Consider the following 72089-nt stretch of genomic DNA (forward strand, 5'->3'; position numbering starts at 1 on the left):
CACCTGGACTGGGGGAGAGCCTCTCTTCCCGCCGTAGTAGCTCTGGTGCTGGGAGAGGGGCACCTCTCCCCACCACAGTAGCTCCAGGGCTGGGGCTGGGGGAAAGACGCCTCTCCCTGCCACAGCTCCTGGGCTGGGGGAGTCCTCTCTCTTGGTCACAGCTCTGGAGCTCGGAGGGAGAGGTGTCTTTTCTTACCATGCCGCAGCCCTGGGGCTGGGGGAGTTAGGTGACAGCCCTTGGTGGCCTCCTGCATGGCTGTGCAGGTGTGCACCTTAGAGGGAACTTAGGTCCTACATTTCTAGGATTCTGTCCTCCTTTTTCATAACACTGATCTTTCAAAATTTAGAAGATATAAATATTTTAAATGACCAAAACAAAACAACCCCACCCCCGACAGTTTTCTTAAGGATGGAAGCAACACTTTTATAAGCAGAGGTATACCTGCTCCAGAAAAGTTATTGGCCCTAAAATAGAAAAGAAACAAGACAGCTTATAACTACATATACTTTCCTTAATGAGATGTTCTTCGTTACAAGCTTGCTTTTGTCTTGTGATGTAGTTACAGTAATGGTGAAAAAAAAAATCAATCTAAGTAAGAACAACCCAGATCAGTCTTCTAGATTCTCTTTGGCAGTTTAGAGCCCTGCTGACTTCAGCAAGCTATTTTTAAGAATGCACGTATCCATTAACATGTGACCAAGAGCAAATCAGTTGTCACTCGGCCTCAATCATAAAGTTTGGATCCAGAGCTGAACTTCCTCAAAGCTTGTGCTATTCATTGATGGGGTACTGGTTCAGCACATTTCAGATATAAGGACTACAACTGGTTTCCAATTTTCTGTCAAAACTTTTTTGATGCAAAATAGCTTTTTCTACAAAATGGACTTTTTTTTGAAAAATATGCAGGTAAAAAATGTGCAGGTAAAACAAAAGGTGAAAAAAATTGGTTTTTGATTGTCAAAAAGCCAAAAATATTTCTGTTTTTTGACAAAAATCTGAAATTTTTTGAAGAACATATTTTCATTTACATTTTTAATTGGGAGGGGGTGGGAATTTCTGACTAGCGCAATAGGGACCAGCTATGTGTATTAAGATCCAGATTTGAATGTGAAAGTGTGCAGTTCTAGAACTTTGGTTTGAGTCCATCTCCAATTGCTACCTATGGAAAAAGTGCGTTTTTGAAGCACAAAGACTACATAATGTATACTAGTTCATTTACTACTGGGTGGCAAATGTTCTGTAGCTCATTAAATAAAGCTCTGTTTCATATGCTATGAAATTTGTATACTTTTCCCCCCCCCCCCCCAAAAAAAAATCATTTGGCATGTAGCCAAAGTACCTCAATGGGGAATCTATTTTAGAGAATATTAACATGATTTTAGAAGCAGCAAAGAGTCCTGTGGCACCTTATAGGCTAACAGACGTTTTGCAGCATGAGCTTTCGTGGGTGAATACCCACTTCTTCAGATGCAAGTCTTGCATCTGAAGAAGTGGGTATTCACCCACGAAAGCTCATGCTACAAAACGTCTGTTAGTCTATAAGGTGCCACAGGACTCTTTGCTGCTTCTACAGAACCAGACTAACATGGCTACCCCTCTGATACATGATTTTAGAAAAAAGTATTCTGTCTTACTTGCTAAGTTTGAACTTACGAGTGGTTCTAAATCTTACATAGGGAGACAAATTCTCTACTATTGTAAATGGGTGAAACATCACCAAGATCAGTGGAGCTGTGTCCATTTACACCATCTTTTTCCAACCATATGTTAGTGTAAAGTTGCACAAGTAGCCTACATTCATTTAAAAAAAAAAAGTTTTAAAAAATGATTTAAAGATTGGTCATCTATTTAACCAAGACAAAAAAAAGATGACTGAGTAAATTGGGTTACCAAAAATTGAAAAAGCTAGTTTTTTATTATTTTATTACATACCTCATATATGATAAGGAATGCATGACATTGCTTCAGAGGAAAACATATTGCAGCATATTATAAACATTTTACAGTTGTAACTTATTCATCTGCATTTATATAAATCAGTAGCATGTACCCCATCAAAAGATCAATATAATTTTCATGTATCTTTGTTTACACGCTATTCTGGTTTATAAAGCTGTATTAAGTGCAGGAGGGAAAACTATCCTTTATAGTTAGACTTTAAAAGTAATAAATAAGCATTTACCAGAGACAATTAAATGTGTGGAGAGAACTGGACAAGCATACTAAATATGTCCACTTGCTTGAAATAAGAGAGAACGCTTTCTACTTAATCAAAGTGCCAGAATAGTGTATATTATTTTAAATATCACAATGTTGCTGATAATACACAGAGATAGGCAAGGTTGCATTTATTACAGCCTGTTTTTAATTAAAAAAAATGAACAATGCTCATAAACATGTATTTCAAACTCTTTTGCATAATCTTGTATGAAAACATTTGTGTGCACTGATTTCACATTCAATTACGAAAACAATATATACTTGAATTGCACAGCAGCATTTCCAAAGATCTGCGTAATCTAGTCAGTAAAAGCTCACCAATCTCATTCAATCTTCTGCAGTGTCAAACTTCTTCAGCATAATAATTCCGCAAGTATACAAATGCTTTAGAAATAATGCTTCAAGGAAAACTGATAAAGTAACATTTACATAAATACAAAATATACAGCAAAATTAAAATCTCATTAAATAATATATATAGATTAGCTGATTTTCTCAAACCATTAGCTAACACTTCATTTTAAGGGGTAAACTTTGGGGAACTTTTCTCCATTGATATATGGGAGATTTACAAAGCAGCAATGGGAGCTCAGTGAATATTACCCATGCACATCAGTACTGTATTATGCAGGGAGTTGCAGGCATGACTCCTGCTGACAACAAGAACTGAGCATACAACCTTCCATGTATTATGCTGAATAGTGGGCCAGACCCAACTCTGAAACCCTAGAAGTTAGTTTGGCCCAGTGTATCACATCACTACTAATTTCACTAGTATTCAGAGTAACAACACTGGCCACAGCAATTTTCTATGATACTATTGTGGTGGTCACATATACCTCCACATGATTTTTTCTGCAACTTGGCAATCAATGTACCATTAAAATAAAGTGTTGCCAAAATACCCCACATTTTTTCTGTTGTTTAAAATAGTTAGATATGAAAATAGTCTAGTTTATCTTAAATTGATCCCCTGAAAGTAAATGATTTTTAAAAAAAAATAATGTGTCCCCATTTTAAACCAGCTATTTTAATCCCAACAGTTTTGGAATGAATGATAAGTGCACCTGTGTTACATTAGCAAAGAGGCATACCACCATCTAAGACTACAGCAGAATTGTATCCTTGATGTTTACTCTTGGTCCAGGCGTATATTAACTATAGCAAAACATCGGCCTAGGCTGTGAAATAACGGTGCAATAAGAACATCCGTCACACTCTTCCATACAGTCTGCACTGAAGGCAAGACCATGAGGCAGGTCTTTACAAAAGGCATCACAATCCTAGAAAGGAGAAGATTTGAGGATTACTACTACTACTACAACAACAACTACAACAGAACAATGGATTTGCTGGTCAATCCTTGGTTAGATTTATTAACGACAATGGGATCTTATTTAACCAAAAAGGTTTCAGAGACATTTAAAACCTTCAGAAAAATGGGAGTTTGGCTATTCTGAGAAGCAACATATGGTGTACACTGTGCTAAAGGGATGTAACCTATCTTCATTTATCCAGGCATTTCAGTAAGCTAGAAGTCATTTAAAAGGGTGTTCAGCGTAGATAAAAAACAAACGTAGAAATGATTTATGTAATGTTGAACTGTGATTTTAAAGTGCTTTTCTAAAAGGCTGTGCCACAGAGCAATACTAAATGTTTGTCTGCTTGGGTTCTCAGCCGTTATCAAATCAAGTCCAACAATGCAAACACTATACTAATGTGTCTATGTTGCACTCAACTAACCCAGATGGATTTAAACAAGAATAGTTCTTCTAAAACCTTCCCTTTCTTTGTCTCTGCTGAAACAGCAAGTAATGTACATACCATATAGAACTTTGAATGCTACTGAAATAAGGTGACCCGATATAACATGAATTTGGATAAAACGCGGTAAAGCAGCGTTCCAGGGGGCGGGGCTGCGCACTCCGGCGGATCAAAGCAAGTTCGATATAACGCGGTTTCATCTATAATGCAGTAAGATTTTTTTGGCTCCCGAGGACAGCGTTATATTCGGGTAGAGATGTATAAGGGTATGCTACACTCTAAAGTGTGGCTATGGTTATGTACAGTTCAACTGTATATACAATTTATTATGACTATAGCATATAGTGTGCTGCATGTCATTTGCTAGCTAAATTGTGCCTCCTCTTCTGTTCACTAATTTTCCATGAGTCGCTTATGATTTTCTCTATATTATTATCTGATAACATTATTTGCTGAATAATCTAGTGCAATTTAAACCTTCACCCCAAATCCTATGGGGGAAGCTGCATCAGGAGTGGGGTGGGGGGAGAAGGAAATCACCCAATGGACAGGCACTGGTAAAGCTGCAATTCTTGGGCAGAACCACTGGCAAGGGCAGCAGTAATAGTAACAGAATCTGTCCTTCAGGGGAGATGTCTTACTACTGCCCCCCACAGGTATTCTGGAAGAATCTTCTCCTTGGCTGGCCCCTCCTACTTTCTGGGGGCAACAGGATTGCTCCAGGCTCGACAGTGGAGTGGGGCTGCAGGCAGTTTGAGCCCCTCAAGTATGTCCCCATTGCATCTGAGGGCACGGCTCCCAGCCTGGGTCCACAGTTTTGCGCTAGAGCTCTAAAAGTTGCTGTGTAGACGGTGCATTGAGGTTATGGCTGGGGGAGGAGCATGGGCTCTCAAGCCCCCTCCAGCCAAAGCTGCAACATATAACCAGCTATTTTTATAGTGCTAGCATGAGCCCCGCAAGTGAGTTTGTGGGCTGGGAGGTTTGCTCTGAGATGCAGTGTAGACATGCCTAGTGGGAACACACAGCCATGGTTCCCAGCAGTAAATCAAACCCATTGGCTTAGAATATAATCAAAGTGATAGTGAAGACTCATAACAGAGGTGTTGATAAGACTCAATAGGGAGTCACAAGAAGACTCTCTGCTGCCCAATGTGGAATGTAACATGTGAACCAAGAGACTAGAACCTGAGATCCACTCCCTACAAACTGGTTGGTGGTGAGGGAAAGGTAGAGAGAGAAACATCATCTCTTCCTTTTCATTCCCTGCAGCCAAGAAGTGGGTAGAGCGGTAAGGGAGGACAGCCAACTCTCACACTGAGACAACGCAATGTCAGGAGAGTTGTTCAGTGGCTCTCTGAATCCATCAATTCAGTGAGGATGTGGCTTTTCAGCGCTCATGATTTTGTGGTCATCAAGGTTGAATACCACAGCTATAAGCCATAAAAGAGAAAGGTGAAAGGTGACAGATGTCCACTTCTTTGTATCTTGGTCATTGACTGCACCATAGCAAGTGACGGATGGAAATTCAGGCCACGATACAGAATAATGCCAAGCACCCCCAGCTCCAAATGAGGTCAAGGCATGAAGCTTGCTGGGTCTTGGAAATCTCTACATGGGCAGAGGGGAACTTTGCTTTGCAACTTAGGAGAGGATATCTGTGCATGCTACACTAGCATGGAGGGTTCCCCAAAGGGAGTTGCAAGTCCTCAGCTTTTCTCAGGGTTAGGACCTTAATGAACAATCACCAGGACATTTTTAGAAAAAAGTGTAGGGCCAAATTCAGCCATGAGTTACACGACTTACACTTCAAAGTGGTTGCACATATGTAACTCGGAGCAATATTTCATTCCTGATCTATAATAAGGGTCAGAATTTTGAGTGCATCACTTGGATCGCTGGTATTGACACAGCACAACCTCACCATAACACAAACCACTTCAACAGAAAATTCAAACTCCAGTTTAAGGATATTTTTTAAAGTTTACTCAGGATATTCACAGGGAGCGTCTAAGAGTTGGTGTGACAAGTTTTCCACAACTTATAGTCTGTAGCATGAGAGAAATAAATCACTACAGGCAAAGGAATGCAGAGAAGTAACTTTGCTCCAAGGAGCTCATATACAGGTCACTAAACTGCTGGCTGGCATTGGCACAGTTTCAGATTGTCTCATTCTTACCAGATAGTGTAACTATGGAGACCAGCTTAATGCACCTAGTATGAGGGAGGGTCCAGAATGTGTTTCATTTTTTTCCCCTATTAAAAAGTAAGTGTAAATCAAACCACATTGTTGGTATTTTTCTCATTTACTTTTCTTTCTCCTTCCCCAATGCCATTACATGATGTATAATATCTGCGTCTTTTTTTAAAGTTATCCCAGCTACCGAGAACTAAAATCTGCTCTCAGATCTGGGGTGCACAATTGCTGCTGAAACCCTAGGGAGTTCTAGGTGAGTGAGCAATGCCAGGTCAGGCCAGGCCTAAGTGGATTTTTAGCGTGCCAATATAGTTACAACAGTAGTACTTTACATGTCTATAGCACTTTATCTGAGGACTTCAAAGTGTTTTACAAACAGCATGGAATTTAGCCTCATAAAAGACCCCTCAGTATAACTGGCTCAGTTTGATGGATGAAGAAACTGAGGCATAGAGGCTCTGATAGCCCCTCCTGCAGCCAGTTACATGGGAGGGAGAACTCACAATCTGTTAAAGGAGTTTTTCTGGAATCGTTCCAGGGAAGGTTTGAATGGAATTCCCCTCCTCCCACCCACAAAACAAGCAGAAGGTATGTCCATAACCCCAGTGGGATTCCAAAAGAAGCCAGTACTATATGTTTGGAAACTCAATGCCTCAACTCCATGCCAGCTCTGGAGTCCCCTGCCCTATCACAGATCCTAGAAACACAGCTCTGTTCAAATCCATGCTCCCAGGGAACGTGGAATGGGCAGACAGTGCTGCACAGAAGTTTACAGAGACTCAAGCTTCACTAACTTTGGATTGAAGCTGGTGTGGGAAACTGGATTTAGCTGGTCTTTGTCTCCCAATAGAACTGGATCCTGGCCTAGACAAATTGAGTGACCTAGACAAATTGGAGGATTGGGCCAAAATAAATCTGATGAGGTTCAACAAGGACAAGTGCAGAGTCCTGCACTTAGGACAGACAAATCCCATGCACTGTACAGGCTGCGGACCGACTGGCTAAGCAGCAGTTCTGCAGAAAAGGACCTGGGGATGATAGTGGACGAGAAGCTGGATATGAGTCAGCAGTGTGCCCTTGTTGCCAAGAAGGCCAACGGCATATTGGGCTGTATTAGTAGGAGCATTGCCAGAAGATCGAGGGAAGTGATTATTCCCCTCTATTTGGCACTGGTGAGGCCACACCTGGAGTACTGTGTCCAGTTTTGGTCCCCCCACTACAGAAGGGATGTGGACAAATTGGAGAGAGTCCAGTGGAGGGCAACGAAAATGATTAGGGGCTGGGGTGCATGACTTATGAGGAGAGGCTGAGGAAACTGGGCTTATTTAGTCTGCAGAAGAGAAGCGTGAGGGGGGATTTGATAGCAGCCTTCAACTACCTGAAGGGGGATTCCAAAGAGGATGGAGCTAGGCTGTTCTCAGTGGTGGCAGATGATAGAACAAGAAGCAACGGTCTCAAGTTGCAGAGGGTGAGGTTTAGGTTGGATATTAGGAAACACTATTTCACTAGGAGGGTGGTGAAGCACTGGAATGGGTTCCCTAAGGAGGTGGTGGAATCTCCCTCCTTTGAGGTTTTTAAGGCCCAGCTTGACAAAGCCCTGTCTGGAATGATTTAGTTGGTGTTGGTCCTGCTTTGAGCAAGGGGTTGGACTAGATGACCTCCTGAGATCTCTTCCAACCCTAATATTCTATGATTCTGGCTAGGGCAGGGATGGAGCCAGAGACTCCCCCACCCAGGGTATAACAGGAGATCAGAATGAAAGTTCTCCTCTGTACTTTTTAGTGGAGGAAATAATTAGGCCCAGAGAGAGACTGAGGCCAAAATCTTCAAAATCGGGTGCCTATGGCTAGACACCTCTATTTCAGAAGTGCTGGCCACTGCAGCTCCTGTTAAAGTCAACGGGGATCATTCACATGAGTTGGATTTGATGCTGTAACTGATTTTCAGAGACCTAATTCAGTAAAACTCATGTCTGCATTCCATTGCATGGAAGTCTATACAAGAGGTGCTTCTGTGGCACAGAAACCTAGAACAGTATTAAGGAATTGGGGCTTACTGGACTACAACATCTTTAGATGTTTAAAGAGCTCGAAAGGTCTGACTGTTAAACTCCAGCTATCCATGCCTGAAAGCACGTTCTGACAATGGAAATTTTTGTCTAAAACTAGTATGTAAAGAAAATCTTGGTTTGTGGGCATGGTGCTGGGCACTTGGTCATCCTACTCCTTTCACCTACCTTGGTAGCCAGATGGATTCCCAGCTTTCCCTTATGTAGCCCTTTCATCTCCAGCCCCCGTTCTTTTTTCCTTCCATCCATCTCCACAATCTAGCAGCCTCTCTGTTCTGAAGATTCTCCAAACCATTGCCAAAAATGTAACAAAGTACATCAGCTTCCCTGTGAGCTTCTAGAGCTACTGTGTCCACCTGTGGAACTGGGCATGTGGCCAGGATCAGACTACCTGAGCTCAGCAGGGGGTCCCTTTCCTGGAGGTGCTCAGGGTACATTGCATTGCACATTGTTATGAACATGCCTCATGTTCAGAGGCAGCAGCTTTAGTGGCAATAGCAAAGATAAGATGTACCCTATGGTTATTATTTTCAGCAAAGGTGGCATGGGAAAGAAGGAGTAGCTAGCTCAATGGAGGAAGACTGAATAGGGGACTGGGTACCAAACTGATGAGAAAAAGTTGCAATGGGAGGTAGGGAAACATGGCCCTCCTACCCAGCTGGCAGAATACCTCTGCCAAGCCCTTATATTAAATACACATGATTAAGGAATCTGCATAGTCCAATCATCATCACCATTATTATTTATATCACAGTAGCATCTAGAGGCCCTAACCAAGATCAGGGCTCCATTGTGCTAAGTGCTGCACAAATCCAAAGAAACAGTCCCTGTCCCAAGGAGCTTGCAAACTAAATAAACAAGACAGACCCAGGGTAGAAGAAATTTACATATGGGGCCCCCAGGCACTGAAAGCTCATTATTGTCACTTTTAAAACACAGTAAATACTCAAATCAGCCTAAATTTACTAGCTGTAGAGGTGACTATCGCTAGTTAGGATCTATGGCAACATCCTAAGAATTGTTCATTCTCTCTTGTGCACAGAGACTGAATTTATAGAGGCACTTCTTTACTGTATATGGATATTAATGTTTCAGGAGGAAGATAAGTGAAGTGGAAGGCAATAAATTTACTCACCAGATGTGCAGACAGCTGAGTACTGCAAAGACAATTCCTGCAACCAGAGCCAGTGGGATAGCAAGGAAGAGAGTCAGGAGCTTGTACAGCGCGTATTTACTGAGCTCAAAGAGAGCGTGGCTGCATATCCAAACTTTGTCAAAGGAGTGAAATGATGCAGGCTCTGCTAGGACATCCTCAAACCCTAGCTGGAATGACACAAAAAACACACACCCCACCCCCCCAGCTAAATCAGCTTCTGTCTCCAACAGCAATTGCAGTGCTACAAGGCTGGGGATGAAGAGGGAACTATACTGGAGTTGTTGCTGCTGATGGGAAAGAAACGGAGCAGGTTGCACCCGGCTTTGTTAAATACCCCTGTCCCCAGCGCAGAGTGACTTTTGGCTAGAGGCCGCCCCGGGGAAGCTCGGATTGTAACAACTCAGCTCAGCCTGAGCCTGACCGGCACAGGTGTGCGGGGCGGGCAGGCCGGGCTCACGGGGGATCGGGCAGAGAGAGACTCCGCGATTTTTGTGCTGCCCCGTTTCAAACAACAGCGCGTATGTTAAACCGCGTTCTCAGGCGCAGAGCGCGGCCCGGGCTCCCGGGGAGAGAGGGAGGGGCCCGAGGCCGGCCGGCCGCGGGGGCTAAGGGGGAACGCAGCCCCCTGCTTTGCAAGGAGCCAGGAGGCGAGCAGGGAGCGGCGCGCAGGTGGCCGCCAATGCGGCCCTCACCTTCAGGTGGGTGTTCAGCCCATGCGGGTCTCTGCCGGGGCCGCTCTCCGGGCCGGCTAGCGCGGGGCCGCCGGGGCGCCCGAAGCTGTCCTCGGCCATGAAGATCTTCGTGTCTCCCGTCTCCTTCTCCAGCCCCATGGCGGCTCCGCTGGTGCGCTGCCTCCGGGCCCCCCTGCCCGCTGGCTGCTGCCTCTGGCTGGGCTCCGCGCAGCCCGGCCTTGGGTGGAGCCCGGCTGGCCCGGAGCCCCGCCCCGCAGAGCGCCGCGCCCGCCAGGAGCTGCCCCCTGGCTCCGCCCCGCAGCGAGCCCCGCCGAGGCCGGGGGAGAAGAAAGGGAGCGGGGGTGGAGCGAGCGGGAGGACCCGGGGCTGCGGGGCCTGCAGCAGCGGAAGGCGAAACCAGCGGGGTGGGATCCCGCGCTATCTGCACGGGACAGTTTTGGTGCAGCAGGAGTTTGCTGCGCTTCAGTCCAGGGGCCGTCCCCTTATGTGCCCATCCTCTGCATTTGCCACATAAAGGGGGGAGATGATCATGCCACCGATACAATGCACATCCCCATGTGATCAGTCGTTTTAGAGCCTCAGCATTTATGAACACAAAATGTTAATTGCCAGCCTGGCTCAGACCAATGAGCCATCTAGCCAGTATCCTCTCTTCTGACAGAGGCTGATGCCAGAAGAACAGGGCAATTATTGAGTGATACATCATCTTCCTTCCAGTCACAGCATCTGACAAGTCAGCGGTTTTGGGACCCCCCTAGACCATGGGGATGCATTCCTCCTGACTGTCGTCACTAATAGCCATTGATAGACCTATCCTCCATTAATTTATCCAATTCCTTTTTGAACCCAGTTATAGTTTTGGCCCTCACAACCAGGGGCGGCTCTAGGAATTTTGCTGCCCCAAGCACGCCTGCAGAAGGTCCTCCGAAGCCGCGGGACCAGCGGACCCTCCGCAGGCAAGCTGCCGAGGGCAGCCTGCCTGCCACCCTCACGGCGCCGGCAGAGCGCCCCCCGCGGCTTGCCGCCCCAAGCACGCGCTTGGCGTGCTGGGGCCTGGAGCCGCCCCTGCTCACAACATCCCCTGGCAGTGAGTTCCACAGGTTGGCTGTGTGCTGTGTGAAGAAGTACTTCATTTTGTTTGTTTTAAACTCGCCACCTATTAATTTCATGAGGTGACCCTTTCCAGCTGGATGGTAAACAGAAATTAAAAATCCTGGCCTAGGGATTAAGAAAGGGGGCATTTATACTATCCAGCCAAATTGTGTCCAATCTTATGGGTCTTTTATGGAACATACTGTTTTCTTTCCTCTTATGCCCTAAAACTACCCATAGCCTCGCATCTAATACAAAGTAAATGAGAGGTGGTTTAATTATCTTTCACTGAAAATCCCCAACATCTTATTCTCATGCTTTATTTTCCATTTTGCATAACTCATTCCTGCTACTGTATTATATTAAAAAATGATCTGAGTGTGAATTTAACTATAGCAAAGTAAAGGAATAATTTCTGAAAGACTTTGATAGCTGTTTGAAACCACTGATTTATGAATATTGATATATTTACACTAGTTGATTTCTGCAGCAATACAATAACGATTATCACTTCTCACTCTCCAAAAAGAGACTTTGAGGATTATAATCCAGATACTATTCATGCCTATTAAATTTAAAAAGGAAACTCCCAGTGATCATTTTCTTGCATTCACAGTGCTGCATCAAATTAGAATAGCTTCAAGCCTTGAAAAGTTCTGACATTCATAGCCCTATCAGGTTTGGATAAGATGTTGCCTAAAACAATGATTTTAGTTTGATGTTAGTTGTATGGTTAGGTGGGCAGAAAACCTCCACTTTATTCCCTTATTTCCAATCTATGTACAAAGCTTTTTGTTTTTCATTTCTGTGGTGGGTCAAATATTACCTTGTGTACATTTCTGGTCTTAAAGGAAATCATGAATGGAACATAATAATGGAATAGTATGACATACTAAGTTATTTAATGGAAACTTCACAGGTAAAGCAAATCATTTTGATTGCTGTTCCTCAGCCTCAGATAATGGCAGTAAATGCTATATGTTGATGATTTTCCTGTATATATTGGTCAATACATTGATTTAGCTGTTGATCAATTACCATATAGGACTGGCTCCCAAATACAAGTTTACAGTGTGCTAGATTGTGAGTTTGGAGAAAACATTGTGACTCAAGCCAATCTTCTGGGCAACAGTTCTTCCTCCTGATTCCTCTTGCCTGAGTGTGTGAAATTGTGATTTGTTGCTGGCCTGTACCAACATTCCTCTATGCTGGCCTGGCTCAGGTGAACTAGCCAGCAATACGTGTGTGTTCATTGGCATGTGAGAGAGGAGAGAGTAAATCACAGGCTCTGCCTATTTCCCCAGCCCTCCCCACCAATCAACACTGCTTCAGGAACAGTGTGTATGTAGCCGCACCTACCCAGAACAATAGCCCATGTACAGACATGTAGCACAAGTCACAATCTAGTCCAATAAAATAAAATAAATAAAAAACTTTTTGTGTTAACCTCCATCAATTTTTAAAAATTGTTAGAGCACAGTTTAATAACTCATGTGCTTCTGAATTATGCATAATTCCAGTAATATCTTTCACTAATATCAAATTGCAGATTGCTTTTATTTTGCTTTTTTCAAACTTCTGATGTCTATTGAGGAAGCAATATGTACAATGCAGAGCTCGCCCACATTTCCTTTTATGTTCTCTTTCTTTGCGGATGATAGGCAGTAGAGTGGTGATGCAACTATAAACATAGTGTGTGTATATATATATATATATATATATATATATATATAAACATAGGAAGGAACCTCCTGTGTCTTTTGAGTCCACATACCTGCTATCACAGGCAACCCCATCATATAATCCTGGTCATAAACTTATCAAGCTCCATCTTAAAATCAGTTAAGTTTCTTGCCCCCACTACACCTGTTGAAGGCCTGTTCCTGAACCTAACTTCTATGATTGTTAGATATCTTCTGATTTCCAGTCTAAATTTATTCATGGCCAGTTTATTCCCATTTGTTCTTGTGCCCACATTGTCCTTTTACTTAAATAACTCAGTTCCCTCCCTGGTGTTTGTAGAGTGCAGTCATATTCCCTTCTAGCTTTCGTTTTGCTTCTAAGAGAATAATATTTGACATCAAAAGCCAACATACAAATGAATGAAAGCCAGGGAATGTTTTCAGATATAATGGCCAACTGTCCAGTTGACAATGCCATTCTGAGTAATCATGGCAGTCATTTTGGAAAGAATTTGAACATGATTGAACAAAGTGGTTGTTGATGGCAGAGTCTAAATAGAAACTTGCTTTCTCTCCTGTCCTGATCTTTGACTTGGGAGGCCCACGCCTTCTGCCTCTCAGATAGGTGCTGTACAAACACAAAACAAAGACCCTCCCTGCCCCTAAACAGCTTTTAGTCTAGCTACAAGCCAAGAGAAATAGATGGATATAGATAGATGGATGGGGACATATAAGGAAAGAATGAGGCAATATTGGTCAGCATGATAATCAGTGGTCTCAGCGCACTAGTTTTTTGTCAGAATCATAGCAAAAGAGAGTTTTAAGGAGGGATTAAGTTGTAAGAAGGATAAGGAGGAGGCACCTTTGCTTATGTTTATGGGGCTGTCCTCCCCAGCTTGAGAGGCAGCATGGGAAAAGCATCTACTAGTTCCAGTAAACAGACTTTTGGAGAGGGGCAGAGCTCTGTATTCAGAAGTGGGGGGGGGGGGAACACCTTTGCTTATATTGCTGCAATAATGTTGTCATTTGTATCAAGAAAAAATGATGTGGCCCAGATTAGCTGTTGGTTAGTGATATCTCGAGTATGTACTGTGGTTCACTAAACTTGTTGCATGTAGACGTTCTGATGATGAATAAGATCTGTTTAACATTTTGTCCTGTAAAAATCAAAGATGACTTGTATGTTTGCTGATGATCTACTAATATATTTCTTCCCACTCTTAGCTTAGCTTATCCCTTCTCTTGTATTACCAGTGACAATAGATAAAACAAAAAACTAAGTCAATCAAGAATAAAACAGTGTTTGCAAAAGGTGTCCTTTTCCCCTAAGTTTCTTAATAAAATCCTCTAATGCGCACTATGTCCAAGCCCCTGTTCCCAAGCCCCGTCACAAACCACTGGAGGCTCTTGTGCTTAAACAAAAGAAAACTCCATTCTCAGACTGGCCTCATTTATTGGGTTTAGACAATATAAAAAACAAAAGGCAGTAAGACTCAGAAGTCCTGTGCAGTGCTTCTGGGCTGGCTGCTTAAACAAACTAAAGCATAGACAACAGATAAACAAACCAGGGCTTAATACTCAAGTCTACACAACTAGACTCCCTAAGCTTCCTGAGGGAAATGGGAACAGGTTTCTTTAGTTTACCCTCCCTGGAGAATTTCCTCTCTTTATAAGTCCCTCTGTTAGGAATGCAGCACACTCGCCTTTATTTAATCAAGCTCATAAAGGCTCAGATGTCCTTTTCTCAACTCTTCAGAGCTACACTAGGAAATCTTCCGGAGGCTAGATTCCTCTGGAGTCCTACTGACCTAATGTCTAGGCTGATGTTGCTTCCTTTTATTACAGAAACTGGGCAAGGGGTGTATCAAGAGATTCAGGACTGCTAAGGCTTACTTTGGGGGCCTGCTGCATCTGTATTGTATCAGAGGGGTAGCCGTGTTAGTCTGGATCTGTAAAAGCAGCAAAGAGTCTTGTGGCACCTTATAGACTAACAGACGTTTTGGAGCATGAGCTTTTGTGGGTGAATACCCACTTCGTCGGATGCATGTAGTGGAAATTTCCAGGGGCAGGTATATATAAGCAAGCAAGAAGCAGGCTAGAGATAACGAGGTTAGTTCAATCAGGGAGGATGAGGCCCTCTTCTAGCAGCTGAGGTGTGAAAACCAAGAGAGGAGAAACTGGTTTTGTAGTTGGCAAGCCATTCACAGTCTTTGTTTAATCCTGAGCTGATGGTGTCAAATTTGCAGATGAACTGAAGCTCAGCAGTTTCTCTTTGAAGTCTGGTCCTGAAGTTTTTTTGCTGCAGGATGGCCACCTTAAGATCTGCTATTGTGTGGCCAGGGAGGTTGAAGTGTTCTCCTACAGGTTTTTGTATGTTGCCATTCCTAATATCTGATTTGTGTCCATTTATTCTTTTCCGTAGAGACTGTCCAGTTTGGCCGATGTACATAGCAGAGGGGCATTGCTGGCATATGATGGTGTATATTACATTGGTGGACGTGCAGGTGAATGAACCGGTGATGGTGTGGCTGATCTGGTTAGGTCCTGTGATGGTGTTGCTGGTGTAGAAACTGCTGAGCTTCAGTTCATCTGCAAATTTGACACCATCAGCTCAGGATTAAACAAAGACTGTGAATGGCTTGCCAACTACAAAACCAGTTTCTCCTCTCTTGGTTTTCACACCTCAGCTGCTAGAAGAGGGCCTCATCCTCCCTGATTGAACTAACCTCATTATCTAGCCTGCTTCTTGCTTGCTTATATATACCTGCCCCTGGAAATTTCCACTACATGCATCCGACAAAGTGGGTATTCACCCACGAAAGCTCATGCCCAAAACGTCTGTTAGTCTATAAGGTGCCACAAGACTCTTTGCTGCTTTTGCATCTGTATTGCTTGTCACAGAGACATTTGTTTTTCTTATGTGTGGCCTATCTTAGGAACAATAGATAGATAAATGTAGTTATCTCTGGGACATATCACACTGACTAGGTATATGTCATTTACTGAAAGTTCCACTCTTGACAGATACATTAACTGAAAATATTTTCCATTTAACAGTATACTTTAAAAGAAAGCATTTAGACACTGAGATCAAGAGAACAAAAATATTTCATTTAAATGGGTGAGAGCTAAGGTTGTATTGTGATGAAAAACTATGAATTTATTTGTACTTGATAAGAATGATGGGCCAAATTCCTATTTGCACTACAGTTGCTTTATGCCACTCTATCAGTGTAAAAGGGACTTAAAAGGGAGTGTGCCTGGCCAGATAGGTAAGATTTATGGTATTCTTAATTCATCCTTTCCTTGCTTTTAAATTCTTGGGTTTGTGAATAGTGTAATAGGTAAATATACTGTTAGTTACTGTACCTTTTAAAATTAAAGTTATTTTAGATTAAATTTTGGAATTCATTAGAGGCAAAGAATGGGCAGGTCAGTTCCACTCCAACTTTAAACAACACAAGTCAGTTTGTCCTTTGTTCTATAAGTAAAGGATGTTTCTGTTTAATCTTTGAGCATCACATTGACTGTTGTAATACTTTATATACAAATAGCAGCTATCTTTCCTGAACATAAAAAGGATGCCAGTTGGATCTCAGCTGGCACAATGTTTTAAATTAAACTTCATCTTGAGAAGAAAGACCACTCCAATCTCTGCATTGGGACCCTGGTTATTGTCCACATGAGTATCTATCTGTTTCGGTAAAGTTTTCAGTGTTTTCCTTCTATTATTTAAAAAGAAAAACAAACAAACAAAATCCCTTTCATCTTACATCTAAAATAATAACACTTACTTCTTGCAAAAGCACTTTATATTTTCAAACAATTTAATAAACAATGGGCCATATTGATTCTATGTGTAACTCCACTGCCTTTATTGGAATTGCACCAGATATGCACTAGAGGTGAAATCCTGGCTCCTCCCATTGATTTCACTGGGGCCAGGTTTTCACCTCATACTCCCACTTTGTGTAGCTGGGTAAGTTTAATTTTTTCCCTTTTACAGATGGAATACTGAGACACAGAATCTCAGAGTTGATGTGATTGATGGTGTAATTACAAATTTGGTGTAAGTTGAAGTAAAGGAAACAATTGTAAATGGGTGTAAAATAGTGCAGCTTTCACCCACACGGCATTCAATGGATATACAAGACATGTTAAGACAAAAAGGGGAAAAAACTCCAGAATTGAGAACTCTTGAATTTGGAGAGTCAAGTTCTGGATCTGAATCTAAACTTGTCCAGTGTTCAGGGTGGTTAGATTTGGTGTTCAGATTTGGCACATTATATATGCAGACAGGGTTGAGCTGCAATCCAAGATCTATTGTTTTGGTTCAGCCACATCCATATAAACAAATGTGACTTACTTGCTGCAGCAGTAGCAAGAAAAGCTACTTAGTTGGGATATAGGAAAAAGCATGTACACCTGTTTTACACCAGTTTAACTCCATTGATCCAATGCTTTTTGATTGTATTAATGTAAGAGAAGAGGAGAATCACATTCTATTTCTGTGTGTGAAGGGGTTGGGTCTTTCTTTTTTCTGACACTCTTATCCTGTCAGGTGCTTTTCCTGCTACACTAACTTCCCTTCTGCCATTCTGAGTGTAAGGCCACGTCTTCACTATGGCTGTACAGCGGCACAGCTCAAATGCTGTAGCTAGGCTGATGTATCACCATAGTGTAGTCACTTCCTACAATGATGGGAAGGGTTTTTCCATCACTGTAGATAATCTACCTCCCCAGGCAGCAGTAACTAGTCTGACAGAAGCATTCCAGTCGCATCTACCCTCAGGGTTAGGTCAGCATAGCTATGGTGGTCAGGCGTGTGAATATTTCACACCTCTGTGCAACATAACTATATCGATCTAAATTTTAAGTGTAGACCAGGCCTGAGTTACACTAATTGTGCCTGATCACTGAATGCAAAGGCTGGTGACTCCACTTTACCATTTACACCCTTTTTCTGACCAGCTTGCCCTCAATGTGTAATTTATATCACTATTTGTGGCACTGTTGGATTTGAACTAGAGATGTCTATGGAAACTACATTTATTTATGGAGGCTGCATTTGACTCAGAGAGGTTAAATATCTGCCTAAGGCTAGGATTCAAATCAGTGGCTGAGTTGGGATTAGAATTAAGGAGTGTCTGGCTATTTGTAGCAGCTTTCAGTTTAGTCTCTGAATTCGGAGATGAGAAAGGGAAAAAGAACGAATCCTCTGGGGGCCTCCTAAATTACTATTTTGGTGGTCCACCAGTTCAACACTTAAGTCATCTATCAAGTGTGGGGGTGGGAGAGTTTGCTGTTAAATACTAGCAATGGGAATCCAGTTCCCCGTGAGCACATGGAGAGCTTGGGTAGTAGCCAACGGGTTGGGCTGAGGTATTTTTAGGTTGTTATTTTTCTTCTTTCAGTAAAAATTTGGGAAAAGTTTCCAACATGTTTCATAACCCACATTTGTCTATTTATGTTCTTTTATTGTGTATACTGAACTGCAGTACATAGGTAGTATCAGCATAGTTACTATCAACCTGGCATGATAGCTCAGTGGTGTAAAACTCCCAGTGACTTCACTGGGACTTGGATTTGACCCACAAGAAGGAGGACGATCCAGTGGCTAGGGTACTAGCCTTGGACTTAGGAGGTGGGGGTACAACTCTCTGTTCCTCCACAGCTTCATGTGTGACCTGAGCTTCAGTTCCACATCTGTAAAATGGGGATAATCATACTTTCCTGTGAGGGTGAATACTTTAAAGATGGCAGGGTGCTCAGACACTATAGTGATGGAAGCTGGATAACAACCTGTGATGGACAGATGCTGTGTAAGTGGAATGGCTGGGATGGATAGATGCTGTTCAAGTTAGATGGCTGCAGACTATGAAATGTAAGAAAAGAAACTAAGGCTACATCTACGCTACAAGCTAGAGGTGTAATTCCCCTGCTTTTGTACATATACTCAGGCTAGCTCTCACTGAGGTAGCATGAGTATAACTAGCAGTATAATTGCAGTAGCATGCGTAGTGGCAGTGCAGGCACTGCTTAACTGTGCTGAGTAAGTACCTGCCGGAAATCGGTGAGTATGGATTTGACATGGCTAAGTCGTGCCTCATCTACACTGCTATTTATACTCACGCTAGCTAGATGAGCGCTAATGTCAGAATATGTCTGCAAGCCGGGGAAGCACACCCCTAGCTTGTAGTGCAGATCCTGTTGAGTGAAGAAAAGTGTAATAGTTTAATATACCACAAATCCTGAGCACTAGTCAAAATTTCCCAGTTGGAATATGGCCCATTAATTAAAATAAAAAATGTTATTGTACAGTTGATTTGCCAACAACATTAATAGGGGGTGCTGTCTGTGGGTGAGAAGGGTCAGGCAAAGCCGAAGTACTATGCATGATTCTCCTGGAAACAAACAATAAATTATGATGGGAAATATCACAAGCAGCAGTACCTGTGGTTGGCAGCTATACGTCCCTCAGTGGTGCATAATGTAAGCATGGCAGTGGACTTTCACCCATACTGGGGGCTATCTGCTGGTGGTGCAGGGGTGTGTTCTTCAGCTCAGGTTGCCAGAGGTTTGATGATTCTTTCAGCATTTGCTGTATGTTTTTATTTAGCTATGACTGCCTCAGTGCTTATTTTATGTTTCTTTGGTAAATAATGTTGGGTTCTTTGGGATTAGCCTCAGGGTCCCAAGGCAGGTAGGTGATGGTTAGAAGAGTGCCAGGATGAGTGCTATCATTTGAGGGTTATTTACTTTATGTGGAATTAAAATGTAATTAAAATTGAAGCTGCCATAGCCATAGGTGCTATGTACATTAAATAAACATGGATGCTCTGGCTCCTCTCTCAAGTTGCAAGCACATTCTTTGACTCACTAGCTGTGGTTTTCTACTCTGTTCAACAACTGGGTCAAATCCTGGTCTGCCCTACTCATGCATGTTGTCTCACTGAAATCTGACTTTAATGGGACTAATCTCATGATTTAGGTGAGATGGATTTAGCCCATATTTTGTAACCACACTTCTATGGTTTATTACCACAAAGGTTTTCCAAGGATCCTTGCAATTTACTATTTAATGACTTCCTGTGTCTGTTTCTCTGATCTTTCCACACCTTACTGGTCCTTCTGTGCTATGGATGTGAAAGGGAAATGTTGAGCGTGCTATGCCTGAATGAGGTCATTCGCTTGTACACGTCTCCTGCCTCACCAAAAACGCTAAACAATCTGATAAACTACTTATCTGGAGAGCAAATTTGGGGCATGTTTGCAGTGTGTTAACAAGTCAGAAATCTGCCAGAGAACTGAGGACATTCTGAGTTTAGTAATCCCAAGACAGGAGAAACAACAAAATGTTTCATTAAAATGTACAAATATTTCTGTAACATCCACATTTGTACTGCAGGATTCTAGTTTTATATTGACTTAACCAGAAAGTCAGAAATAATTATTGGGCACCAATGTACAGAATAATCAGTTTTTCCTTTTCATAGCATTGGATAGCCCATACGTTTAGGGTTTATAGTAGTGCTAATAATTGCAAATTCTTACTTGCATAGCTATGTCTTCTCAAAGCAATCACACTCACTAACACATAGTTTTGGTTTATGTTTTTTGAGTGGAAGATGTGGAAAACTGGTGCCTTTGGTTGACGTTTGTGTTCTTGGATAAACAAGTCATCAAATAATGTTAGCAGTAAAACAGGCTTGTGTTGATAAAACGGGATGCTACTTTATTTGGAAATAGTAGAATTGCAGAATGCAAATCGTCTAAAAGGCATATAACTCAAATTGCTAGGTTTGAAAACTCCTGCAAGATTATGAAGGAGCAGGGTACAAATAGCCAAGTGCTACGGCCAAAGGAAAATGATACTCAGCAATGAAAAAAAATCTAGTCAAAGCTGTGTTGATGCATATGCATAGTATATATGTTAGAATTCAACTGTAGTCATTGTTCTGAATTGGTTGGAGATCTCTTGACTGTCCCCTCCATTCTGAAATATATGGATTCAAATAAAGTAGAGAAGGAAAAAACCTGTTAGTTCATTGAGTCCCCCTTTGGATATTCTTCAGGGTAGGCAGGTGAGGTTTGTGTACCCTGTTTTGATTCATATACCAGCTACTTTCTACTCACTCTTGAACACTGGCTTGAATAACAGTGTGTGTCAGTTTTGCCTACTCACTATCAGATGTCACCTGTCTCCACTGTTGCCCACTTATGCAGGATCATTCCATGCCATATATATTTGTGCATGTTTTTGTTCAGTCTACATTTAAAAGTTCCAAGCAATGTGAACAGGTGTCTTTCCAACCTACCCTCAAACACAGGACACACATGAGGTACAGTCCAACTCATCCCTTCAATGGGGTTTGGTTTTATTAGTACAGAAATAAACACAGTAACATAAAATTCAGTTTGAACCCAGGCTTGGTTTCTGTTTGGATTTCTCCCTCCAGACTGCTCAGATCACAGTCTAGATCCTTTCTCTCTACAAAGCCACTTCAACTTTCCCTATGGCCAGGTGGGGTAGTGTGAACCCCTGCCTCAGTGAATCCACAGAACCCAATTAACACTTTCCTAGTGGGACCAACACCTGCTAAGAAGAGCTGTGTCCACACCACCCTTTCCCCCTAAGATTTGCTACTGCTTGGGTAGTTCTATCAGTGGTAGCGATAGTGCAAATGCTCTTGGAAACAAGTCAAAAGTCGCCTTGTTGTCCAGCACTGTTCCAAGCAAATTTAGAAGACCCAATGGTTAAAATGCCAGCAGCCACCTGAGTCCCGTCTGTGCTAGCGCCCTCACTTTGTTACCAGCGGACACTGAACTGTGGTAGCAATTGTAGGAAATTTTAGGGAAAAGTGTAGTGTAGACAAGACCTGGGAGAGGTATTTCAGGGAAACAATGTTAGCCTGTTACATGGGCCATCCATCACTTCCCTTGGGAGGCTATCCACTGATTAATACATCTCACTTTCAGGAAGGTTTTCTTGATGACTAAATTTTACTTTTAATTTCATGGCATTTCCCTGAGTTATTCCTCTTGCACTATGCATAAAAATTCCTCTCCAGCTTCTGTGCTTATACCCTTCAAATATTAGATGATCATTATAACCCCTTTTAATTGTCAGATGGTCAAGCTTTTTAAAACCTATTTCTCTCTTTTCACCTCTCCTCAGAAATCAGTCTCTCCAGCTTGCTGACCATTTTTGTTGCTTTCCATTTATCAGCTGGCTATTCAGATGACCACAAATGCACATAATGCCATATGAAGGACTGTCCCCTCCTTACTTCAGACACGATGTGTTTCTGTATGCAGTCCCAAACTACACTAGTGTCTCTTGTGGCTCTATCACATTGCAAACAATGTACTGATTTTCCTGTCCATTATTACCCTTGGCTCTCATCCGCATTACTGCTTTCAAGTATTCTCCCTGTTATTGAGAAAGCTGTTAAAAACAGTAACAAACCCACACCACATCTCAGTAAAAATATTGGGCCAGATGCTTAGCTTCAGTGGAGCTCTGCCCATTTACCCCAGCCAAGGAACTGGCCCATTTTGTGCTCTCTGGCTATCTTTGGTTTCTTTCTGGTTCCTTGTCAGCTTCCTTCTGTCTTCATTATCCTGCATTTGTGCTCTTTGGTATTGTTCTACTGCTCAGGTTTACACCTTTTGCTGCTCTTCTTTCTATCTTCACTATTCTCCTTCTTCATCGTGATACACTCTTTGGCAAACAGCAGCATCCTGGCCCAGCTCTATTCCAGTGAGTAACCTGCTGTTTGCCACTCAAAGAGCAAATCATGAGGCATTCCTGCTCTCCCTGTTTGCAGGCTGCGGATCAAATTCAAGTCCTGATTTAAGCTTTTTCTTGCCCCTTTTCTAACTGAACCCTTGGGAGTAAGGGAGTGGGTGCAAAGAGGCTAATACTTACAGCGCCTAGGCAGATAGCTTAGCCTTGCTTGTGCTCACGTGTACCTCCTCTCACCTTTGTGCTGGAGTGCTGCACAGTGTATACAAGTTGCAAGATCAAGGCTGAAGGGCTGTTTAGTCCTCAGTACCACTCTGTGTGGGTCACTGATGCGCACACTAAACACACTAGATACAAATTACGTCCAGAAGATCATGAACCGCTAGTGTTCCCATTCTATATTGCTTTCCAGATGACTTTAAAAAACCCAAACACCTTGGAGATCATGAGCATTTTGAAACAGGAGCATTAGTTAATAATACAATCTTATACCAAAAGACAATGGGATCCTGAGGTGTGTCTTGAGTTCTCACCTATGGTATTTTCCATTTCAGCTGCAACTTCAGCTAGATAGAGTAGTTTTAATTTTGCTGGGGCACCATAACTCAGTTTTTTTAGATTATTTTAAAGCTTTCTGTTCTGCTTCAGATTTGTTAGTAAAAGGGAGGCAAAAGGCAGAAGGCATGCAAGCTTTAAGGGCCCCATCACATGAACGTGAGTAATGCACAAATGGGCCAGTGCACCGGGCACTAGACTAGAGACTCATGACACCTGAATTTTATGCCTGCCTCTGCCTTACATTGGGCAAGTCACCTGACCTCTTTGTGCTGCAGCTCCCCATTCATTAAATGAAAAACAAAACATGGTATTTTATTAAACAAACATTCCTTGCCATATATAATTAGGATTTTTTTTTTACTTTTGTGTCTGCCTCTGTTTGGTGCATACTTGGTTTAACAGCTCTTTGTGTAACCTATCCTGTATTTAATACATCCTGGTTTGTATAGTTACTGTAATCACCAGGCTGTGTCATGAAAATGAAAATACTGTGGCAATCCACTTTTATCTTATGTCTCAATCTTCCAGTACACGCCCTGATGCCATTGTACAGGTACCTTGGCCTCCAGCAACAGTACATTAAATCCCATTATAGTCACTTGATTTGCACCCTATTATGACACCCTAATGCTCTGATTCTTTCAATATGTTGTAATGAAGGTAATTTACTGTTCCGAATGTTTGAAATGGTCACATCAGCAATGTGAAAATTGTTTCAAATAGGGTAAGATACATACTGTATATGGGGAAATGAATGGCGATTGCAACTTAATGTATGCAACAGTAACTTTGACAATACATGAAGGGTTCAGTTGTGCCCCGAGTAAGGGGCAGCACCACAGTCTTATCCATGATTCCCCCCTTGCTCCAGAGAGGGTATAATCTGTGCCAGTCTTTTCTCTGGTGCACATTACTTCTCCCTCTGCATATGCTCAGCTGTGCTGGCCAGCATGAAGGTGAGGGTAGAGTGAAGATACCACCCACTTCTTTGTCTGCCCATTCCCAGTCCATCCTCATGGAAAGAAGAGCAGTGGTGTTTTCTCTGAAGTGCTGTAACCTGTGATGAGCACAGCCAATGCAGGAAGGCCAGCAAGGAAGTAAAGGGGCACCTAATGCTCCTTTGCTCCCACGAGTGAGTGCACAGGGAGAGTCACAGTCTCGCCCCATATCTGTGCCCACTGAAACGCATGCCAACCAACGTATAGTTTATTTTATAAATATGCAGCTCAGTGTAATGAATTCTGCAGGCAGAAAGAAATACATTTCAGAGTGCATAGCTGTGACCCGTACAACTGGGACACTCCTACTGCCAACGGCTCTGCTGAGAATGTTCTAAATAAAGATTGATATCTGTGTTTTCAAGAAACAAATCCATGGTTGCAACAGAAAACATGAGCTGAGCAATCCCGACCTCCCAGATAATGGGTGTCAAAGGACTGGGAGGTAGAATTCAGATAGTCAGGACTCACCTTGGAATGAGACGTCAGTCACACACAGGACATGCTTCAGTCTGTCCTTTTAGTGGCTTATACACAGTGCTTTAATGAAGGCTGAGACCTGGGAGTGAACACCAGTTGGGTTTTTGTTTTTTGGTTAGGAAACATTATCCACGGGCAGTTGTGGCATGATACAACTTGTCTTTACAGAAACATTAAAATAAGTGTTTCTGACAAATCGTTGCTTGGGGCAATCATTTCTGAAGGAAGGTACCATATAAACTCTATCCCATCTCATGACATTACTGTTCCCACCCAGTAAAGGCACGTTTTTTCAGCCAATTGTTCAAAAATCAACCAGTGTCGAGAAAAACTCATGGCCGGCAATGTGAACATTTTACTCAGAATTCACAAAGAGCAGAGATGGATGGTTTTGGACATGGACAAAGAGTAGAAATGTAATTAGAAAAGCAGGGCCAGGGCTTTTGCCTGTATTTTTAACAGAAAGCACATTTTCTAGTTATCAAGAATTCCCCAGAGCAAAGTGATGGCCCAAGTCCTCTGGCTCTCACAAAATACACAGAAGGGAACTCAAGTGGGTAGTGCGCAAAGCTGGCATAGGGTTCCCAGGTATGTTGCCCTAGTCCTGATGTTTCTCTTCATGCTTCCAACCATGTGCTGTATGGCGTGCTCTGAGTGACATCTGCCTGCAACATCCACAAAGCACTAACCCAGTATCAGCGTAGCATAGTGCGCTCATGTCAAGCCACATGTCCTTTTGGTAATGACACCACCTACACCAACAGCAAGGGGGGTGGGGTGGACTTGTGTCCTTATGTCTGCTATATACCACTGCAGGATCACACTTGGGTAGGGCTGATCCTTCCTGAGCTACTTAGCAAGATTCTGCTGCTAAAATGCATCAGCAGTGTAAAAAATGAAGGGCCTGGACAAGACAAAGATCCAGATATCATGGCAAAATTAACTTGTCCTTTTAGAAGTTATTCTCATCTCCATTAGTAGCCTGAATAAAGTGCTTTCATATAGGACTCAGAAAAGGTGAATTTTACCCTCTCTTATGTTCTGTGTCTACCAAATCCAGCATTCAAGTCCCCAAAGCAAGCGAGCGTAATGCATAAGTTTTGTTTTTGTTTCAAGTAGATAAGTTAATGGAATGAGAAATCTTATCTGTGTTTTATATCTAAGAATGTCTGGCATAGAAAGGAGAACTTGGCCTTTGAAGTCCCTGTACAACTTGGCCAAATATTTTAAGCTGACTCAAGCCCAGACAAAGCAAAGTCGAATTCAGCACTGAGAACTTATTTACTCTCATACCAAATTTTATGGGTCAGATTCTCCGCTGGTGTATATCAGTGGAGTTCTGTTGACTTCAACAGCGCTAAGGCAATTTACCCCACCTGAGGACCTGGCCCCAAATGTAAAAAGTCTGTGGAGTGGAGGGTGTAATGTGCATTTGTGTTATTAATGGCTTTCATCTTAAGTGTTTGCCAAGTATCAACTAATTCACCTCTAAGTCATGTAGAGTTTGAGAGGCCAAGAGCACCTTCCCATACTGTATACTATGTCAGACAGACCATTAACCTTGCAGTTAAGTGGCTCCAGCAGAACACAAGAGCTATGTAATAACAATAGCAATTGGAGCTCTTCTGTGATGGGTGCCTGAAAGGAATGGAAACTAGGAATTCATATAGTAATGACTCCCATTGGAATAAGACATATGTAATTTATAACTCATACTAAGCAATTCCTGGGAGTGTGTAATGAAAATTATTTTGTTGCCATATTAATGACCAAAGAGTTTTCTTGACCAGAGTAGAAGGATATGAATCAAGGCTGTCCATGGAAATATTATTGTTGTCCTTAGTGACTGAACGTGACCTTTAGAATGGTTTTACATCTTCTGAGTATAGTTGTGGCTAAAAAGATGAATATATGTGTGGCAGTCCTTTCTGCATGAAGTGCATAGTAGCTCAGTGCGGAGGAAGGGTGCCTGCTGAGTCCGCCGCTGCTTATGACTCAGCCTCTGTGCCTCAAAATCCTTACGGTGATTAATCTCGAGCTGGGTAACCCCATCAGTGATTACTGCTTGCCAACATGATCTATCCATTGCTGACAACTCCCATGTGTCAACATCAATGTTACAACTGTTTCAAGTTATGCTTCAATGTGGCCTCGAAGTGTTTCTTCTGGCTGCCTCATAAGTGGTTCTCCTCATTCAGTTTGCCATACAGCAACTGCTTTTGCATTCTGGTGTTGTCCATCCACAACACATGAACAGCCTCATGTGACTGTAATGCAATAATCATGGAGTGGCTACATTCCAGAATCTCATTATTGGTAACTATATCCTGCCATTTGATGAAGAGTATGGCACACAGATGTCATAAATGGCACTTACCTTGAAGCTTAATGTGATGCCTGTAACAGGTCCAGGTCTCACAACCATACAACAAGTTGGAGAGCGTGACTGCTTTTGAAGCTTACTATTATTTTGCTGCTGAATCTGCCTGACAGTCTGCCAAATGATGAAGTGGCTTTGTTGATGTGACTTGTCAGCTCCTTGTCTATAGTAACATAATTTGACAATGACTACCTGTTGCATCTCAGTGCTTCTCATGCGGGCATGGACAGAGCCCAACAATCAATGTGATTGGTAGCAAAGTCATTTATTTCTCTCCAGCATGCTCTTATATACAATTATGGCAGGCAATCAAGCAATTGCTAATTGGTTAATAAGATACACACAGGCACAGCTATAACTTCATAGGGTAATTGTCATCCTGTACAACTTTCTGATTTATTATCCTGTTTACTGCCTACTGGCAGATGAGAACCAGCCCAAGGCCAGCATCTCACTACACAGCTCACAGCCTAATTAGCCCGTCCTTGAAGCCTAAACACCTCAGCTTCCCACACTACCATCTGCCAAGTTAGCAAGAGATTCCCACATCTCCCCCCTTTACTCAAAATCAAAGCAAGGAAGGGCAATAGCAAAACATTCCCAACTCATAAAATCAATACTACAATCTACACAAGCCAAAACAAAAAGGCAAATAAAAACACCAGCTGCCTAACTAAACCGTAACAATATCTTCCGCAGTGCCCTGCTCTTACCTATTACATCCCTCCTCCAAATAACATAAGTGGCCCAAGGGGCCAGGAGGGTCCCGCCAAGGTGCGTGCCACACAACAGCAACGGCGGCCACACAAATAGCAAAAATACAAAAGGCAAGCAGCAAAAATACACAGCATGCTTAGCATTAAAACAAAACCAAAACCAAATAATGTTTCCTTATTCTATAGGGCTCACCTATAACCATGCAATTCTTAACACATAACACCAACAGCACCAAACAAAACAAACATAAAATAACAAGGGTAAAACAAATAGATGGTGTAAATTCTGCAGGGTTCCCCCATTCTCTATTGCTCACCAAACTGTGACAAATTTCTGTTACCAATTCATCCCTCATATGTCAGGTGATCAAACTGACACTGAGGGGGGGGAAATAAAAAAAACACACCATGTAACCACATAAAAATCTTCCCTAAAATAACACAACAACAATTCTGGCCAGAAAACAAACGCCACAAGACAGAACATAAAACACAAAACATAAATTTTAACTCTATTAGTAAAGGCATGGTATATAAATGCTATGCAGCTAGCATCAATTTACTTTAATTATCTAAAAAACAAAAACAGGTCTACCCCTACTGGGCAATCAATCATTACGTAAAATACACAAATACCCTTATTAATTTCAGGCAAAACAGGGGAATTACTTCATCAGTTAAATCATTTACAGTAATACAATTGCATCCTGGCTTGCTTCTAAATTCAAAGCTATTAACAGCTTAAAATTTTTTACTTTTAACTTCTACTTTTAAACACTGAAGAAAAACATCACCACTTATATGCCCTTAAGCCTAATACAATTTCAATTACATAGCACTATATACATTCTTCAGCTAATACAACAAAATTATTTATAACCAAACAATTACAAACTAATTTCTTTGCCTAAATTTATTTACAAACATTTCAAAAACCCCAAAAACTTTACTCTTTAGCATCTTTACAAAATTCAACTGCTGTTCCCTCTAGCAACCACAGAATTAACTTTTTACTCTCCTTAAAAATTACTAGCTTGTCTTCCAACAGCCACTTACTAATCCAAATCACCATTCCAAATATTCTCCTGAATATTTGAAATCCCCATGCTTGTGCTTAATTACCTTTTCTATCCACTACACCCTCAAAGGTTTCCAACCAGTTTTCCAAGCTTGTTGTCTGTTGCCTGCCCGCCTGGGCCCGATCCTTTTTTCCTTTCCAAGTTCTCTGTCTATTGCCTGCCCGCCTGGGCCTGATCCTTATTTCCTCTTGCTAAACCGTTCCTTTCATGGACACTAACTTATCCCACTATCAATTAGCTAGGAGGGTGTACTTCTTAACTAGCCCCTACCCTTCTGGTATTCTGTGAACAGTCATCTGTACTTTCCCACCGTGGGGGCTACATTCTCAAGCATATAACTTTAAATACAACAACTACTTTCAGCCTATCTATTTTAATATAGGCTACATCTAATATCAAGCAGTCTTACAACTGCCAATAATCAGCACATAACACAAAATTTACAAAAATCTAGCAAGGCTAACAAAAGCACTTTACATAAAGGTACTTAGGGTCACATAAATTCAAAGCCATTCTTCCAAATTACCTAAATTTATGCCTAGTAACCTACAACTCCCCCCTTTGAGAATACTCAACAAACTTTTGGCTGAGTTTTCTCAAACTTTAAAAACAAAAACAATCAAGCTCAAAAAGGCTGGGGTAATTAATTCCACATCCATCCTCCCAAAGAACCCGGCAGGATTCGGTCTGAGAGAGCCCTCACCCACCCGAACCGGTCCCCATGCTGGGGAGGAGCACTGCAAATATTTACACTTCCACCCAGACAGTGTCCAGGTATGTCTCTACAACCCCAGATCAAATGGTACTCCTAATATATCTGTAAGGGCAGTGGGCCATCCCGGTGCTCAAAATCACTTCGAATGGCCATCAGCTGATTATTCAGGATATTAAACATACTAACTCCCACTGCAGTACTTTCCCAGCCTCAGTAATAGCCCATACCATTTCTGCCAGTAGCTTCTAAATCCTAAAACTAATGGCGGAAATGACACGTAACTCACCAACTCCAGCCTGTACTTGGGTTGGCGGAGCTCCAACAATAAAAAACTAAATAAGGGCAATATCATTTACAATCCAATTAAAAAGGGCAATACATACTGAAAAATTTATCCAAAACACAGGGCGCAGCCTGTAGAATAAATCCCAAAATCCAATTAACATCACATTTCTCAGCAGGAGTCCCAAATTTCTTCCTGCCAGTGTACAATTCTTTGTTTCTTCACCAGGGTCAGTTCTCAATGTTCTTTTAGTTAGGAATTTCTGGGCTTTGGCAATGTCAGTAATGTGAGCGTTTTTTCTTCTTTTCCACCACTGTCGTGGTTCAGCTTCTACGGGGGATATTACCAGGACATCATCCTGTAGTGGTTTTGCTTCTTTCAAAAAAAAATCCAATAACACAATGGGGGCTGCAAGTGGACAAGGGAGAGGTTAGCCAGCACGTCACCTTGTCCCTTTTTTCCTGCTGTTTAAAAGCACAATGGAGCTAAAAAAAAATAGGCCAATCATCAGTAGGAAAATTCTCCTGATGTGAAGGGGTCTTTTTGTAGTAAGAATCATGGGTCCAGGCAGTCAGTCTCCTGGTTGCAACAAGTGGCAGGGCTGCTAGGGTCTTTGGGCAGCTCTCCATACCTGTGAGAAGAAACAGCTAACACATTCCGTTAGTGCCCGGTAGGGTTTTTCAGCTCTCATTAGCCTTTTTGGGCCCAGTCAAGCCCCCCTTTTCCTTGGCTGTCCACCAAGTCTTAGCTGAGCGTCGTGTGTCCTTGACCGGGGCCAGAAAAGATTTCTTCAGTTAACTCATTCTGTTCTTTTTCCTTCCCTGCTTGGCTTCTTTTAATCTGTAAATCCTGTGTCAAAACACCCAGCTGTTGCTACTCATACCGGAGAAGCATAACGGTTTTCTCGGCATTGTCCCAGGCTCAGACCAGCCAGCGTAGGACGCCTTCTCCAGGTTCCTGCCAAAACAACTTACTTGCTTGTAGGTCCAAACGACCTCCGGGGCCACGGCACGAGCCTCTGCCTGCACCGTGCACTCCAACGTCTTCCCGTCCAGGGCTCGCTTCCAGCGGAGCACCTCCTCGTCCTGTGCCCGAAGGGCGGTTAGGAGGAGCCTCTCCAGCTCCCCCTCTTTCCTTAATAAGTGAGTTAGTGCAGCAGGGGAAATCTTTTCCCCCTGTCGGTTCATAATGTGCAATAAAGGCTTCTGTGTTATCTTTTCTTCAGCTGATACAGCGGTACTCATAACTTAGCCGCTCTCCTCTGGGCTCAGGTGCGCCTCTTTTTTCGGACGCCCTGCGGCTTCTAGCCGCTCACCTCTGAGCTCAGGTGCGCCTCTCCTTTCGGACGCCTGGGGGCTTCTCCAGCACTCCCCGCCGCGACTTATAGCCACTCTCCTCTGGGCTCAGGTGCGCCTCTCTTTTCGGACGCCCAGGAGCTGGCTCTTCCCCAGTACCTCCTGCCGCGGCTGTTCTCCCGCCTGTTCAGGACAACGACTCGATCCGATTTGAATCACGTCGGGGTCACCATTTGTTGCATCTCAGTGCTTCTCATGCGGGCATGGACAGAGCCCAACAATCAATGTGATTGGTAGCAAAGTCATTTATTTCTCTCCAGCATGCTCTTATATACAATTATGGCAGGCAATCAAGCAATTGCTAATTGGTTAATAAGATACACACAGGCACAGCTATAACTTCATAGGGTAATTGTCATCCTGTACAACTTTCTGATTTATTATCCTGTTTACTGCCTACTGGCAGATGAGAACCAGCCCAAGGCCAGCATCTCACTACACAGCTCACAGCCTAATTAGCCCGTCCTTGAAGCCTAAACACCTCAGCTTCCCACACTACCATCTGCCAAGTTAGCAAGAGATTCCCACAACTACCAAGATAGCAGAAGTCTGTAATAGCATTCAGTTGTGTGTTGCTAATGATGACTTTTGGTTTTGTGTAGGGTTTCCCTGGTGCAGGTTGGTACATGACCTTTCTGCAGACTCTGGGAAATCTGTCTGAAATCAGTTGTCTATCTTTTAGACTATGTTCCTCTAGAGGAGTCAGTGGCATACAGCAGCTCATGAACAATTGCCTCAAAGACCTTAAAGATTGTAGCCTGTTCAGATTAATAATTTTGCAGAAGATTGGAAGCGTATCATGATACCAGCATTCAGGTCTCTTGAAGCATCACAGATATTACTGCATAGAAAAGATTAAACAAAAGTGGACTAATTACTCGGCCTTGCTTACTACCATTAGTAATAGGAAGTGGGTCAGATAGAAGGCCATCTACTCAGACTTGTTCAAACATTCCATCATGAAATAGTCTTAGAATGTTGGTGAATTTTCCTGGACAATCAAACTTACATAATAATTGCCAACACCCAGGTCTACTGACAGTGTCAAATGCTTTAGCCAGGTCAGTAGAGACAGTGTAAAGATCCGGTTGCTATTAACTGCATTTCTCCTGCATCTGACATGCTACAAATATCATGTCTGCCATTCCCTGAGTTGGCCTAATTCTGCATTGCTACTCCAGTAGCACTCAATTAGTGATGTTGTGTAGCAGATGATCAAAGAGTACTCTAGCCAGAATCTTTCCGGCAATGGACAGTAACGAGATACTGCGATAGTTATCGCAGTTGGACTTTTCACTTTTCCTCTTGTATATGGTTACAGTGATGGTTTCATCTTTGAAGTCCTGCAGTCTTCAGTACTCCATCTATTTAGAAATAGTCTATGCAGTCAGCTCAGCAGGATCTCACCTCCATACTTGAATATGTCTGCAGGAATGCCATCAGATCCAGGAGGACTGCAGTTCTTCATGACACTCATTGCTGTGCTGACTTTGTCAAGGGATGGGTCTGCATCCATGTTGTCATTACATGCTGGCTGATCTGCTACTCTTATTAAAGCCTCATCTGTGATGTTGGATGGTATGTTCAAAAGATCACTGAAATACTCTCACCTCTGAAAGATTTCTCCATCATTGATCAGTGTTAGGCTGTCTGGACTCTTCAAAGGCACTGTAGTAGTATGTGTGGGACCATATACATCTTTCAAAGCAGCACAGAAGTATTTGGTCTTATGGTGGTCGGCATAGCCCTGGATTTCATCTGCCTGATATTCCTCCATTGACCCCGTATATCTCTAAGCTTAGATTGGATGTCACAACACAGATTCCTGTATGTTATAAGTGTGCCTAGAGGCATGTGGGATACAAGAATTTGACAATGCATCTCATGTTTTTTAGTGATAGCTGTTGAATTTCTGGACCATTCTTGTCAAACTAATCTTGATTACATCATTTTGCTGTACCCAAGGTGGCGAGAGCAGCTTGATATACCATGTTGCAAAAAGTTACCCACCCACTGTTTATATTAACACTAGTAGATAAGCTAGTAGGGTCAGATGAAGCTGCTGTAATGTTATTACACAACTGTGCTCATATAGCTTCATCTCATAATTGCTTTACGTTGAGTTGTCTGATTGGTTTAGATGACTTGTGACACACTGGTTGATTTATAACAGTTTGGTCTATCTAGCAGTCTGCTCTGTACATGGTTACATACTGTAGATCTCACTGCTGTTGTTAAGATGCCATCGTTGGGATCTTGGGTGATCATCGTTTGGATCCATGACATCTTCTTTTTGTCTGGTAGGTGGAAAAAGGTATTCAGGATTGCTAATTGCTGCTTGACACACTCACTAAGTAGCTTTGTTCCATTGCTATTCTCTTTCCCAGTCCAATGCTGCCCAATGGGAGGCCACCAGATTACCACATAACTTCCAATCCTTGCATTAAAGATCCCCATGTTAACCAGTTATCTGACACTGACATAGCCATGATGAGTTTGTCTAAGTCACCACAGAACTTTTTTCTCTCTCATTGTCAGCATTTGTCATAGTAGGAGCATAAGCGCTGATGATGCAACATACTGCTTATGTTTCAGTGGCAACCATAGAATCATAAGAGGCTCACTTATACCTTTAGATAGACTTTCAAGCTTGGAAGCAATGGAGTTGCTCATGTCAAAGTCAACACCCAACTGTCATGGCTCTGGGGATGGGTGACCTTGCCAGTAGAATGCATATCCTGCACCAATCTCTGCCCTTCATCAGTGAGTCTGGTTTCACTGTGTGAGGCAATGTCAACCCTATACCTGGCCAGTTCTCTTGCAACAAGTGCTGTGCCTCTAAAGTTGGCTAGTGATAGCGTTGACACATAAAGTTCCAACATTCCACAAAGTTATTGGAATTGATGTCATGAGCCGCCTACATGCAGATCTGCAATTATGACCACCAGCATCACCACACTCATCACTTCACTACTGGCCCATCACTGTAAAATTTCCCTCCATCATCAGAACACACACCTGTGATGGTTTGCATCACCCCATCCACACTCTCTCACCTGTTCACCTGTGCTCCAGTGGCATGCGTTTACAAAACAACCGGCAGGTATTAGGGTACATTCTATGGCCATCAGTGTGGAATTGCTCCATTCATCCTGTATACTAGTAGACAGCTGCATATAGGTGCAGACTCCGTGGGTGCTCCAGGGCTGGAGCACCCATGGAAAAAAATAGTGGGTGCTCAGCACCCACTGGCAACCCTGCAGATCAGCTCCTCCCTCTGTCCTCCAGTCCTCCCACCTGCCAGTGGGCCTGCCAATCAGCTCCTTCCCCTCCCTCCCATCACTTCCTGCCCACCACAATCAGCTGTTCAGTGGCGTTCAGGAGGTGTGGGGGCGAGGGGGTGGAGCAAGGGCAGCGTGCGCCTGGGGTAGGGAGCGGAATGGGAAGAGGCAGGATGGGGCAGGGCAAGGATGGGGCAGGTGGGAAGAGGCAGGATGGGGCAGGGCAAGGGTGGGAAGAGGCAGGGTGGAGAAGGGCCAGGAAGAAGTGGGGTGGAGGTGGGAGTTTGGGGGAAGAGGTGGAGTGGGGGCAGGGCCTGGGGCAGAGCAGGGGTTGAGCACCCCCCCCTGGAATTGGGGAAGTCAGCGTCTCTGGACAGCTACTATGCCTGCATTTACTTGCAATGTTGTTGTAGAGTGTAACACTCATGCCCACCACAGAAAATGTTGAAGTCTTCGCTACCGACCTGGTAGCTAGGGGTATGGGTTAGTGAGTGTCAGTGTGTTTTTCCACATACCAATGGGCCTGTTTACTGCACCTCTGCGGTCCATGCTGCTCTGTGTCCCCTTGCAGAATTTACCAGGGCATGCAAGGACTCAGTTACCGGTTGGTACCACTCAGGAGGTATTGCAAGGGTCTTGCCTGTGGAAAGGCTATGTGCCAGCAGGGAGAATTTATGCACTTGGCCTCCTTTTCACCTAAACGAGGGTAGCTGGCAGCCAGAAATGGTAGTAGTAGAATCACTATATTGATCACGTGCACTAGATGCTTCAAGCAGGCCTGTGCTACTCACCGTGCTGTTGCACTAAGCAACCAAACTGGGACTATAATGTTAAATAGAAATGCATCTCTACAGTTTCTGAAGTTCCCACTGTGGTATCTAAGCAGGGTCTCAGCATACCAGTATGTCTGTTTTCATAGAAGAGGAAGACGAGAGAGAAAGGGAAGGAAATCTAGAGGAAGAAAGAAAGGTTGTGAGAATCTTTCACTCCCTCAGACTTTTACATTTAAAAGCAAATTTCCTACCTACCAAGATTTGAACTCTAAGTTCTGTATTTCACTTGTAATGACTGACAACATCAGAACGGCCCGATCCTGCAAGGTGCTCAACATGCTTAACTACCAGTGAGCTGAAGGTGGTCAGGACTTCGAAGCATCAGGACGTAATGCAGTATCTAAAGCAGAATAGGGAGCTGAGTTCCTTAAAGTGCTTTAGGTGTTAGTGATGTTATTAAGTGTTGCAAAGGAAATATTGAACCCTGACCTCAGGTCTTGGCAGGTAAATAAAAGGAGAAATGATTTTCAGCTGTTTTGTCCTACAATATTTATTGAAGTCTGCCCATATTCTGTTTATGATCTAGCAGTTGAACTCTATAATTTAATAAATTACTGAACTCCAGTTCACCTTTAGGAAATTCTTCTTGTTACAAAGGAATACACATTGTTTTCAAAGAGCTCCAGAAACAGTTCTTGTTTGATGACAATCACACTAATATCTGCCTGTTTAAATATTTAAATTCCATTCATAGCGCCAGACTTTGGGGACTTCTGGATTCACAATCCAAAAAGGCTAGTCTGCAAATACCAACTTTATGTATCACCACACATTCCATGACATAATAGAAGCACTTTTATGCCTTTAAAAATGCACAGTGTGCGGTTATGCCAAACTAATCATTACTTTTAGATACATTATTTACCAAGACCTTTTGAAGCCTGAAAATAGCAAGTATTAAATTTATGACCAGATGAGAAACGTATAGATTCCGTTTGACTATAGTAGGCCAAGTTTTGCTCTGTTACACCGCTGTAAAGCTGCATTAGCTCTATCGGTTTCAATGGATTTAAGCCCTGATTCTCTACCATGCCCAAGCAAGAGCGGCATCCACAGGAAGCCAGCTGCGGCTCCCTGATCCTCAGTTGCTCAGCCATGGTGGAAGTTAGAGCAGTAAGGGGTCTATTCTAACTTTCACCGGTGGGGTAGGCTCCATAATGAACACAGTACCATTTTAGTTTTGTGGAATTTCATGAGAACATTCACAACTTTTTTTCCTCAAATGATTTTGTGACATTGATCACACTGCAAATTTTGCTTTCTGTGACATTTTGCTTTGACAAAATGGCTTTTTGCATCGTAAGGGACAATTTGTGCATTTTGGGGTGCATGATCAGATGTGCTCCACACACTAACCCTGGAAGAGCTGAATTGGGCCCTGTAGACTGGCCAACTCACCCCTGTGGTGCCCCCTGCTGGTCATCCTCGGGAATTAGCTCTGTTCTAGCCCTGGAGCACCCTCTGCAGGCCGGTGATTCGCCTGGACCCGGTGCGCTTTTACATGGGGTGCTGCCCCCTGTCAGTAACCCCTTTCTCTCTGGGTCTCCCCTCTCAGGAAACCCCCACCCTCTATCCCCACCTTGCCTCAGTGTATGGCTACTACCAGTCATTGTCTAGCCCCACGCCTTGGGGCAGACTGCTGTATCAGCCTATTCATCACTGGCAAGGTTGGGTTTGAGCCTGTTGCCTTGGCCTACCTCTGGGCTGCCCCTGCAACCCCCAGTACCTATTTGCCTTATGCTAGGCCGCAGCCTGGGGCTTTCCAGGCTGGAGCTCCCCAGCTCCTCAGCCTTTCCCCAGCCCTGCTCCACTCAAGGTACCTTGTCTAGCTCCCTGCAGCCAGGCCCTTTTCCCTCTACAGCTAGAGAAAGACTGCCTGGGCTTCTGGCTCACAGCCTCTTATAGGGGCCAGCTGGGCCTGATTGGAGCATGGCCACAGCTGAGCCTGCTTTCCCCAATCAGCCCAGGCTTCTTGCCCCAGCCTAAAGGCTGCTTTCTCCAGCCACAGCCCCTTCCCAGGGCTGTTTTTAACCCCTTCAGGGCAGGAGCAGAGGTCCACCCTGCTACAGGCCCAATCAGCTATTTAGGCAGGAGACAGCTAATTAGAGAGGGGCTCACCTGTTCAGGAACAGGTAGGACCTATAAAGGCAGGTAGTGGGCTACAGTCTGGGCTGCTAGGAAAGGCTGCAGGAAGCAGTCACTCCCTGGGAATGGGAAGGGGAGTTCTTGGAGCTGGTACCTCTAGAGAGAGAAGGGGAACTCGAGTGGTAGGAAGCCGTCCAGGGAAGGAGCAGTGAGGACAGAGAGAAGAAAGCCCAGAATTGCTGAGCTGTGGGTCCCTGGAACCTGGAGAAGAGGATGGGCCTGGGTTCCCCTACCAGCCACCGAGGGCGTAGCATAGAACTGAGGCAGTGAATGGGGGACTGCCTAGAACTGGTGATAGACTCTGCCCCTGAAGGGGGAACTCTCAGTGATCTAGCTGGAGGGCTGAATCGGGAAGAGGAGGCTGTGGGTCCTGGAGCAAAAGGAGCTACAGACCAGAGAGAGTCAGAGTGATGGTGTGACGGTGGATGGGGGCATCGGCCTTGAGAGCTAACCCTGAGAGTGACAGGAGGAGGCGCTAGCCCAGTGATGAGTGGAGCACCCTGTAACAGGGTGTAAAGGCTGCTGCTTTCATTTTCTACACAGAGCCATTTTCACTTGAAAAAATTTACATTCTTTATACTTGTCTTGGAGATGAGCCCTTTTTACATGAACAGTTTGATTCAACTCTTCACTATTTGTCTTTGTTGTGGTATGCCTGGCCAATAAAAGAGAAACGGTACTGTTTCTTTTCCCTGACTGAATCATAGAATATCAGGGCTGGAAGGGACCTCAGGAGGTCATCTAGTCCAACCCCCTGCTCAAAGCAGGACCAATTCCCAACTAAATCATCCCAGCCAGAGCTTTGTCAAGCCAGGTGTTAAAAACCTCAAAGGAGGGAGATTCCACCACCTCCCTAGATAACTCATTCCAGTGCTTCACCACCCTCCTAGTGAAACAGTTTTTCCTAATATCCAACCTAAACCTCCCCCACTGCAACTTGCGACCATTGCTCCTTGTTCTGTCATCTGCCACCACTGAGAACAGCTGAGCTCCGTCCTATTTGGAACCCACTGCAGACTAAATAAGCCCAGTTCTGTCAGCCTCTCCTCATAAGTCATGTGCCCCAGCACACTAATCATTTTTGTTGCTCTCTGCTGGACTTTCTCCAATTTGTACACATCCTTTCTGTAGTGGGGGGCCCAAAACTGGACACAATACTCCAGATGTGGCCTCACCAGTGCCGAATAGAATAATCACTTCCTCGATCTGCTGGCAAAGCTTCTACTAGTGCAGCCCAATATGCAGTTAGCCTTCTTGGCAACAAGGGCACACTGCTGACTCATATCCAGCTTCTCATCCACTGTAATCCCTAGGTCCTTTTCTGCAGAACTGCCGCTTAGCCAGTCGGTCCCCAGACTGTAGCAGTGTATGGGATTCTTCCATCCTAAGTGCAAGACTCTGCACTTATCCTTGTTGAATCATAGAATCATAGAATCATAGAATCTCAGGGTTGGAAGGGACCTCAGGAGGTCATCTAGTCCAACCCCCTGCTCATAGCAGGACCAAACCCAACTAAATCATCCCAGCCAGGGCTTTGTCAAGCCTGACCTTAAAAACCTCTAAGGAAGGAGATTCCACTACCTCCCTAGGTAACCCATTCCAGTTCTTCACCACCCTACTAGTGAAAAAGTTTTTCCTAATATCCAACCTAAACCTCCCCCTCTGCAACTTGAGACCATTACTCCTTGTTCTGTCATCTTCTACCACTGAGAACAGTCTAGATCCATCCTCTTTGGAACCCCCTTTCAGGTAGTTGAAAGCAGCTATCAAATCCCCCCTCATTCTTCTCTTCTGCAGGCTAAACAATCCCAGTTCCCTCAGCCTCTCCTCATAAGTCATGTGCTCCAGCCCCTAATCATTTTTGTTGCCCTCCGCTGGACTCCCTCCAATTTATCCACATCCTTCTTGTAGTGTGGGGCCCAAAACTGGACACAGTACTCCAAATGAGGCCTCACCAGTGCTGAGTAGAGGGGGATGATCACATCCCTTGATCTGCTGGAAATGCCCCTACTTATACAACCCAAAATGCCATTAGCCTTCTTGGCAACAAGGGCACACTGTTGACTCATATTCAGCTTTTCATCCACCGTAACCCCTAGGTCCTTTTCTGCAGAACTGCTACCCAGCCATTCGGTCCCTAGTCTGTAGCAGTGCATGGGATTCTTCCGTCCTAAGTGCAGGACTCTGCACTTGTCCTTGTTGAACCTCATCATATTTCTTTTGGCCCAATCCTCTAATTTGTCTAGGTCCCTCTGTATCCTATCCCAACCACTCCTCCCAGTTTAGTGTCATCTGCAAACTTGCTAAGGGTGCAGTCCACACCATCCTCCAGATCGTTAATGAAGATATTGAACAAAACCGGCCCCAGCACCGACCCTTGGGGCACTCCACTTGATACCGGCTGCCATCTAGACATGGAACCATTGATCACTACCCGTTGAGCCCGACCATCTAGCCAGTTTTCTATCCACCTTACCGTCCATTCATCCAGCCCAGACTTCTTTAACTTGCTGGCAAGAATACTGTGGGAGACTGTATCAAAAGCTTTGCTAAAATCCAGAAATAGTACATCCACTGCTTTCCCCTCATCCACAGAGCCGGTTATCTCGTCATAGAAGGCAATTAGGTTAGTCAGGCATGACTTGCCCTTGGTGAATCCATGCTGACTGTTCCTGATCACTTTCCCCTCCTTTAAGTGGTTCAGGATTGATTCCTTGAGGACCTGTTCCATGATTTTTCCAGGGACTGAGGTGAGACTGACTGGCCTGTAGTTCCCTGGATCTTCCTTCTTCCCTTTTTTAAAGATGGGCACTACATTAGCTTTTTTCCAGTCATCCGGGACCTCCCCCGATCGCCATGATTTTTCAAAGATAATGGCCAATGGCTCTGCAATCTCATCGACCAACTCCTTTAGCACCCTCGGATGCAGCGCATCCGGCCCCATGGACTTGTGCTCGTCCAGCTTTCCTAAATAGCCCCGAACTACTTCTTTCTCCACAGAGAGCTGGTCACCTCCTCCCCATACCGTGCTGCAGAGTGCAGCTGTCTGGGAGCTGACCTTGTCTGTGAAGACAGAGGCAAAAAAAGCATTGAGTACACTAGCTTTCTCCACATCCTCTGTCACTAGGTTCCCTCCCTCATTCAGCAAGGGGCCCACACTTTCCTTGACTTTCTTCCTGTTGCTAACATACCTAAAGAAACCCTTCTTGTTACTCCTAACATCTCCGGCTAGCTGCAACTCGAAGTGTGATTTGGCCTTCCTGATTTCACTCCTGCATGCCTGAACAATACTTTTATACTCCTCCCTGGTTATTTGTCCAATCTTCCACTTCTTGTAAGCTGTTCTTTTGTGTTTAAGACGAGCAAGGATTTCACTGTTAAGCCAAGCTGGTCGCCTGCCATATTTACTTCTCTTCCTACACATCGGGATGGTTTGTTCCTGCAACCTCAATAAGGTTTCTTTGAAATACAGCCAGCTTTCCTCGACTCCTTTCCCCGTCATGTTATTCTCCCAGGGGACCTTGCCCATCAGTTCCCTGAGGGAGTCAAAGTCTGCTTTTCTGAAGTCCAGGGTCTCTGTTCTACTGCTTTCCCTTTTTCCTTGTGTCAGGATCCTGAACTCGACCATCTCATGGTCACTGCCCTCCAGGTTCCCATCCACTATTGTTTCCTCTACTATTTCTTCCCTGTTTGTGAGCAGCAGGTCAAGAAGAGCTTTTCCCCTAGTTGGTTCCTCCAGCACTTGCACCAGGAAATTGTCCCCTACACTTTCCAGAAACTTCCTAGATTGTCTGTGCACCGCTGTATTGCTCTCCCAGCAGATATCGGGGTGATTAAAGTCACCCATGAGAACCAGGGCCTGTGATCTAGCAACTTCTGTTAGTTGCTGGAAGAAAGCCTCGTCCACCTCATCCCCCTGGTCCGGTGGTCTGTAGCAGACTCCCAGCATGACATTACCCTTGTTGTTCATACTTCTAAATTTAATCCAGAGACACTCAGGTTTTTCTGCAGTTTCATACTGGAGCTCTGAGCAGTCATACTGCTCTCTTACGTACAACGCAACTCCCCCACCTTTTCTGCCCTGCCTGTCCTTCCTGAACAGTTTATATCCATCCATGACAGTACTCCAATCATGTGAGTTATCCCACCAAGTCTCTGTTATTCCAATTACATCATAATTCCCTGACTGTGCCAGGACTTCTAGTTCTCCCTGCTTGTTCCCCAGGCTTCTTGCATTAGTGTATAGGCATTTAAGATAACCCGCTGATTGTCCCGCTTTCTTGGTCTGAGACAGGAGTCCTCCCCTCTTGTAATCTCCTGCTTGTGCTTCCTCCCGGTATCCCACATCCCCACTTACCTCGGGGCTTTGGTCTCCTTCCCCCGGTGAACCTAGTTTAAAGCCCTCCTCACTAGGTTAGCCAGCCTGCTTGCAAAGATGCTCTTCCCTCTCTTCGTGAGGTGGAGCCCGTCTCTGCCTAGCAAGGTGATGAACCTCATCAGAACCTCATCAGATTTCTTTTGGTCTAATCCTGCAATTTGTCAAGGTCACTCTGGACCCTATCCATACCCTCAGTGTACCTCTGTCCCCAGTTTAGTTTTACCGTACCAGCTAAAGCCCCAAGTCATGAACCCCACTGTGCTAGGCACTGTGCAAACACACAACAAAAAGATAATCCTTTCCCCAAGGGGCTTTCAGTCTAAGATGAGATGATACATGGATAGAGACAGATAGATGGGGGAGTAGAAAGAAACAATAAGACAATATTTGTCAGCAGTATAGACAGTGGTTTCTGAGCCCCAGCAGCTTAGCCATTGTCAAGTTATTCACAGGCATCATGGAAAAGGAGAATTTTATAGGGGGTTTTGAAGGTGGATAATGAGGTAGCTCTGTGGATGTTTACTGGGAGTTCCTCCCAACCATCAGGGGCAGCCTGGAAGAAAGCACCAAGGTCCTTGTTTGAAAAATTAATAGATGGGCAATAGAGGCTTCCATCATGGGCTGGCTGGAGGAGGGAGTCAACATCTCAATAGTGAATGAGGGAGGGAATCTCTCAAATCACACAGCCAGGGTGAGATTCTCCAAAGCCCTCAGCACTGGCCTAATTCTGCTCCAAAATTCACTCATCCATTCTTAAGCACAACATCCCCTCCAAGATAAGAATGGAGCCAGTAGATCAGCTGCTCCATAGAGTCCCTGGTGATGGATACAATATAAAAACCTAGACAGACAGATGTACTGACCATTTCTTCAGTGAAAGGGGAGCAAGTGCCGCGTAGGTGTGGAACTGTAGGAATCTGCTCTGCTCGTGGAGATGGATTCCTTTTCCCAGCTGCCAGCACAGTCCAAGATTTGGAACACCAAATACAAAAGCCTAATTCATCCGAGCCTTATGATCCATTTGTTGGATTTCCATTACACTGATGGTGTTGATGGTATTAACACTGTCATAGACACAATTGGGATTTAATTAATGAACAGAAAGGCTTGAGGCACAAGTTAGCCAAGCACATACACGTAACTTCTACTTAGTTAAAACATTTCTTGTTCGCGAGATCTACTAGCTTCCAAATAAAAGGGCAGCACCTCAGTCACTGGAGACATAAATCCTGCTCAGCCCTTCATAGGCCCAGGCCTTAATAAATAATATTTTAAAATGAAATTAAACAAAAATGCTCCATTGATACTGCCTGCTTCAGCAACACTGCTGAATAATCCACCTACTGAAACAAATGGACAATTTTAATGGAATGACAAAAAGCAGCATTAAAAACACTGTCTCCATTCATGCTAAGAGAGATCTAAACCTCTCGCCTATGACAAAGACACTTTTCATGTCTTAAATTCTTTCTGCTTAGATTGTAAACTCTTTGCGACAGAGTCCATCTTTTTTTCTATGTTTGTACAGCACCTAGCACAATGGGGATCCTGATCAATGATTGGGGCTCCTAGTGCTACCACAATACAAATAATAATAATAATAAAAAATTAATCATTAATAAACAATATCTAAATGCTTGTGTAAATAAAGGGGGCCGTCACTAACTTTAGGAGCTGGAGAAAATTCTGTGCTAGGCTGGTTGCTACCTGCATGGTTCCTCCATCTTCCGCTGTCTTTCCTGGGACAAATATATCAGTTGTCTCCAGCACAAATAAAATTCCAAAACACTTCGAAGGGTCCTGCTCTTAATCTATCTGGCCATCTTTCTCATCCACCAGATTAGCCTTCAAGACTGTAGTGTTTTAGTGTAACTTGTATCTTTATGACCGTCAGTACCGATAGTTCTGTCATGGGCTCCTGCCTTCCTCTGAGCTTGCATAAAACCAGATGGTGTTTCTTTGTCTTATTCTCCCTTTTAGAATCAGAAGCATAGAGTGGAGAGGCAGAAGCTTCTTTTTAGGCAATGGAATGGTAGGGGCAGCTCCTTTATGTCACCTGAAAAATGAATCCCTGCATATTTATGTAAAACTTATCACAAGTCTGTGTAGTAGCCTTTAATCTCTTGCCTGCTCTGTCTTAATTGCCCATGTTCTCACACTCTTTCATTTAAAAATTACAGTTACATTTTTTGTGAACACTTTTGCAAACATTTTGCCCCTATTTTTCAGCCAGCTCTATTGTTCTATTTTACATTTTTCCCAGCAAACTTTCATCCTTTCTAGAGCATTCACTATCTCAGATTAGCCTCCAAAACCTACAAACAGCAGAAAAAGTGGTTTAGGTGAAGGAACAGCACATGCTGCAACAGATCATCAATCAAAGAAATGTAATAACACATGCATAATATTCAGTGACTCACAGCTATTCATAAAGGTACTGGGCATAACTCAGTACAGTGCCTTGGAAATTCACTTTACATGTTTATTGGCCTGGTCCCACAACTCTGACTCACAGGGTAACCCTTACATACGTGAATAGTACCATTGAGCTCAATGAAATTCCTAAAGTGAATAGGGTTGCAGGATTACCCCCTGGGTTTATAAATCTGCTGTCCTGGGAAAAAAAGTTTAAAATATTGCAAAAGAAATCCATTTTTTTCTCATCTTCTTCTTAGCATATGTGCAACGTGCGTCAAGTGGCATGTGACCAGGATTCAACACCGAATTTGGTCTGCTGGTTGGATCATTAGCTTCCCTGGCTTGGGCTTGGTACTGGCGGGGAGTGTGATGTGAACACTGATCCACGCCCTGCAGTTTTTGCTGCTGATTAACTATGCATATGCAGAGATGATGCTGACTGTATGTACATTTATTTTGCATATATTCCATATTTTATGCTTTCCTTTAAAAATTTATTGCTGGTTGCTGTTATGAGATAATTCAGAGTCTTCCGTTATTTCAGGATATTACAAGGAATTCTTATCAACATGTATTACCTCCATTATTATATTATTGACATTTTAAAATATCTTTATTCAGTATACCATACTTACACTGTGTACACGAGAAGATAGTCTTTTGCAGTGTGTGCTACATCCAGTGTTGTCAGGTCTCACAGTTCTATTGTCTCATGATATTTGGTGTTCTTCTTAAAGCTCCAATTCCTGAAATCTTGTGATTAAATGAGAATCTCAGCCTTCACTTTTTTTTTTTTAACAGGTGATTTCTAGCAGGGGCGGCGCCAGGCCCCAGCACGCCAAGCGCGTGCTTGGGGCGGCATGCCGCGGGGGGCGCTCTGCCGGTTGCCGGGAGGGCGGCAGGCAGGGAGCCTTCGGCAGCATGCCTGCGGAGAGTCCGCTGGTCCCGCGGCGTCGGTGGAGCCGCGGGACCAGCGGACCCTCCGCAGGCACGCCTGCAGGAGGTCCACCAGAGCTGCAGGACCGGCGACTGGCAGAGCGCCCCCTGCGGCATGACGCTGTGCTTGGGGCGGCGAAATATCTAGAGCCACCCCTGATTTCTAGTACTCATGGTTGCGGCAAAAAGCTGGAAAACATGACCTGAGTAAAAAGAATGCCTAATTTATTTATTTTTGAAAAATCTTGTTATTTGTAAGCCAATCTCATGATTTTCTGTGGTCTGAGACACAAAATTTGGACACCTGGGATTGGCAATACTGTGACTTCTAAATTCAGGGGCCAGTCATGCTGCTTGTATTCAGGCAAAACTCCCTACTATCTGGTATAATAGGTCTGTAGCCAGTACAATTGGAATCTGTCATGTGAGAAAGATAAATAATTATAGGAGGAATCGCTCACTTTGAACACCTTATTAGAATAAGACGATATTGTGCCTAAATTGCACTCTCTGTTTCACTGCAGAGCTTCTGCCTAGAACTTTTCCCAGCCCCCTTCCTGCCTCATTTCCTGTTTCAGATATAAAGAAACAGTATATATTTCCTTCCAATTTGCCTGCAATTTTGGAATAGGATTTTGTAGTCCCAGGGTATAATCAGGATAGTTTTTAAAACTGAATCTGGCCCTGCTTTAAAATGTTCTTAATCTGAAACAGCATCATGGAAAAACAAAAGGTCTTTCCAGGTATCAAACTTGCTAAATATTGTTACTAGATTTAATTCTCCTGTTTTTTGTTTATAACACCACTGGCACGTTGTTGCTTTTTAAATCACTCTGTGTCTTCTAGGATAAGATAGCAACCTGCTTTTCTTTGGCTTCTGGGCTCCAAGAAGACTGGATTTGATTTACTGTTCTAACTATAAGAATTCTCTGCAACAAGTCTCTGTATCATGTAAACACAAATTCCTGTTTATTCAGGTTCAGAGTTCTGTTAGTAGTACAGTATTAAACTAAGAACTTCACCTTTGAACAAAACGCACCTATCAGTTAAAATCAGTATGTAGCAACCAAATAGTTATTTGTGATTAGGTCACTTGACCCTCTTTAATTCTCACTCAGAGCATGATGTGTGAATGTTTAATGATTTATGTCAAAGTATGTTTTGATCCAGGTTTTCTTTTCCCTCCACCCACTGAGGTCCAAATCCTGCACCACTGAAGTCAAAGGGAGTTTTGCCATTCAGGTCAGTGAGAGCAGGAGCAGGACAGAAAAGCCAAATCTGATTTTCCTTACGAGCCAAATGCAGCCTGGACCTTACTGGGTGTGCATGATTGGGAGAGAAACTAAGAAGGCTTCCCTGGCACCTTGTGCAGTCTGCATAATGGCTGAGTTGAATTACATTCCCCGTGCTTAGATGATCACAGGGACTGCTCCCTAACTATTTCACTGGATGCGCAACATGACCCCTCCGAATAGGCCAAGGTAGACCATAGGTGGCTGCATGAACTCTGATCTCGCCCCATCTGCGGCTATCAGAGAAGAAAGTGCCAGTGTTGAACTTGGGAGTTAGCTGGAAGAGACTGTTTCTATGAAAGATAGATTTGCTGTCAAGTAATACTACTCCTGAACCTGAAGTTAAAGCCCAGACCAGGGTGTCCTCACAGGATGGAGTTTGGTACAGGCAGGTCAATGCACAGGACCAGGGCCGGCTCCAGGCACCAGCTCAGCAAGCAGGTGCTTGGGGCAGCCCAGGGGAAGGGGTGGCACGTCGGGCTCTTCGGTGGCAATTCGGTGGCGGGTCCCTTGGTCTGTCTCAGAGGGAAGGACCTGATGCCAAATTGCCGCCGAAGAAAAAAGCGGCGCGGTGGAGCTGCCAGTGATCGCGGCTTTTTTTTTTTTCCACCGCTTGGGGCGACAAAAACCCTGGAGCCGGCCCTGCACAGGACCATTAATCTAATACATTTAAAGATCGTCTTTCCTGAGCATGTTCTCTATTTGCACAATGGGGAGCTTGCTGGCAGAGAGAGTATTGTATCAGATCTTTAGAAGACCAAATAGTTAAATACATCTACCAACAATCCTTCTGGAAGAGCCCTGAGGGTATGTCTACACTATGAAATTAGGTCGATTTAATATAAGTCGATTTTTTAAAAATCGATTTGATACAGTCAGTTGTGTGTGTCCCCACTTAAGACCATTAAGTCGGTGGAGTGCATCCACAGCATCGAGGCTAGTGTCAACTTTCGGAGCGGTGCACTGTGGGTAGCTATCCCACAGTTCCCGCAGTCTCTGCCGCCCATTGGAATTCTGGGTTGAGCTCCCAATGCCTGATAGGGCAAAAACATTTGCGGGTGGTTCTGGGTGCATGTCATCAGCTCCCCCCCTCCCCCTCTCGTGAAAGCAATGGCAAAAAATCGTTTCTTGCCTTTTTTCCTGGGTTACTTGTGCAGATGACATACCATGGCAAGCATGGAGCCCACTCAGCTCACTGTCACTGTACGTCTCCTGGGTGCTGCTGGCAGATGCGGTACTGCAGTGCTACACAGCAGCAGCTCCTTGCCTTTGCAAGTTAGCAAAGATGGTTAGCAACCATATTGTACCATCTGCTGTTGTTGCCTGGTTCCTCCTGGCCGGCCTCGGTGAGGTTGGTTGGGGGTGCCTGGGCAGACATGGGTGCTCCTGGCCAGCCTCGGTGAGGTCGGTCAGGGGTGCCTGGACATAAACGGGAGTGACTCCAGGTCATTCCCTTCTTTAATTTTCATCTAATAGAGATTCAGTCCTGCCTGGAATATCAGGTAAGCCTACCAAAGAACCAGAGAGGCAAACGGCCGTGCTGGGTCAGAGCCCCAGACATCCCGCTTCTATGATGAGCTGCATGCCATTCTAGGGGGTGCCTCTACAACTACCCCACCCCTGTGCTTCCCTTCTCCCCCACCCCTCCTGGGCTATCTTGGCAGTTATCCCCCCATTTGTGTGATGAATTAATAAAGAATGCATGAATTTGAAACAATGACTTTATTGCCTCTGCAAGCGGAGCTCAAAGGGGGGAGGGAGGGGACTGTGGTTGGCTTACAGGGAAGTAGAGTGAACCAAGGGGGCCGGTTTTCATCAAGGAGAAACAAAGAGAACTTTCACACCGTAGCCTGGCCAGTCATGAAACTGGTTTTCAAAGCTTCTCTGATGCGCAGCGTGCCCTGCTGTGCTCTTCTAACTGCCCTGGTGTCTGGCTGTGCTTAATCATTTAGTCTTTTAGAGTTCTGCCTGCACGGATTCATCTCCCCATACAGTGATCAGATCCAGTACCTCCCATTTGGTCCATGCTGGAGCTCTTTTGCGATTCTGGGACTCCATGGTCACCTGTGCTGATCAGCTCTGCATGGTCACCTGTGCTGAACAGCTCGCCACGGTGGCCAAACAGGAAATGAAATTCAAAAGTTCGCAGGGCTTTTCCTGTCTACCTGGCCAGTGCCTCTGAGTTGAGAGTGCTGTCCAGAGCGGTCACAATGGAGCACTCTGGGATAGCTCCCAGAGGCCAATTCTGTCAAATTGCATCCACACTACCCCAAATTCGACCCAGCAGGGTCGATTTCAGCGCTAATCCCCTTATTGGGAAGGAGTACAGAAATCGATTTTAAGAGTCCTTTAAGTTGACAAAAAATGGCTTTGTCATGTGGACGGGTGCAGGGTTAAATCGATCTAATGCTGCTAAATTCGACCTAAACTCGTAGTGTAGACTAGGGCTGAGTGAACCAAGATATACAGTTAGGTGACAGGCCTTGGTGTTGAAATATTGAACTGATGGGCACCAGAGCAGAGCATGATGAGCTGCATAACCAAATGAAGTTATTGTGATAAAATGGAAGTTGACTATTCCATTTATAGTGAAGAAACAGGTTTATTTGGGGTTTTGAATATTGTGTGGGTGAGTGAAACACAAGTTTTTTGAGATTTCTGGAAAATGGTGACAGGGACCCCCCCCCACTTATGTCCCCTACAATCGTATCTTTATCTCAGTCTTTTAACTAGAAAAATATTAATTATTGAGTGACAGTATTTTAGCATTATTAATAAATATGTATCTATGATCATTTTTTGTAATGGCTTGTCAGAAATAGTTTTAGGCTGGGAAATTCAGTGGGAGTTGGATGTTTAACTTCCTTAGGCTCTTTCAAAATCCCAGTCTTAAATTCCGCTTTCATCTGTAATTTCTCCTTTGCCTCAGTGAGCGACAGAAATTGTCTTGCTTCATAGCTGAACATCTGCAGTACCTTTGGTACAGATTTATTTACTAACAGCATGTCCTTGAAAGACAGTTGGTCAACAGATTGCTCAGTCTCTATACAAAAAGTGTCTCAAAGTTTTGGATTGCACAAAGAGTATTGAGAAAGTTCCTCTTGGGCATATATATATTTTGTATTGCTGTCCTGCCAGTAAAGTTTTGATGTGTTTCTTTGATCTCAAGTGATGTTGCTAAGGCCCTGTGTCTCGTGGTTTGTATGCATCACCTAGGCAACCGCTCTACTGTGCAGTGGGAAAATCTGTTTGCATAAATTAATATGATTATATATCTGATATTGACACACTGCTGCATAAGATTGCCTGTAACACTTACGCATTCACAAGGGGATGCATACAGCAGTATTACCATACTCAAACATTATCCACTAGTTAAGACAAATATTTCCTTTTCAGTAATTGTGCATTTCTGAACACAAAACCCTAGCCCCAATTCAGTCAGTAGCAAAAAGATATGACACTTTGATACTTACAATGTAATCTTTATTTCCCAGTGCGATATTGCAGCACTTTCCAGCCTTACATTGTTCATACTTGGTCATGTCCCATTTTAACTGTTCCAATTCCCACTTTTACGGTCCCCCTAAAGCCCTACTTTCTCTGCTTTTAAGTGTCCAAAGTACATGGGCTAAATCACTTCCCTACTCAAAGAAATGAAAACTTCCCACTCTCATCCTCAGCCACTGTCACTGGTCTTCTGGCCAGCTCTAAATCCAATTCAGAATTGCCCGTCTGTCTTCCAAACTTCCCTGGGATATCTTCACCCTCCTCGCTAATACACATATACTCATTTTCATTATCATGACAGTAATCAAGAGTAGGCTACAATTCAGCAACTCAGAATTTCCACCTCATTTGAGCACTATAGACCAAATGACCACTACATTTCATTTCCATCATTCTGAGTGGGGATATTGGAATAAAATAATCGCATCAGAGCCAAATATTGAGTGATGTGTCTCTGAGGTGGATTCCACCCACATGCCTCTGGATAAAGACACTGTCTTCTGGGCAGCAGTTCTCAGGGTGCACAAAACAGTGACGTCAAGATCTTTTAGACTTCCTGAATCTGAGTTTCAGAGGTGATGAAGACCTTGAGGGCAAAACAATTCCAATTGTTACATATATTTAGGAATAGCCGATAGAGTGAAAACCCGGCCCCACTGAATTTGATAGCAAAGCTCTCACTGGTGATCCATGTGATCTTGCACAGAGCACCAATTACTTATCTAGAGCTCCATGTGGTCACTACGAGGCAACTTTGGAGCCCTGTAGACAGACCTTCCTAGGCTTTAAGTTTTAGCTATATAAACCTTTTGTGACAGATATGGCAATTTCCTGCAATATCCTGGACAAATCTCATTCCATTAAGTTAAACCTTAGTGAATTAAGTTTAAATATCATTGTATTACAAATGCAAATGTGTTTGTATTATTTTGGGATTGTATGTAATGTCTCAGGGAGGGGGAGAACATGACTTACATAAATTCTGGTGTTATGCGCTTCAAAGGACTATTTGAACCATTGCACCTCCTTAAGATATGCAAGGACTCAGCTTTTTGAAGCTTTGCCCTGAGGATGGGACCTTTGTCTTCTGGTCATCTGTTACAAGAGGACCTGATCAGAGGTCCAAACTGTATAAAGGAGTGACTTGAACATTCATGGGGCTCAGAGTAGCAGCCATGTTAGTCTGTATCCGCAAAAAGAACAGGAGTACTTGTGGCACCTTAGAGACTAACAAATTTATTTGAGCATAAGCTTTTGTGGGCTACAGCTCACTTCTTCGGATGCATAGAATGGAACACACAGACAGGAGATATTTATACATACAGAGAACATGAAAAGGTGGAAGTATGCATACCAACAGGAAGAGACTAATCAATTGAGATGAGTTATCATCAGCTGGAGAAAAAAAACTTTTGAAGTGATAATTGAGATGACCCATAGAAGGTGTGAGGAGAACTTAACATAGGGAAATAGATTCAATTAGTGTAATGACCCAACCATTCCCAGTCTCTGTTTAAACCTAAGTTAATTGTATCTAATTTGCATATTAATTCGAGTTCAGCAGTCTCTCTTTGGAGTCTGTTTTTGAAGTTTTTTTGTTGCAAAATTGCCACCTTCAAGTCTGGCAATTTTGCAACAAAAAAACTTCAAAAACAGACTCCAAAGAGAGACTGCTGAACTCGAATTAATATGCAAATTAGATACAATTAACTTTTGTTACATGGGGATGTTTGTTTGGAACTAGCTGCTGTCATGAACCCCTGGGGGGATTTGAAGGACTGACTCCTACCAAAGCCCTTGTCCAGAAGGAGAATACTGTTGCAGTTGCCCTGAACTGGTACACCTTTGACAGGGAATGTTTATATAAAGGAATCTGTTAAATGCTTATTTCACTGAAATTCTAAGTGTACTGCAGAATTCTCTCAGATTTCTATAGATTATGGTGATATATTACAATTTATTCTTTGGCACAATAAGTCTCTTCCACCTACAGGTTCTTTTGGGATTTCCTTTGCATTCAATCTTCTGTTGACATTTTTGGTTGGTTATTTCTTCCCTTACATTCTTTCAACAGGGTATCCTATAACAGATGTGTCAAAGAAAAATGTGGACGTGATCAATGTAAAAAGCATGATATATATCCAGTCATGATAGATATAGAATCAATCTAATCACAGGGCTTTATTGGATTCCAAAAGAGAAGTAAATAAATATGAATGTAGAGATTTTTACCTGTTTCCAACACCTTATGTTCATTAGTCATTCTTTGCTTCCTATTGTTCATCCTTACACAATAGGAAAGGAATCAACTGGGATAACCATGGAATTCCAAACTATATTTAGGTTACAAAAGCAGCAAAACATAATGATGAACATCACAGGCTGAAGGAACAATGCCTTTAGAAACAAGCACGTAGATTTCCTTTGATTCTGGAAGGAGCTCTTTGAAATAAATTGTGTGGTAAATTATTTAGCCTCATTTTTTTTGGAGGTTCAGATGGCTAATGTTCCAGATGTGAGAGAACAGGAAGTGCTATCATTTCCTCAGTGTATGTAACGCACAGACATTTTTCACTATAGCTTTGATATAGTAACATGAAAATAAAACAACCGTTGACTTGATTCCATTAAAACAATTCTTTTTCCTTATAGAAATACATTATGCCATGCTTGTGCTGCCATTGCTTCTGATATTGGGTTCTCAGAGATGTGTATTGTGTACTTCCACTCTTTACATTGATGAGGTAGGAGAAGTGAGCTTTTCATAGAGACATTATTTGCCCAAAATGTTCATTGAACATTGAAATTAAACAGGTATGAATAAAAACAAGCAAAAACCAAAGCATTTTAAACAGTCTGATTATAAATCTATTTCTCTGTCAACTGCTCTACTTTTATTCTTTGGACTTTTGCCATCTCATAATTTTACTAATTCTCCAGTCATAATAGGCTCTTCCAGGATAGGTAAAACCTGAATTGCTAATGCAGAAACAAATAATAAATTTTTTCTGGCTTCCAGAATAAAAATAGCAACCCCATACTTCGTTCCCGATCATCTTTAATTTGCATTATCTCGTTAAAACTATTACCTACTAGGAGAACACTCTATTTGGCCTTAAGAGATCTACACTCCAGGGCAAATGTTAATTTACTTCATAGACAAACTGTTTTGAATGGTTTTTAGACAAAAGGCAACTGTCAATGTCCCAAACAAAACAACCAAACAAAGCTACTGGTAAGGCTCACAGGAAAGGGACTCATCCAATTTTGAGGAGAGTAGAATCTGACTTACCATCATTAATATTTTATTGTTTAATTTAACCTGCTTCACTGTTTACTGCAGTTTTGGTCAGTGTGGAAGGGTAGCAAGACACCGCTGTTTGTGGTTCCAAAGAATTTTGGAAGAGCTGAAGCTAATGAATATTTGGCCAGAACTCACACCATATATATTTAAAATTTACCTTCCAAAACAACAGGTTTTGATTAGATTATTATCTGAAGTAAACAGCTCCAGCAAGCAATGAGTCTCCGTTTTCTCTATATTCGGAGTGCTGGAATAAGAAATATACAGTGTCATGCCCCAGTATATTTTTGGGGGGCACTGACCATCTTTTGGTTCACTGTTCATACAGTGCCTAGCACAATGGGGTCCTGGTCCATGACTGGGCTCCAAAGTGCTACTGCAGTACAAATAAATAATTAATAATTTAAGTTAACTAATAGAACACGGAGAGGATGAAGTACAGATGAGTGACTTTTGCTCTGATTTATGGAAGGGGGCAACAAAACAAAATATATCCATAAAATACAAAGGACTCTGGATCACATTGGTGTAAATCAGGAGTAACTTCATTGGGAGTTACTCCCAGTTCAGTGCATCTGAAAGTTGAATTTGGTCACCGAAGGGCTGCTTTTCAGAACTGTCTGAAAAACAGGAAACTTTATAGTCCATAATCCTGAAAACACCTTGTCTCATACCAAGGAAATTAATAGCTCCTTTCAACTCCCACTTCTTGGCTGTGCTAATGCATTGTTTTTTTAGGCAGGTAACAGCTGTGAAAAGAGGAATACTTTCCAATCACAAATATAAAAGGGTCCCTAGCATGCAGACATTTTATCAGAGATCACTCATTGGGAACAATTCATTCTGTTTTATTTATTAAAAATTCAACGTTCTGTACACAATTCATGCCTCGTCACTAAATCAGTAAAGGCCGTTGACTTAAACAAAACTTTATGGCAAGGATAAAGGACAAAAAGTCTTACTGGGAGTTATATGGCTCCAGAGCATGAACAAATGGATTTCACAGAATTAGGTTCCAACGTACTCAGCTTGATCCCAGTCCTGCTCTCAGTGAAATCAGTAGCAAAACACCCAACAACTTCATTGGTGCAGGATTAAGTCCTTTGCTTCTAGCACATTCTCTTGGAAATTCCCTGTCCTAACACATTAAGACATGTTTTATTACATTGCAGAGGGACATAAACCAGCAACAATGAGTCAGTGCTCTACACGCCTAATCACTTGCTTGTTATGAAATATGGCAATCAGTAAAGCCCAGTGCAATAATCTATAAGAATCTTTAGAAGCGTTTACATGCTTCTAGGTTACAAGCACTGGAAAAGGAAACTATTGGTAATAATTATTTCATTTTCACTGAACTTGTAAATTTAATATCAAATGAGATTTAATACTCTTTTTAAAAAAAGGCAATAACAATTGAAGGCCAATTGGCTTTTGAATGTCTTGCCCGATGATCTTTTTTGTTCTTACGCAACTAAGACTAGTCTTTAATCTAGAATGTTGGTAAACTCCAGGTTATGTTAAACTCCCTACCTACTTTTAGTCAGATAACAAAAAAAAATCTATGGGGAGGTCAGAAATTAAGTGATTATCAGTAAATAAAGCACTTGAGTCTTGACCCCTTTGCACTGGTTTTACACTGGTGTAACTTAAAGTTACACCATCTTAAAACTAGTGCATCAGAAAGGAGATTGTGTCCCAAGGTGCCTTCCTGGATTGAAGAGATATAGGAAAGGGATAATCATTATTTTTTGTCAAGGTCCAAATTTCTTGGTCAAGGTATAGTCAAGGTCCAGATTCCAGAGAAAATAATAGGAAAAAACCCAAATAATGATACCAATAAGTAAATTAAAAGATTTCACGGTCCATTCAAAACCAACTGGCAATCTGGATTTGGCCTGTGGTCTTAGGAGCTGTGTCGTCTGTGTACACAGATCTAGGAGCTGTGTGGTCTATGTACACAGATCTAGGAGCCGTGTGGTCACAGAAGACACCATAATGTGTCACTGGCAAACGAAAAACCAATTTGGGTGATAAAGTTTACTTTGAGTTAAGTCTCTAAAAGAAGACGGGATAGGAAATTGGCAGATATTTTGGTTCTGCTCAGGCATGTAGATTCATAGACTCAGAGATTTTTAAGGCCAGAAGTGACCTGATCATGTGGCCTGCCACCCTGCCACACACAGGCTAATGAACCTTACAAAATAATCTTTACAAGCCCATAAAGTCTGCTTGAGCTATAGTATCTCTTTTAGAAAGATATCCAATTTTTATTTAAAGACTGCAAGTGATGGAGAATCCATCACATTTCTAGGTAAGCTGTCCCAATAATTAATTACCCTCACTGTTAAAAGTAGTTCTGATTGACCAAGTATTTTAAAATCAATTAAATAAATGACAAATTAAAAAAACAAACAAATTAATATAAAGTTCACTGAAAAATACCCAGCAGTTTAATCATGGAAGGAAAAAATAAAAGCTAGATTGTTAAAAACCCATGTTCAGATTCCCCCACTCCGAAAAGAAGAGAGAGAATGACTACAGCCTGATCATTATTCCAGCTCTTTTGTACTGCTCCAGCAGCACAACGGGGCCAGAATGTTGCTCCAATAGTGTACTCCACCAGGGGGAGAGAGGGCATGGTTAGCTGTACCTCACGCTGTGCTGACCCATCACACAGCATAGAGAGGTCATGGGGATAGAATGAGGCATAGCTGTACTGTGTTGAGCCCTGATGATCCCCTGACCTAACCGCCCCTTAAGGAGCTGTTACTTATGGATGCTTTAAGATAGACTGGGGGCCAAACCAGTGTCCAGAATCACTGGGCTCAGGGGAGTACAAAGTTGGTTTTAATCCACCTTTGCTCCTGCTCTGCTCCCCACCTCAGTAGAATTGTGGCACAGCTGAGGATCTGGCCCCAGGTGTGATCAATGAAGGGATAGGTACATGTGCTGTGGGAGTCCTAAAATGCACATGATGAACACATTTTGCTCCTAAGTTTCACAGTGTCTTCTGTACACTTAAATTTTTAAATTAATCATGTGCTGTTTTGTTCTTCTAGCAGGTTTCAGATATTCCCATCCTGAACTTCTTTGTGGAGTGGGTCAGGAGACAGTGTCACAGGAACCAGGAGAGAATTCGTGGAAGAGATAGAAGAAAGGAGTTAAGTGTCCAGTTTGCTAATAGTCAGGTACGCTCCAGCAGCCAGCTCTAACTGCACTTTAAAAAAAACCCTGAGGTAATTATGGGGCTCCCATTACCATAGTATCTGAGCACCTCACAGTCTTTAATATATTTATCCTCCCAACATAGCTGTGAGGCAGGAAAAGACTATTATCTCCATTTTACAGATGGGGGACTGAGGCACAGAGAGACTAAGGCCCAGATCCTCAAACGTATATAGGCACCTAACTCCTACTGGGGTTAGCCACCTAATTCCCTTTAAACTAGGTTCAAAGAGGGCAGGTGACAAAAGCCCATAGGTTAGCATAAAAAAGGGGCTAGGTGCGGGGGAAGATATGGAAAATTACAATGGAGCCATAGGAGCAACAAGAGGGAAATCAGTAGGGGAATCTGCTCAGCATCTTAAATGTCTGTACATAAATGCAAGGAGCATGGGGAATAAACAGGAAGAACTGGAAGTATTAATACATAAGCTAAATTATGACTTAATTGGCATCACAGAGGCTTGGTCGGATAAATCTTATGACTGGAATATTAGTTTAGGGGGCTATAGCTTATTCAGGAAGTTCAGGCAGGGAAAAAGGGGAGGTATTGCATTATACATCAAGACTATACACTCTTGTTCTGAGGTTCAGAGGTGGCAAATCGCTCAGTAAAGATAAAAGGGGAAAAATAGGGATGACATCATGGTAGGGGTCTACATAGACCACCAAATCAGGAAGCGGAGGTGAATGAAGCATTTCTAGAACAATAAATATCCAAAACACAAGACGTGATAATAATGGGAGGCTTTAACTACCCAGAGATCTATTGGAAAAGTAATATGGCAAAATGTAGAATTTCCAAATGTTTTTGAAATGTATTGGGGACAACTTTTTGTTCCCAATAGTGGAGGAAGTAATTCAGAGCACAACCATTTTAGACTTGATTTTGACAACAAGGAGGAATTAGTTGTGAATCTGAAGCTGAAAGCAATTTGGGTAAAAGTGATCATGAAATGCTAGAACTAGATTTCATGATTCTAAGGAAAGGAAATAGTGATAGCAGCAGAACAAGGACAATGGGATTTCAAAAAGCAAACTTTAAGGAACTCAGCGAACTGGTAGGTAAGGTCCCTTGAGAAAAAAATCTCAGGCATGAAGGAGTTCAGGAGAGCTGGCAGTTGCTCAAGGACACAATATTAAGTGCACAACTGCCAACTATACTGATGCAAAGGAAAGATAGGAGAAGGCCAATATGGCTCCATCAGGAGCTCTTTAATGAACTGAAAATTAAAAAGGAATCATGCAAAAGTGGAAACTTGGACAAACTGCTAAGAAGGAGTATGAAAGAATAGCACACCCTTGTAGGGACAAAATCAGAGACACTAAGGTAGAAAACGGGCTACACCTAGCAAGGGACATAAAAGGTAATAAGAAGAGGTTTTTTTTAAATATGACAAGAGCAACAGAAAGACAAAGGAACATGTAGTTCCTCTACTTAGCAGGGAAGGGGAGCTAATCACTGACAACATCAAGAAAGCAAAGGTGTTTAATGCCTATTTTGCTTCAGTCTTCATTAAAAAGGTAAATAGTGAACAGATACTCAACACAATTAACATTAACAAGGGGGAAGGAACACAAGCCAAAAGAGCGACAAACAGTTAAAAATATTTAGACGTATTCAAGTTGGCAGTAGCTAGTTGAAGCAATCTTGGAACCCGTCAGTCTATGCCGGGCTGGCTCCAGGGTTTTTGCCACCCCAAGCAGCAAAAAGAGGAAGGAGGAAAAAAAAAAGCCCTGATCATGATCTGCAGCTCTACCACCGCCGCTTCAGTCTTCAGCCACTGGTCCTTTGCTCCGAGAGGGAGTGAGGGACCTGCCGCCGAATTGCTGCTGAAGGCCTGGACGTGCCACCCTCACCGTTGGCCGCCCGAAGCAGCTGCTTGCTGGGCTGGTGCCTGGAGCCGGCCCTGAGTCTATGGGGATGAGGGCGGACTAGCCTAGTGGCCGGAGTGAGCATCAGGCCTACTGGCTGGACTCAGAGCCATAGTCAGTCACAGGATTCAGGGTCAAAACCAGAGGTTAGGGGCAGGGGATCACTTCAGAGCCAGAGTCCATAGTCAGGGCCAAAGCAAGGGGTAAGGAACTAGAGCAAGCAAGGTATCGGGCAAGGAAGGGCTCAAGGCAGGGATAGGACAGGGGCAAGGCTGGGTGGAAGGCAGGAGCAGCAGGAACCAGGTAATGCCGGAGCAGGCGCAGTGGTGGGCATGAGCGTTGAGAAGCCAGTGACCTGCTGCTGTTGCTGGCTTAAGAGCCAGCCTGCTGGCCTTCGTAACCAGCCACTGCAGGCCAGCTGTACTGATGAGGCTGCCTGGGGACTAGCTCTGCTGCAGGCTCTGATGCCTGGCAGAACCAAGAGTAAAATCTTTGTGAACTCATGAGGGATGGGTTGCAGAATAACTGCTATTAATCAGTGAAACAAGGAGGGATAGCTCAGGGGTTTGAGCATTGATCTGCTAAACCCAGGGGTGTGAGCTCAATCCTTGAGGGGGCCATTTAGGGATCTAGGGCAAAAATCTGTTTGGGGATTGGCCCTGCTTGGAGCAGGGGGTTGGACTAGATGATCTCCTGAGGTCCCTTCCAACCCTGATCTTCTACGTTAGTGTGATGAGAATGTATTTTTCGGCCCTAATTCTACAGATACGTCTGCACATGCTTAACTATATGCGGGTGAATAGTTCCAGTTTCCTTCATTGGGATGAATACTATGGATATGCTTAAACATATGATTAAACATTTGCAAAATCATGCCCATAGTTGCCATTTTATTGACATTTTTTGTAGAATGCTTAAAACACTTCAGTTTCACAACGTTATGTCATGCATGATTGTGATTAATTGTTTTATTGATTTTCATAAAGAAACAGATAACAAAAAGTACAACAAGGTAAATGAATCACAGCTTGTATGTATTTCTGAATGCTGTATGCTTCACAGGATCTCCAGTAGAATTATGCAGCTAGGTAATTTTATGCCTTGTCAAAGTTACAAGACCAGCCAATGCTACATAGACATAATATATTAGCGTGGGAGTAACAACAATAAAATAGGAGAAGACATACATGAATAGGGAGAGGAGGGAAGCAAGGGACCAGAGGGGAGGGAAAAAGAGGAAGAAGTAAATGGAGTGGAGGTCTGGCATCCTTTGAGCCCTCTCAAAATTTTTTATCCAAATGTATATGTTATGTTTATTTTTATTTTATTTTTCAATCATACTTGTATTTTGTCAATTATTTATCAATAATGAATCATTCTGGTAATAGCTGCTAAAATATAAATTATATGTTTAAAATAGCCAAAGAGAACTCAGTTGTGTGGGATGCCCCCTTTACTCCTCAACCAGTAGAGCAAGGAACATCTTCTGCATTTGATTTAATTAGCTGAATTTTGCTTTACGCTACGTCTACACTGGCACTTTTGTCTGTACAACTTATGTTGCTTGGGGTGTGAAAAAAACCACAGCCTTGAGTGACATAAGTTACATGACAGAAACACCAGCCTGGACAGTGCTATGTCCGCAGGAGACGCTTTCCCAATGACATAGCTACAGCCGCTTGTTGGGGGTGGTTTAATTATGCTGGCGGGAGAGCTCTCTCCCGTTGGCTTAGAGTGGCCACACAGGAGATCTTACAGCGGCGCAGATGTAAGGTTTCTAGTATGAACATAGAACTTAGTTTCTCATTTCACAATGAGAAGCTTATACATACCAAATATGAGTATAGTGCACACAAGCAACTCATTGATTAATACGATTAATGTAGGCAGATTTGTCAGCTTCCATTTGCATGGCAGAATTCTGAACATTTTGTTTCAGAGACGTCTTCAGATATATATTCCTTCTCAAGTTCCAGTTGGGCTGGACTCTTCCATCAACCTTTTTCTGTTTCTAGAACAAAACCATAAAAAACAAACAAAAACTATTCCTGGAGGAGAGGGAAAAGGAAGGTATAGGTGGAATGGAGGTCTGACATTCTCTGAGCCATCTGAACATGAAAAAGTTTAGCTGTCTCCCAAGAGAACACTATGTTTACGCCAAGATATTAACAGAATCTAAAACCCATTTCTGGTACTCATGTGGGTGTCCTTAAACAGGCTATTCTGAAACAACAGGGTGCACAGCTAGGTGGAGAAGAATTCGGGGTCAGCAAAGGTACCTATAAAACACATAGAACTTGGGCGAAATATTCTTTAAACAGAGTAACCCAAATATTTACAGTAAAAACACTGAACTGGTACTGTAAAATCAGAGTAAGTATGCAAACAAGTATGATGAATGCTAGATAAATATGTCCTTTTCAGATGGGCCTGGTAGTCATGGGCAACGGCTATTTAGAACACAATACTGCAACTGTTATAATGACTTCCCAGGCTCACTTGACTCCAGAGCAAAAACAAAATTAAAACTGCCTCATTGTAACACGAAAATTAGTCTCCTGAAACCAAAGCAAAATTCATTTTAAGAAGACAATAAGGAAAATCTTGCTCACTTAAAATCTGAGAATATGGTTTGTGATTTCCAGTGAAGAATGGCCATAATTGGAGTAGAAGAACCAAAACATCAGTGTCAGAAACAGAATGTGTAAACATGAAAGGGAAGATCTTTGTGTACAGAAATTGGTACTGTAGCTGAGAGATAAGGGCTCACCTCTTCTCATTGAAGTCAATAGCAAAACTCTCCTTGACTTTAATAGTGCAGGATCACTCCTAAATTAAAAAAGACAAAAAATGCAGTCGAGTCAATCATGTTTGAACTTCCAGTTCTCTCGGCTGGTGATACATGCCTCCTGCAAACAAGAGATTTATATGTGAATGTATAAATTAGCATTATTTGTTTTCCTAGTATATAGTTTGTATGCCTCCCATATTCTGACACTATATTCAAAGAGTATTGGCCATACCAATCAGGGGTGGCTCCAGGCACCAGCACGCCAAGCACGTGCCTGAGGCGGCAAGCCATGGGGGGCGCTCTGCCGGTCGCCGCAAGGGTGGCAGGCAGGTTGCCTTCGGCGGCATGCCTGCGGAGGGTCCACTGGACCCGTGGCTTCGGCGGACCTCCCGCAGGCGTGCCGCCGAATCCACGGGACCAGGGACCTCCCGCAGGCAAGCCGCCGAAGGCAACCTGCCTGCTGTGCTTGGGGCGGCAAAATACCTAGAGCCGCCCCTGATACCAATTATACAAATGAAGCAGCCAGGCAGCATAGCACTTCAGTGTAAGTTTCAACCATTGCCTGAGCATTAAATAGGCAGTACAGCTGGAGAAGCTCAGGGCAAATGTTGAAGGTTAAAGATGACAACACAACCCCATCTGCAATCTCTTTCAGTATCATCTGGAGGAGCAGATCTAAGGACTTGATCAATGTGAAGCTAAAATTGCTGGGATGCTGGGACTGTCTGAGCTTCTGACATGTGGCTGTACCTTGCAGACATGAGGAGTAAGGACTCCTTGAAGATCTGAGGATTCAATGCTTTCTGATTTGTAACACTAAAGTTTGCTACTTAATTCTGAATGTTCCAACCAACACCTTAAAGGAAATAACATGTTTTAAAGAAAAAAATCAGAGAGAGCTTTTCAAAACTGAGGTGCTCCACACCCTGCCTGCGGCCCTTTCTTCCCTTGCCTTCTAAAGCATCACCTCTTTCTCCAAAGCAGCAACCATCTCCAGCCCTTTGCAGCTGTGCACAGCAAGAAGAATGGAATTGGAGTGTCTCTGTTGCAGGGAACTGCATGGGATAGAGAGGTCAGTCCCTGAGGAGAAGCAAAAAGCGAAGTAGTCCTGACGGGAGGAAGGAAAGGGGACAGGAAGGGGAAGCAGCTTTGTGTGGGAGAGAGAAGGAAGCAGAAGCAGTAACGAGGAGGAAGGGATGAGGATCCCTACAGGGATAGGGAAAGCCCTGAGGCAGAAGGGGATTCCGGGAACAACACTTTTCAAAGGATGACTTTTTCCAGTGACCTCAGACAGTGTCAAAGGCCACTGGAGGTACTTTTATACTGCACACATTTTAGGTTATTTTCTATTTGGGAATTCTCTGCTCTTCCTCACCACAGTATTTGAGGTCATCACCAGCTTTAACGTAACACTCCTATGAGGCAGGGAAATATCCCAGAGGGGGAATGGAGGCACAGAGAGATTAAGAGACTTGCCATATGTCACACAAGTCTCCAGCAGAACAAGGAACTGGACCCTAATCTCCTTAATCCCAGTCTAATGCCTTAACTAATCATAGAATCATAGAATCTCAGGGTTGGAAGGGACCTCAGGAGGTCATCTAGTCCAACCCCCTGCTCAAAGCAGGACCAATTCCCAACTAAATCATCCCAGCCAGGGCTTTGTCAAGCCTGACCTTAAAAACCTCTAAGGAAGGAGATTCCACCACCTCCCTAGGTAACCCATTCCAGTGCTTCACCACTATCCTAGTGAAAAAGTTTTTCCTAATAGCCAACCTAAATGACCCCCACTGCAACTTGAGACCATTACTCCTTGTTCTGTCATCTGGTACCACTGAGAATAGCTTGTCCTTCCTTACCCCTTTTTCTTCTAAGGTAGAAATAATCTAAAATTCACCAGAATGCAGACATGACCTTCTGGCAGCCCTCAACCCCAAGTGTATTTAGAGAATTATCTCTGGCAAATGTCTTCACACTATGATTCCACCCCTCCACACCCAATTTGCTGAATAAGGCCTTCATTATTTTAGTTCCAGTCCTTCACTACATCAAATGAATCCAATATCTGCATTGTAAATATTGATGCTTACAAAAAAGATCATAAAGAGTAGGGAGGATTGAACGGCAAACTCAGTGAAATTGAATGTTGATCCCATCATGCAGAGGCATATAAATCCATTCCACTTAAGGGACCCTTGTTTACACTGCTGGAATGTATAACTTGGAACCTTTTCAAATAAAATTGTTTTGGAAGACTTCTTTTTCCTCTTTACTGCTTTCATGAGCAAAGCTTGCTTGGCTGTCACAGATAAACATATATTTTACAGAGAACAATTTATAACAGACTTATTCTAATCTTATTTATAGAAGTTTTACATTGGCATTGACTTTAGTGAAGTCACTGCTGATTTACATCATTGTCAGTGAGATCAAAATCAGGCCTTGAATAACTACAGTATATTGGGAGATTTACTAAGAGGGAAAAAGATCAAAGCATCTGTGATTTTACTTTCATATCTATACAACCCTAGATGTTCATATTTAAAGTGAACATTTCATTAAGTAAAACATCTATGCAAGCAACAACAGAAAAAAGCCACCCATCTGTTTTAGAAGATCACTTTTTAATAGTGGGGCTAACCTAACAAGGGCCTTGTTCTACATGGTTTGTGCATCCAAAACTGTCTTTGATTGTTAGGCTGCTCAAATTTATGCTGGACACCAAATTGGTACTGGCTGGTCAGATAAGCATAAAAGAGGTTAATAGCCACCTTTGCTCCCCAAATCAGGTATTGTGCCGAGTGCCATTCAGCCAGACTAGAAGATCAAGCCTCGGGTCTTTTTCAGCTTTACTGCTTTCCAAACATTTCTCCTCCTTTGGATAATTTCACCCTCATTATACTAGTTTATATTATTCCACACTGAATCATTTCCTGCCCACTTTCCTCTCTAGGTCCCTGTGATCACGGCACACCCAGTTTAGTATCATCTGCAAATTCAATTAACATTCTGTTTACCTGTTATTCCAGATTATTATAAGTATGACCGCAATGAACAGAGTTTAAAGGGTAATATTTTTACAAAATGTTATTTTGAATGGGATGCTCATTCCAGTCAAAGCCTGTACTGTTGACGTTACATTTGTTTCTTTGTATTCAAAGTAGAAAAATTAAACACACCCAGCACCTTTTGCCTGTTTTACCTATTTCATGTCATTATAGTCTCATTCTCATTTCTGGGATTTCCTCTTGACTTTTGCAGTAGTAATCCCCTGTGCTGAATCAACAGTTTGTTTTTCAGGAATAGTTACCTTATTCTTTTGAACAAACCACAGAATGTTATTTGTAAATCTGTACTAAATTTCAGTTTGGGAGGAGCTGGGTTGTTTACAGTTAATTAAATGAAGTTGCTAAGCTCTTCCTGCATCTGATTCAAATATAAATAAAAAATGTGTGCTTTGTAAGGAGTCCAGATAGGAATCCCTTCTGTAACATCAAGCCACAGCCATGACTCATTCTAAATGAAAAGCTTAGCAATAACATCAATGTCTTTAAAGAGTATGGGGAAAAAAATCTGTATAAATGAATATTAACCTTCCAATTCTCAGCCCACATTAAGATCTGCTTTCATGTGAAGGTCTATTCCCTCCTCTAAGCAAATAAAATTGCTTAGCTATGGACCTTAATGATTTGAAAGTACATATTATCTGGCGTTTAACAGAAATACAGTGATGATTGCAGCATCTATGTGTTATACAAGCCGAGGATCAATGGCAGACACTGATTGTATAACAAACACTGCAGAGCAAAGATGCAAAATAGGCAAAACAGAACTACAGGGAAGGGTAAGAATTTGAAGAACGGCCAGGCTCTTATGTTGATAGACATTAGCAACAAATTCTATTGGTCTTATGCTTAAAAAATGAACAAAGCTCTATCACAGTCACTGTGCCTTCTAAACTATTTATGTGATCCCTTCCCATGGCAATGTTATTTATTTAGTAAATTAATCTTCTCTTCATGTGGCAAACTCACCTCCGCCAAGTTTAGATTTTCACCCCATGCTTATTAATTGTTCTACTATATGCTCTCACTGTTGGAATTACATAAAATGTTGCAGTGCTATGCAACATTCCACTACAGGAGGCATTGCTGTCAGGGGCACCCTAACCTCTGGATGGCTGTGAAGAGCCAGAAAATGTATTTGGGCCTGATGATGAGTCTTCCATTGACTTCAATGGGATTTGAATCCAGTCTTTAGATTGCAGTGTTTTCTCTGCAGTAAAAGAAGGTAAAAAGTTTGTGTAGCAGGAGTCGTGATACCTTTTCAGTCATTCGGTCAGATTTTGTTGTACTGTTAACTGACTTCATAAATAACCATAAGTAATCATAAGAACATAAGAATGGCCATACTGGATCAGACCAATGATCCATCTAGCCCATTATCCTGTTTTACAACAATGGCTGGTGCCAGATTCTTCAGAAGGAATGAAAAGAACAGGGCAATTACTGAGTGATCCATCCCCTGATGTCCAGTCCCAGCTTCTGGAAGTCACAGGCTTAGGGACCCCCAGAGCATGGGGTTGCATCCCTGACCATCTTGGCTAATAGCCATTGATGGACCTATCCTCCATGAACTTATCTAATTCTTTTTTGAACCCAGTTATACTTCTGGCCTTCGCAACATCCCCTGCATTTGTTATAACTGTACATGAATTTACAGTAATAACAAATGCAAAATTAAGACAGATCATTAAATATCAGGCAAAATGGGTGTAAACCCCTTCCCCCACACCCAATACATTCAGCAAGAAATCCACAGGAACTCTGCTTTTGCTGCCATTTAATTAACACACCAACCTGCACTTTTTTTACCCCTCTGCAATCCCTTCACTTCGGTGGAATTGAAATATCACTTAATTTGACTCATTGCTTTCTCTAGATGGAAGAAAATAGAAGGTAAGGGACAGAAAAGGATGCTCCAATCCTAGCCTAATCCTCTTGTCTGTCAAAATATCTGAACATTTTGGTAATGATTTGACCTAAATACTGACACTGTTAAAAAATGTTCTTCCCATTTTCCCAAAATCAAATCAAAATATTGAGTGATTTATAGGTTTTTACTATAACACATTTTTCTTGATAATGTTTTACTGAAAGCATATCTTCAGGCATATTATCCAATAGCTTAATGGACAAAGGCTAAACAAAGTTGATATTTTTAATTTCTTCCCTGTCTGAGTAATGATCTAATTGTAGAAAGAGGTAATCCTAGGGTTCTGGCCAGGACTCTATTTTGAACTGAAGTGAACAGCAAGCAAATCCTTGTGGCCAAGAACACAGCATCGTATATGACGATTGTGAAAGCAGCTTGACCTTGTAAAATGAATAAGGCTGGTTTAAAGGCGTGTGCCCTTATTTGTAACAGAGTCTTAAAGCTCCTCCTACAGATTGCACAGTTTTATCTTTACTGATCTTTGTGATTTTGCCAAGAGTCGGACATAGAAAGCTGTGCTCGCAACTATTTATAACTACTAATTATTTTCAAGTTATACTCAAAGAAGCAACAGGATAAATTCAGCCCTTAGAATAACAAAGAACTTTAATCTGAAGTCAGTGGAGCTTCATCAGGAATTAACATTTCTGGCCTAACTTTCAAGAGATCAGGATGCAGGAAGTCTTTTGTATTGGGATCACCTTTTTTAGATTCTGTATTATATTGCGTTGGTCTTTCTCATGAAGCTACATTCTGCTTCAGTGCTTTGTCTACCAGCTGTTTACTAAATGTTCTACAAGTTACTATTGGAACTTTGTAACTTTCCATTCCATGGCTAAATTATTATATGATAATATTTTGACTAAAAGAATGAAAAATGTAGCTAACACATTGGTCAGTGGTAGTTTTACCATTCAGGACGCTTAGAGAGTGCATACTTCATGCTTGCAACAACCTAGATCAATTAAAAAATAGTAGATGTATCAGTGGGATACAACACTGTAGGGCCATATCTCCTGTGTGGTTGATGGGGGTATTCTGTCTTGAAGAATCCCAGAACGGTTGCACCGAATATTATGGAATAAGGTGCTATGAACTAACTGCATCTAGAAGGGAAACTCAGATGTCAAGCTGGGGCAGACAGAGCTCACTTAGCTTCTTTAGGCAAGTCTGTTTAGGAGAAAGAAAACACTAATTTCAAGTCCAACCAGTGCAAGCTCATTTGCCTTAAAAGGCAAATGGACTAAGGTAGAACTGCTGATATCTGTTCCTAGCAGCCTAGTATGTTATGAGCTGCATCTGGTAGATTGGCCTAATGAGTCATAATATCTAAAACTTGATATAGAAACAATACAGCAAACCAGACTGACTTATGTGGATTTCGACCCAGGCCTATCAAGCCTAGCAAATGGAATTGGTCATGGATTTTGGATAATGGCTGAACATATATTGTATCAACCAGGCAAGGTACTAACAAACTTCAACAGGACTTTATTTTTAAAGTGGAAACCTCTTTACCAAGCTGCTGCTGCACCCTCTGTAACTCTCACTCTGCCTCCTCAACTCCTCCCCGCTCCTTCCTGTTTCCTGTCCTTTCAGACTCCCAACAGCCAGTGCTCCCAGTTCTAATAATCACAAGGAACATCTAAACACCACAACATATTACACATATTGAAAGCTGGACTGTTAGAACTCTATTTACTCAGACTGATACCAGTCAGCTCTGTGTTCTTGGGGAAGCAGGGTGCAGTATCCAGCCTGTCTGACTCATGAAGGACACCCCTAACCCCCGCCTCAGCCTCATCTTGAACAAAAATTGATCAGAAGAAAGACTTACAGAAAGCAATGAAAAGGCAGTGGGAGACACACCTAAACCCCTCCGGACAAGGGTGACAGGATTAAGGCAACTCCCCTAGCCCATCTGCATCAAAGATGGGACTGGGATACATCTCCATTAGCATACAGAATGGAGAACAGAGATTCCAAGGTAAGAACCGCACTGAACTCTGGGACCAGAAAAGCAGGGAAGCACTGCATCATGGGGGATCTCTGCTCCAGATGTTAATGAATTTATGCCTGCCCACACCCAGCTCTGCAGTTATCAGACCAATTCTCGTAATGAATCCTTGATTGATATCCAAAATACTGAAGCTGCCTAATTGCATTGTGAACTCCCTTGAAGGAACACCACCCATAGCCAAGGGTGATCAGCTCCTATTGTCTAGCCTAAAGAAAACCCTTGAGTCATCAGTTTACCCATAAACAAACCTAGTGCTCTCCCTTGAACCATTGTTGTTTCCCTACCAAAAACCCTACCCACACTCATGTACCGGTAAGTGTTCTGATGCCTGGATCCAAACTCTGCATCAGTTCCAAACTCTGCATCAGTTCATCTTCTCCTGACTGATCGTGCTCGGGGCTCTGCCTGTCTCCAGCACTCAGGACCCTGAGCTACCACCATCACCTAGGAACCCCGACCAGTTCAAGCCTCATGGAGTGGTAAGACCCCACCTCTCTCTCTCTCTTTTCTTTTCTGCCTCAGGTATAACTTTTTAACCCTGACTTATTTGATCAGTTTTTGTAATCTTTAATAATGTAACTGTTATGTCAGGTTAGGCTCTCCTTGTGTAGCTGTCACTATTATTCAGTAAATAACTTTTACAGTTAAGCTGGTTGCTTCCCTCCCTCTTTCTCTGAACTTTACTCTTTTGTGTTTTTGGCTTCCCCATTTACTCTGTAACAATGCTCCTCTTATCCTAGCTAAAGATCCCTGTAGCACCCAAACTAATTTGGGAGGTGCTCATCAAGTGAGTTACTACCAGAACAATTGTAATGTGGAAGTGGGGATAGGGACATGCTGAACCTACGACATATGAGGGTGGCAGCTTGGGAATGCTGCTCAACCCAGACTACTGAGTCCAGAGGCATATAAGGGTGTCAGCTTGAAAGTGCTGTTCAACCCAGTCTGCTCAGGCTTTCTTTATTCCGGTGCAGTACCTTTGGGATATAAGGGTGGCAGCTTGGAAGTGCTCCTTGGCCCAGCCTATTGAGTCCAGGGGCATATAAGGGGTCAGCTTGGGAGTGTTGATTGACCCGGTCCACTCAGACTTGGTCTGTTAGCGTGTGTGTTCATCTGATTCTGGGGTTGGAGGAACCCAGCCCTGTGGAACCTAGGTCCTGGAGGATAGCTCCATTGGGAGCGGACTTGCAGAAGGGAGAAGCTCCATATGAACGCACAAGTGACACAAGCAGTACATTGACAGAATTACAGAACCCCCCTCTCCCCAGAAGAGTAAATGAGTGTACCCCCAAAGTAACAGGCACATCTGGTAACAAGACTGAACTAGTAATGGAGGAGTTAAGGAAATTACAAGTGTCCTTTGCTGCTATACAGGAGACACATTGGCTGAGTATAGGAGAGTTCACAGTTGGAAATTATACTTTCCTTCATTCCAGACATTAGGGTGGACAAGTGAGGCATAGCAATGGGGTTGCTCTAGCAGTGAACAAGAGAACAGTTACTTCAGTGAAGAGCTTGAAGCCAATGTCTGAGCAGATTATCATAGCAAGATTTACTACTGCCTATAATAAATTATGCATAGCTGGGATCTGCTATTATGCACCAACAGAAGCCAGAAAAGAGGAAGAGAAGGATGGATTTTATCAACAGCTGGATAGCATTGTAAACAGAGTTCCCTATCATGATATGTTTTTGATAATGGGAAATATGAATGCAAAGGTGGGTAGCGGATATGATAGGCAAATGAATAGAGCTTGACCACACTGTACTGGGGCAGCAAACGACAATGAGGAAAAGTTAAGAACTTGCTGTGAGAGGTACAGTCTGGTTATTGGTGATACTTGGTTTCCTCACAAAGATATGCATGAAGTTACTTGAAGTTCACCAGTGTGTCAAACTAAAGACCAGATTCACCATATTATTATCAGTAAAAGGCACAGAAGGTCACTGTTGGATGTTAGAGTCTATAGAAGTGCCATGCGTGGCAGTGGTCATGAACTACTAATCGGGAAGATTAAGATTAAGTTAAGGTCCATGAAAAAGATGGGTGCAACTGGAGCCAAATTTCATCTTGGTAAGTTAAAGGATAGCTCTGTGATGGAGACATACATCTTGGCGGGCATTTCAGGCCATTAATTTTCAATGATGAAGAAATCTCAGTCCAGACTATCTGGGAAATATTCAAAGAAATAATACAAAATACAGCGGAGAAAGTTATTGGAAGGCATACGTAAACAAGGAAAAGCTGGACAAGCAATGAAATAAGAACTTTACAAGAAAAGTATAAACAAGCCAAGACTGCTGGGAAAGCTGAAAAAGTAAAAGTATGGCACAAAGCAGTGAAGAGATCACAAAGACTGGCAAAAAAAATGTCTGGATAGAAGAGGTTGAGCAACTAGAAGAGGCATCAAGAAAACAAGATATTAAAACAATATACACAAAGGTTAAATTGTATGGCACATTCAGAATAACAATGTAAGCAGCAAGAAAGGATACAGATGAACCAACAACAAATGCCAAAGAAGGGCTGGAAGTATGGAAGGAGCATTTTGATAAAGTGCTGGAACCTGTAGTTTATCCAAATGCAAGAATTCTAAACATGCTAGATGGACAGGGCAGCTTGTAAGGAAAGAATGAGGTATTAGCACTGAACCACCATCAGAAGAAGAAATAGAAAGAGTGGTGAAGCAGTTAAAATGGGAAAGCTGCAGGAATAGACAATATATAACAGTTGAGCTGCAAAAAGCTGGCAAGGTAAGTGCTATCATAGCATTAGGGAAGTTATATGAGAAGATACGGGAGCAAGAGGAGGTACAAGATGATTGGCTAAAGGCAACAGCTGTACCAATCTTGAAGAAAGGAGATTTTGCCAATCTGAATAATTATAGAGGTATAGAGTGTTATCAGTACTGGGGAAAAATCATGATGAAAGTAATTGTCAACAGATTTAGAGGAAGTAGTGGGTGAGGAAAAGTGCGGTTCCAGACCAGGCCAAAGTTGCACTGATCAGATATTCACCTCAAACAGTTGACAGAAAAAAGCAAGAATCAGGATTAACTATGTTTGCTGTTTTCATTAACTTAATGAAGGCATTTGATTCCGTTTGGAGGGAAGCATTATGGAAGGTAATAAAATCCTATGGAGTTCCAGATAGGACAACTGCAATTATAAAAGTTATTTACAAAGACTCCTGGAGTGCCGTAAAAATTGCTGGAAAATTAAGCAACTGGTTCAAGTCAAAATTTGGTGTAAGACAAGGGGGCATGGAATCACCATTGCTTTTCTTCATGTTTTTAAATTGGACTTTAAGAATGGTAGATTGAGTTGGAGAGTGTGACATTGGGTGATCTAAAGCTAAGCTCTTTAGCTGATGCAGAAGGCATTGTACAAATGGCAGACAAGCTTGAATTAATGATGATACTCTTCATGATCTTGGAAAATTGGTGTAGTCATGTTGAACTTACAATAAATGTCAAGAAGACAAAGTGGTTGCACTTTGCATCTTTGAAAAGGGACAACAGATAAAGTGTTGAAATGCAACAATGGTGAAGTTGTAGAAGAAGTAAAATCTTCTGTGTACATAGGAAGATTGATGATTCCATCAAGGATGAGGTTAAAAGGAGCTGTACTTTAGCTACAAGTGTTGCACAGAAATTGATGAAATTATTACCTTTGTCCGGCTTGTCCTCATATGTCCCTCCACAAACGCAAGTTGACACCACACCATTCTGTTTTGTTGCGAGCACGTTCTTTCCATTTCTGGCTAAAGAGTTTTGTCATGGGATCAACCCAGTGCATTTTCGGTCTGCTTAGTGGTCGCTTGTGGCCTCTGGGGATCCAGTCACTGATGCGGGTTGTTCACCAATTGTCTTGCCTGCAGACTACATGACCCACCCATCTCTGCT

The 72089-nt window shown here is 42.8% G+C and overlaps 1 protein-coding gene across 1 annotated transcript; it reads right to left on the reverse strand.

Annotated features, from left to right (window-relative positions):
* Window positions 1–1882: 1882 nt before the first annotated feature.
* CAV2 (caveolin 2) lies at window positions 1883–10387 on the reverse strand. Its single transcript, XM_045001722.1, has 3 exons — window positions 10096–10387; window positions 9383–9570; window positions 1883–3504 (listed from the first exon to the last, which is right to left on the reverse strand). Exons 1-3 carry the CDS (start codon window positions 10231–10233, stop codon window positions 3354–3356), a joined length of 477 nt encoding a protein of 158 aa, XP_044857657.1. The 5' UTR covers window positions 10234–10387; the 3' UTR covers window positions 1883–3353.
* Window positions 10388–72089: the final 61702 nt, after the last annotated feature.

The sequence above is a fragment of the Mauremys mutica genome, chromosome 1, assembly GCF_020497125.1.
Source record: "Mauremys mutica isolate MM-2020 ecotype Southern chromosome 1, ASM2049712v1, whole genome shotgun sequence".
NCBI lineage: Eukaryota > Metazoa > Chordata > Testudines > Geoemydidae > Mauremys > Mauremys mutica.

Coding starts and splice junctions, on each gene's coding strand:
- CAV2 (XM_045001722.1), bottom strand. CDS start 10,233: ATGGGGCTGGAGAAGGAGACGGGAGACACGAAGATCTTCATGGCCGAG. Junction 9,571..10,095: donor GGCTGAACACCCACCTGAAG/GTGAGGGCCGCA, acceptor GTGTCATTCCAG/CTAGGGTTTGAGGATGTCCT. Junction 3,505..9,382: donor CTCAGCTGTCTGCACATCTG/GTGAGTAAATTT, acceptor TCTCCTTTCTAG/GATTGTGATGCCTTTTGTAA.